The sequence below is a fragment of the Haliotis rubra genome, unplaced genomic scaffold, assembly GCF_003918875.1.
Source record: "Haliotis rubra isolate DU_JTF1 unplaced genomic scaffold, ASM391887v1 Scf2167, whole genome shotgun sequence".
Lineage (NCBI taxonomy): Eukaryota > Metazoa > Mollusca > Gastropoda > Lepetellida > Haliotidae > Haliotis > Haliotis rubra.
This window is the reverse complement of record NW_025766189.1, coordinates 1-59,766: the sequence shown is the minus strand read 5'-3', so window position 1 is coordinate 59,766 and position 59,766 is coordinate 1. Positions and strand designations below refer to the sequence as shown.

General features: G+C 41.4%; 2 protein-coding genes across 2 annotated transcripts; one reads left to right on the top strand and one right to left on the bottom strand.

Moving 5' to 3' along the window:
- Positions 1-15,490: 15,490 nt before the first annotated feature.
- On the top strand, positions 15,491-17,404 carry LOC124277011. Its single transcript, XM_046712664.1, is given in 2 exon segments — positions 15,491-15,851; positions 16,406-17,404. Coding segments are annotated over 2 exon segments (621 nt in total). The 5' UTR covers positions 15,491-15,518; the 3' UTR covers positions 16,694-17,404.
- Positions 17,405-22,842: 5,438 nt separating this feature from the next.
- Positions 22,843-50,463, bottom strand: LOC124277012. The gene is made up of 20 exons (XM_046712665.1): positions 50,331-50,463; positions 40,014-40,223; positions 39,626-39,823; positions 38,858-39,061; positions 37,922-38,125; positions 36,341-36,521; positions 33,887-34,019; positions 31,401-31,511; positions 30,594-30,774; positions 30,237-30,471; positions 29,548-29,716; positions 28,809-28,914; positions 27,619-27,825; positions 27,174-27,290; positions 26,318-26,577; positions 25,867-26,001; positions 25,223-25,323; positions 24,303-24,405; positions 23,742-23,828; positions 22,843-23,410 (listed from the first exon to the last, which is right to left on the bottom strand). Exons 1-20 carry the CDS (start codon positions 50,461-50,463, stop codon positions 23,228-23,230), a joined length of 3,258 nt encoding a protein of 1,085 aa, XP_046568621.1. The 3' UTR covers positions 22,843-23,227.
- Between the last annotated feature and the right edge of the window lie 9,303 nt (positions 50,464-59,766).

Below are 59,766 nucleotides of genomic sequence, written 5' to 3'. Positions count from 1 at the left end.
ATCTTGAATTACGTCTGTCGTAATTATCTTGCTTTGTACAGCAATAAACTGCGTAGAATGACTCTAGAATCAGGCTGACATCTTTGACGCCCTTCACGTTTACCCCTCATCTTGATTAAGCAGCCATCAGGGACCGTTATATCGACGTAATGGTTTCTATGAAATTACCGGAAGAAATTATCACTTGTCAGTGATGTAATGTGCTCCAGATATAATTACTGCATGAAATTTGTTACCAGCGAACTATGAAGCATTACTTCAATTAATCGATGTAATGCTAACCATACTTTTATTCCACTTGGCTCTATTTATTCCACTGGATGAGAGCTAATCCCTGATGTCCTCACAGATTGAGAGTGTAAATTTGGTGTAGCACTGCTCTAATTAGAGTTTCAGCTTCATCTTCTCGTATCAACTTAATGTGGGAAGAACGCCCGAAATGGGGCGGCTCTTATACATTCATCCAAGACAACGATTGCGATAGTCCTAAGAAATCTCTACTAAAAGACATGCCGGTTGTACAATTCCAACTGTGTTTTAAGCACTATGAAACTAGTGCACGATAACACATGACGCTAGGTGTTCTGTGAGCATGTGGTAAGCCTTGTACAAAGACTTTCGAATGTTGTAACCTTGGTAAATATTTCTACCAAGACATTTTGAAAAATCATGCTCGATTGCACCCCATTACATCGGTTACATTGTTGTGTTACATTTTTAGTGTGTGTGTGTGGGGAGAGACAAGACTAGTGATTAAAGCGTACGTTGGTTACGCCGAAGTCCCGGGATTGATTCCTCACATGGGTATAATTCTGGATGCCCCTCGCTGTGATACGTATGGCGGGCTAAAAGCGGCGCAAAACTAAACTCACTCACTCACTCTAGTTTAGGTTGGTGCAGCAGTGGAACGGTATTGTTTGACAATCATGGAGTGATATCAGATACAATATCCTCATTAGACCAGATTGCCTTATTTTCAGTTTACCCCTCCGATCAGCTATTCCGACCAATACGCACATGTTGTCAGGGATGCCTGCACGACCTATCCCCATTTGTTACATAGATAGTAGCAATGACGAATTCCAGCATTTCACATAAGGACGGATTGCCAGAGCCTCTGAGGACGAGATAACTACATCTATGCTCGCCACGTTTATTAACAAATGTCTCTAAGAACAAGGGATGACGTTCTTCCTTAGGATTGTTATGTAGGAGAGTGGTGTAGGAAGTTGAAGGGCAAAAAGTTGAAGTTGAACCTAGCTACTCACTATTGCTTGTTTTACAATGTCTATCTCTAAAAAATACCCATATTTGTACATAAGAGCCGTGCTTCTGGTTTTCAGCACCGTGACCGTGCTTGTAGTTTTCAGTACCGTGACCGTGCTTGTAGTTGTCAGCACCGTGACCGTACTTGTAGTTTTCAGTACCATGACCGTGCTTGTAGTTTTCAGCACCGTGACCGTGCTTGTAGTTGTCAGCACCGTGACCGTGCTTGTTGTTTTCAGCACCGTGACCGTGCTTGTAGTTTTCAGCACCGTGACCGTGCTTGTAGTTTTCAGCACCGTGACCGTGCTTGTTGTTTTCGGCACCGTGACCGTGCTTGTAGTTTTCAGCACCGTGACCGTGCTTGTTGTTTTCAGCACCGTGACCGTGCTTGTAGTTTTCAACACCGTGACCGTGCTTGTAGTTTTCAGCACCATGACCGTGCTTGTAGTTTTCAGCACCGTGACCGTGCTTGTAGTTTTCAGCACCGTGACCGTGCTTGTTGTTTTCAGCACCGTGACCGTGCTTGTAGTTTTCAGCACCGTGACCGTGCTTGTAGTTTTCAGCACCGTGACCGTGCTTGTAATTTTCAACACCGTGACCGTGCTTGTAGTTTTCAGCACCGTGACCGTGCTTGTAGTTTTCAGCACCGTGACCGTGCTTGTAGTTTTCAACACCGTGACCGTGCTTGTAGTTTTCAGCACCATGACTGTGCTTGTAGTTTTCAGCACCGTGACCGTGCTTGTAGTTTTCAGCACCGTGACCGTGCTTGTAATTTTCAACACCGTGACCGTGCTTGTAGTTTTCAGCACCGTGACCGTGCTTGTAGTTTTCAGCACCGTGACCGTGCTTGTAATTTTCAACACCGTGACCGTGCTTGTAGTTTTCAGCACCGTGACCGTGCTTGTAGTTTTCAGCACCGTGACCGTGCTTGTAGTTTTCAACGCCGTGACCATGCTTGTAGTTTTCAGCACCATGACCGTGCTTGTAGTTTTCAGCACCGTGACCGTGCTTGTAGTTTTCGGATTTGCTGTAGGAATTACTTATTTGCCTCAGGTTCAGAATACAGTCTAGGTCACTCTGTTGTATATACATGCAATAACACGAATGTCTTTATTGAGAAGGGTTTCTCATCGTGGCTGATTCTATCTCACAACGTGATGTATTACATCAAGTGGGAAATGGAAAGCCATATGTATATTAAATAATCCTTATTTATCACATAGATATGGGCGAGACTAATGTAACATAATCTAGGCAGGAGTGTCTGGCCGTGGGGTGATCACTGAAACAAGTGTCTCCCTGCATCTTCTTGTCACCTAATTCATCTGTCACACCTGTCTCCGGAGACCCGTCCAGGACTCGTACATCACCTTATCTGACCAAACCAGTGTTATCAAGCCCCGGAGGGTCATCAATATATATCCAGAAGTATCATATCACACCAAGGTTAAACAGCTCAGATCAACGATAATCCAAAAATAATTTTTCAATGAGATATTACACATTTTGCAGGCATTTGATTATATATTCCTTCAAACAAGTATGGGAACACCCAATATTTCCAGAATATCTTCCTAATTTTAAAAACAACTCGGAAACTTTGTATAATTGGAAATAGCAAGATATTTAATGATTTCATTTGCAATAACAGTTACAACCAAATCATCAAACAATACCCGAACACGATTCGCAAGTGAAGAGGGTCCTTTTTAAAAGCCACAGGTCATAACACTCTGTTGTGCGGTTAGCAGGGGGAGGGTGGTTTTCAAGAACACGTCGGTCCAAAATGTCCCAGACATGTTCAATTGGGGCAAGACCAGGGGAATAAGCCGGCCATTGCATCCTCTGAACACCTCTTTGGTTGAGAAAGTCAGTAACAACACGTGCGTGATGAGGCCTGGCATTACCATCTTAAAGCACATTACTAGGTCAGGTCCAATGGCGTTAAGAGCCGGAATGACAAGGGGTCCAACAATCTCGTCCCTGTATCGAATACCATTCAAATTGCCTTGAATGTGATAAAGGGGAGTCCTGTGGTGCAAACTGTAGCCACCTCAAACCATCACCGACCCTCCTGTCATGCTTCCAGACATTGGCATCTCGGAAGCGTTCACCGCGCCTTCTGAACACACGAACGCGGCCATCCTGGAACATTAAACTGAAGCGGGTTTCGTCAGTGAACAACACTCGACCCCATTCTTGGCGATTCCAACGCAAATGGGCACGACCCCATGCACGCCGGGCTTGTTTGTGACGTTGAAGAAGAATTGGTCTAACAGCAGGACGTCTACTATGGATACCAACAACACGAAGACGGTTCCGAATGGTTTGTGTGCTGACGTTCACATGTGTTGCCTGTCGAAGAGGTGGCACTGGAACATTGGAGGTGGTGAACCTCTCACGCAGAGCCGTCAAAACGACATAGCGATAATCAGCCCTTCACGTGGATCTTAGTCTACCTGGGCGTAGTCTATCTTGGACTCTTCCAGTTGCCTGAACTCGTTCCCATAGACGATGAATTACAGATGGTGACATCTGCAGGCGTCTTCCAATTTCTCTGAAGCTAACTCCATCTAGACGCCACCCAATAGCTCTTCCACGATCTTCAGTACTCAGAGGTCGACGCACCATACTGAATCAAGAGACACTCCGTTGACAGTTTACCTGCATTTGAGCACATTCTCATTTGTTTTTGGACACATTGACCGACGCCAAAACGCAACCAGTATCCGATCATAAAAGGTTTTACCTGCATGTGTGGATGCTTTACATCTGCATTGTTAAAAAGACACCACTAGACAATGTATCAGTGTTTTATTTATTAGAACATGTTATATATAATCTGAGGTCTACCAAATATGGGGCATTCCCATACTTGTTTGAAGGAGTATATTTTGAGAATGGCATATTTGTACGTTCTAGATGCGAATGTCATAAGATACGGATTACCAATGGAGTGGATATTTTGTCACATACACACTTGAAACCTATCTGGCTTCGCCAACGGAAAGATCTTTTTCAAACTGACAGCATAGAATGTTAGTAGATATAACGTGTTATATTGTACCACTAGATCTTCATTGTACCACTTCTCCATTTTTGTACTACAACTCTTTCATTGTACCACTAGATCTTCATTGTACCACTTCTCCATTTTTGCACTACAACTCTTTCATTGTACCACTAGATCTTCATTGTACCACTTCTCCATTTTTGTACTACAACTCTTTCATTGTACCACTAGATCTTCATTGTACCACTTCTCCATTTTTGTACTACAACTCTTTCATTATGCCACTAGATCTTCATTGTACCACTTCTCCATTTTTGTACTACAACTCTTTCATTGTACCACTAGATCTTCATTGTACCACTTCTCCATTTTTGCACTACAACTCTTTCATTGTACCACTAGATCTTCATTGTACCACTTCTCCATTTTTGTACTACAACTCTTTCATTGTACCACTAGATCTTCATTGTACCACTTCTCCATTTTTGTACTACAACTCTTTCATTATGCCACTAGATCTTCATTGTACCACTTCTCCATTTTTGTACTACAACTCTTTCATTGTACCACTAGATCTTCATTGTACCACTTCTCCATTTTTGCACTACAACTCTTTCATTGTACCACTAGATCTTCATTGTACCACTTCTCCATTTTTGTACTACAACTCTTTCATTGTACAGGTCTTTGTGCGCAGGTCGATGTACGAACCAGGGTGCCCTTGCACAAAGCGATCGTAGTGCCGTACGTCGGTCCTACCTGACGTTGACGCCACATCACAGAACAAGTTGACATTGACCAAGCAGGTTCGGCCTTGGTAGGCTGGAAACTGGGAACTGTGAGTCATGGTCGCCAGTGATTGTACAGGCGAGCGTGTTAATGTCCAGCGTCCAACTGTGATCAGGCAAGTCAGTACCAGCACCCACCAGTCAATGATCAAGACCTGGAGAGCTGTCTCATCAAGGCGTGTTTGACGTCATCGGTACGGCGACGTGTTTGGGCCTGCACTGACGCACAAGGTGGACATGCTCAACATTAAACCAGGAATTCATGACTTTGCAGTGACTTACGTATCACGTATCACACACGTATCAGTGGGGTCATTGTTACTCGTTAAGATTCTGCTATTATGGAGTGAACAATGTTCACGTGCTGCTCAATCACCACGCCCAAACCCCAAATTTTCTATTTGCTTTAATCGTCCCTCGGTGTACTTTCGTTTGAACGGCAGTGTCAGATTTTAATGAGTTGCGAAGTACAACAAAGTTAATACTTCACTGTAAGAGACACGCACGTATTGCAAGCTCCCATGTATGACAGACGGGTGGTGGGTCTGGCGTTATTCATCAACACATCGTTACTACGACTGACTCTCAGTAAATTCATAAATGATCGACAGAGGATCACATGATGAAGTTAATGTGTAAAGGGTTGTGTCTGGATGCGCTCAAAATAGCATGTAATATAATGATCCCACTATTTACGTCTACACAGTTATACTCATGTATATCACATAGTTGTCTAATATATATACCGTTTTCGTTGTTTGTGCGCAGGCGATTAGGTGTCTGTACTAGAATCTATACTTCACAGTGAAAATCTAATCCCAAATATAGCATATGTTATATTGGACCACTTCTAAAAGACATTGTGTACTCATAGCTTTCGAATCCCCGATGGGACTCAAACTACTAGAACCTGTTCTTTACTGAGGAAGTGTAATCATCATTATACCACGTGACGTGTTCTCTTATTCGGGATAATCGCTTATAGAGGGTTTGATCACTGTTGAAAACAGTAAATGTGATTAAACTGCTGGGTAAAGTGGATGTATGATGTACTTGTAAGAGGACAGGTGGCAAAGTCGCGTGCACATGCACTTAGCTTTCCAAAAGCAGCTGATGAGAAAATACGAAATGAAAAACCTCCGACATTTCACAATAATGAGAGCACCGTCTGTGGAGAGATACTTCAAGAGAAGATGAAAACGTACATTGCACACTCATATTACAGTTTAGTACGAAAATGGAACAGTAAGTTGAAGTTGATCTAATTATCTTCGATATCTTGGTAAAATATCGTTTTTCAAGTATATTAAATTATGTATTCAGCTGCCCGCAGTCTGGGATTATTACTGATGTCTTGAAAAATGAAACGGGGGATATTATTAAAGGAAGTATTACGATGACCAATATTTTATGTATTAAAATATATATTTTTGAGAGGCAGACTCATTATTCCTTCAATATTGCCATATACTCAGGAGAAGTAATTTAAAGTTAGCTTAAACGTTATTTAGTTTCAACAAAATTAGTAAACACTGTCACATCACTGGATTGTTTGTTCTGGAGTAAGAGGCGACTAAGGGGATCAGGTGGTCAGGCTCACATGTAGTCGTATCCCAGTTGCGTAGATCGATGTTTATGCTGTTGATCACTGGATTGTCTGGTCCAGACTCCATTATTTACAGACCGCTGCCATACAGCTGGAATATTGCTGAGTGTGTCGTAAAACTAAACTCACTCACTCTGTTCTGGAATATATTAATTGGGGACCGTCGTCGTGAGTTTGTTTGACGCCGATTTTTCGGCTATGCCACGGTGGTTTGTGGATAGTTAGGTCTGTGGATGTGGCTAGTTAGGTTTGGATCACAATCCAGTGATTGACATCATGAGCACCGATCTACACAGCTGGGATACGATGACCGATATGAATCAAAGGGGAGACTGTACGCTTTCGATTCCGTTAGTTGGAAGCATGGATTCCCTGAGACCATGCCAGTTCTAGTCCAGGAGTGGCGCCAGGCAACATAATCCATACTGTGTTGGTAGTGTGTTTTGTGTGGATAGTGGGTGCTACCAGTACAGCAGAATATTCTTACCCTTTTCACGAACACCTGGGTCATTTTCAGTGATCAATTCCTTAAATTTACATAGAAAGTTTGGAAGTTACTAGATTTTGAATATAATGTATATATACCCACATGTGGACTTTCTCACAAGGTGGACAAAATCCATGTCCTGTCAATTTATCGTCTTCCTTTAAGTAGCATATAATTATTTCCAATCTTATGAATACAACTTTCGGTCAATAATTTGCGATTGCTAATAATTGAACAAATAATCAAGGCTTTCGTTGTCAGGATACACATGTCTTTACTTTATACTGTGGAGCTAAGATCCTTCAGGTGTCAACTTGATCTTATAACAGTACATCTCTACATAGTCTACGACACCACAGTCCTATATTAGCAGGTAGTTATCGTTGGAGGCAGGATGCGTGTCTTCAAACAAGCAATGGAATTAGAAATGTCGAGACCATGTGTATGTACTGAAAATGAGATTTTACACGTCTAAAACATTTTGCTAGGAAATTCTATGTTGTCTCGGAGGAAATCATTGGAAATAAGCTGTCTATTTAGTGACACCTGGTTGTCTCCTCCAGTCTAGAGCACGCCGACCTAGTCAACCTAGAGACATGGCCTCGATTTCTGATTTGTGGTTACTTTATTCATGGTTTAGCCAGGCTGCATAAAACACGAGCCACAAGTACATAAACAACAACGGCGGACTCCGTGCCAGTCAAGACCTGACTCATCCCGTCAGTCTTAACGTAAAGTAGTCCACTTCGTCCGTGCCAGTCAAGACCTGACTCATCCCGTCAGTCTTAACGTAAAGTAGTCCACTTCGTCCGTGCCAGTCAAGACCTGACTCATCCCGTCAGTCTTAACGTAGGTAGTTCACTTCGTCCGTGCCAGTCAAGACCTGACTCATCCCGTCAGTCTTAACGTAAAGTAGTCCACTTCGTCCGTGCCAGTCAAGACCTGACTCATCCCGTCAGTCTTAACGTAAAAGTAGTTCACTTCGTCCGTGCCAGTCAAGACCTGACTCATCCGTCAGTCTTAACGTAAGTAGTTCACTTCGTCCGTGCCAGTCAAGACCTGACTCATCCCGTCAGTCTTAACGTAAGTAGTTCACTTCGTCCGTGCCAGTCAAGACCTGACTCATCCCGTCAGTCTTAACGTAAAGTAGTCCACTTCGTCCGTGCCAGTCAAGACCTGACTCATCCCGTCAGTCTTAACGTAAGTAGTTCACTTCGTCCGTGCCAGTCAAGACCTGACTCATCCCGTCAGTCTTAACGTAAAGTAGTCCACTTCGTCCGTGCCAGTCAAGACCTGACTCATCCCGTCAGTCTTAACGTAAGTAGTTCACTTCGTCCGTGCCAGTCAAGACCTGACTCCATCCTGTCAGTCTTAACGTAAAGTAGTCCACTTCTGTCCGTGCTAGTCAAGACCTGACTCATCCCGTCAGTCTTAACGTAAGTGTTCACTTCTGTCCGTGCCAGTCAAGACCTGACTCATCCCGTCAGTCTTAACGTAAAGTAGTCCACTTCGTCCGTGCCAGTCAAGACCTGACTCATCCCGTCAGTCTTAACGTAGGTAGTTCACTTCGTCCGTGCCAGTCAAGACCTGACTCATCCCGTCAGTCTTAACGTAAAGAAGTTCACTTCGTCCGTGCCAGTCAAGACCTGACTCATCCCGTCAGTCTTAACGTAAGTAGTTCACTTCGTCCGTGCCAGTCAAGACCTGACTCATCCCGTCAGTAAGTAGTTCACTTCGTCCGTGCCAGTCAAGACCTGACTCATCCCGTCAGTCTTAACGTAAGTAGTTCACTTCGTCCGTGCCAGTCAAGACCTGACTCATCCCGTCAGTCTTAACGTAAGTAGTTCACTTCGTCCGTGCCAGTCAAGACCTGACTCATCCCGTCAGTCTTAACGTAAGTAGTTCACTTCGTCCGTGCCAGTCAAGACCTGACTCATCCCGTCAGTCTTAACGTAAGTAGTTCACTTCGTTAATCTATTAAAGCGAAATATTTAAATGTTTGTTGAATAACGTCACACTCGGCAAATTAAGATTGTTTGTGAATATTCAAGTCTGGACCGGAAAAAGAAGTGATTGATATTATGACTAAAGTCCCACCGCCGGGTCACAATGACCTGTCACCGAGACTGACCTGACAGTCCCCTTCCGAGGCCGACGTCACAGTGACTGCAATCTCCGAGACTGACGTCCCCAAGGCCGGGTCACAATGACCTGCAATCTCCGAGACTGACGTCCCCAAGGCCGGGTCACAATGACCTGCAATCTCCGAGACTGACGTCCCCAAGGCCGGGTCACAATGACCTGCAATCTCCGAGACTGACGTCCCCAAGGCCGGGTCACAATGACCTGCAATCTCCGAGACTGACGTCCCCAAGGCCGGGTCACAGTGACCTGCAATCTCCGATAGTGACCATCCGACCCATTGTCTGCCTGATCATCAGGTCCTGGTCACTGGGAATCTGATCTGACACGGGATCCCCGCGAGACGACAGATACAAGGTTTCTGTATGTTACTTCTGTTACCTGTATTTAATTCAATTGCAAATATACGTTGAAATGAACAAGCTAAATTATCTGTAATTAGTCACCTGCATGAAAAATGTAACGTCAAGGACAGTGTTTCTCGCGCTTTTCAACTTTCATTCTGAAACTTCTGAGCGAGTTTAGGTAAGGTATTGAATTATGTGAAGAATGTAGAAGTCTCTACAGAGATACAACTGACAGCTGTATCTCTGCGCCAGAACAGAATACAATTTTGTGTTATTTTTGTTTCTCGTATTATGAGGTACATGTAAAGAAAACGGTTTAGCCTACAGCTGACTCCGGACACGTAAAATTGACAAGGTAGAAATTAATTTGTTCTATTCAAATCCAGCTTTCACGTATAGTTTCTTTTGCACTCCCGTTTTGGTTCTTTAACCATCAAGAGTGAGTGAGTATGTTTTTTCGCTGCTTGTAGCGATATTCCAGCAATATCATGGCGGGGAACACCAGAAATGGGCTTCACACATTGTACCCATGTGGGGAATCGAACCCGGGCTTTCAGCGTGACGAGCGAACGCTTTAACCATTTGGCTACCCCATCGTCTCTAACAATCAACAAAAAATTAGTGCAAATGCAGGCGCTGAAGGTAGGTACACTTATAGCTTCTTTCATAGGTGAATATATTGCCCTACTTGACGCTGGTGCTTTTCTTTGAGTGACGTCATCTAGTTCCCGTTACCATCCAAAGAATGGAAAGAGAAATGAGCTTCCTCAATCGGTTGACAGGACTTGTCCAATGAATGAAATTGACAAGTCAGTCTTCGATTAAATCAACCGATCAACGCCATACACTCGATTCCATTTTACCATTTTAACGAAGGAAAAGTACCGGTGGCAGTAGAATTTCGAGAAACAGCAGTTGAATAATTGATTTTCGGAAGGTATTTACAGCTACCGTCAAACTGAAATCTGTGTGGCGGGACAGGATGCAGATATAACACCAAATCCTTTGATGTGCCGTCAGGGAGGGTTTCTATATACATATATCTCCGATATGTTTTAGACTATCTTCAGGGACCAGTCAGGGTCAAAGGGGACATGGGCGGTCAGGTTCGTTGATTGGTTGGTGCTTGACAACGTATCACAACAGTCTAGGTAGATGCTCATGATGTCAATCACTGGATTGTCTTGTCCAGGTTCGATTACATACCTACTGCCGTCATAGGGCTGGAATATTGCTGAGTACACACAAACTCTACTTCTGTTGCTGTGGATACTGATGCCCCGTTAAAGACACGACACAACATCTGAAAAGTGTACAGTTGCTAAAACACAATGAAAATGTCATTTCGAATGTAATTGGCCACTTGAGTCTAATACCCTGCCGGCGGTGAGTGTCATCCCCCATATACGCTTGGGTTCCCTTTACAAATTATGTTCACTACCTGGGGGTTGACGGTGGCGTCACGTCAAAACGGCAATAATTCATTATGACAACCTTCGGTCTTTCTCAGTTGTATCAGGATAAATTGTAGCACATCTCACATGACATCATAAAATAGAAAAAAGAAGAAGCAAAAATCAATTTAGAATTAAATTGCATTTCCGACGACATTCGCCATTTTCAATCGGAACTGTCCTAAAGATATTTTCTCGTTAATTGTACATTGGTGTATCTTTCTCCTGGGGATATAAAGAATGAGTGTTTGGTTTAAAGCTGCTGTCAGTATTGGAGGACGTTAGATGACATTTTTTTCGTATGGTGATGGAAAAGAATGATGCGACGACGACAAATAACGCTGATTTCCGAGCATTTTGTGTGACAAGCCATCGAGTATTGTCGACATTTCGCATGTTTTCTTAAAGTCTTCCGTACGCCTGTCAATGTGGTTACGTCTAAGTTCTAACATTTAAGACTTGAATCAATTCGGATTTTCCTCTTTAGTTGAAACTAAACAGTCGACCGGAGTATCATACGAACTATTAGTGAATGCAACAAACATTAAAGAATTGTGCTGTAATTAATAATCGTATTCTAAATGTAAATAAGTTTAGAAATCAATACAAAAGTATCACTGGGGCAGTACAAAATAGAGTGGCAATGGAAATTGAGAGGCAGTATAATAAATAATGGTAATATTCACATCTGAGTAATAGTAATCCTTGTTACGACTAGGCCAGGGAGGGTATACTGATATATAGAAGATATATAAAATAAAATATATTCATTAATTCTATCATTGAGTTTTGTCATTCTTTAGCTCCACATGGTTGCTAAACCCCCTCTGATCACAATATATGGAATATCCCATACCCACTTCACCTAATCCTGAGTAATCAACCAAGCATGACAGACCCACATCACCTACTTAATTTCCCGTACCTAATGGGTAAAAATTAGGTGAAGTGGGAGGACACCATACTGATCGTCTTCTGTTAACATGGGATATAACGTAAGATGAGAGGCACTAGCTAGCTCCGCTTACATACACAAAAACACATTGCTAGAAAGTTTTACGCTGAGGCATCTCGAGTTTCTATAATATTCTATGCACCAGCTGAGGAGGGTTCCAGTACATCCCATCACTCTGTCTAAATATAGTACACCACTGCTCCTCACTGAATCTATAGGTACGATATATAACTGTTGAAACAGTGTTTCACAGTGTATTACACTGCCTCCTAGCAATACCTTCCATGTAATTAGGTAGATATGTTTCAGCCTAATGTTCCTTGAATTAACGCATGTGTTACAAGTAGAATAGTTTCTGGAGTGGTAGGGAGCGGGTGTACTGTACTGATGTCGTACAGACGGAGAGAACATGAGAGACGTACCTGGGTTCATGACGAACATGCGAAACAGTTGGTGTATGATACAACTTGAAATACGGTCAAGTGGAGACCCGAGCTGACGTAGTGATAGAATCAATATAATGTTTCTATAGAGAAAGAAACGGAGCGAATTTAAACTTCAGAAAAAGCAAAAGTGTTGCATGAATTGAATAAATACAGTTGAATAAATGGTAATTTAGACACAAATTGCATAGGGGGTCGGAGCTTCACTTGTAAAAATAACAGACGGTTTACTGTTTCACTCGAAAAACAACCTGTCCATTTATTAGAACTAAAGATTTATATTTTTGGAGGAAGAAGTGACCTTGAAGCCCTCAGTGCAATCATCCTTCCCGAACCCAGCAGGCCAAAGAGGCGCCAGGCCATCTGAGTGTAACCAGGTTATATAACTGATTGACTGCCTTTGGGGGGTCATTTCGGGTTTTGGTTATTCATCACCTTTGCACCATGGCCCTCCGCTATCCAGTGACACATAAATGGTTTGTCATGAAAGAATGCAGTAGTTCCAGGGATAGCACATCCAACGCCGATTTCATCATTAACCTTTACACATCCAGCCCGTCAGAGGAGACATGGAGACTAAAACTGCAGCGTCAAGGGAATACCAAATTTCAGATTGAAATCATCAAATTACAAACAAAATGAAGTAAACGCCGAATAACGTTTTCAGTATATTGTTCACATGTATTATATTATCACATTCACAGCTATAAACTCAGATATGGAATTCATAAAATTCTGAGAAATGACACCGAAAAACGACGGAAATGGTCAAAAACTACCGGCGGTGTAATCTATACAAGCGGATAAATATATACAACCGGAACACTCATTTGGAATACTAAAGAAATGTGTCAGTATCACGAGGTTCGCTGGAGCCCAGAGTTAACAAGAAAACTAATGAAAAAGAACGCATAACACGAAAAAGTGTTTCACTGATTTATCAAGCTAAGTCTTATTTTGGATCTTTGCCTTGCCTGACAACTATACAAGGCTGACACTGTGACCCCTTTAATCCCAGATTACACGCCGTCTTGTGTGTCTCAAGGAGATATATGCAGAACTCATCCATTAACTCGATGTAAGCTTCTCACGAAAGTTAGAAGTGTGCTTGTATGATTGATGAATATATGTGACACCAGACCTCGATTATTCAGACAAATACTTACACCATAAATGTACGTTTTTCATATTTTGTAGGGCACATTCTGATTCTTGTGCGTCCAAAACTGGGCTTCACACATTGTACCCATGTGGTCTTCGGCGTGACGAGCGAACGCTTCAACCACTAGGCTACCCCCCTGTATTAGAGTGAGTGTGGTAACGCATTTGGCAGACCTCTACAACTTCAAGCGTACGAGTGCAGGATTGGTGCGGACATTGTAGGTAGGATTCGAATAAAAGACCATTAGATCCTGGGACAACAACGGGACGATAGGCGGAGCTGCGGTCTTTAAAACCACTGGGCCACCCATGGAAACTGTAGTGTACTAGAAGGTTGTCAGGGTGCCGTTGTACAGAGCGATCTTAGCGCTAGGTGACCGTAACTCCCATACCTTAACATAGACTTAAGGTAGTCTTAGCGCTAAGGTTGTTTTGTACAACGGCACCCAGGTCATTAAATTTAGCCTCAAATCGCCATACCTATCTGTAGCAAGTTATTTAACACAGTTACTGTGCCCCTGTATTGTTCCCAAGAAATGCCAGACATTGATCTGGAGCAAAATCAAGGCTAGTGTTAGCATGCAATACCCATTGTGAGCACACGTGTCATAACATTTAAGAGAGCTAAATGTAATTTAAAAACCGAACGCATTCTTAAATCAACGATAAAGAACTGCAACATTGAAAACAGAGTAGCTTTATCTTCTCTCTAGCACGACTGATAAGCGTTTTAAAACCGAACTGTTTGGCGCGCAAGAACAAATGGCGTGAAGGGGCCTTTTTCCTGGAAATCGCATGGAATCGTCCGTTCAGTGACAGGTTGTGTAACGAACAAAAAAAAGACATTTTTAACAACACAAATGCTTTATTTCAGGAACCAGTATGCTTGTATTTGTAACAAGTAGCATACATAAATAAAAAAAAATACAGTTTATACTGTGAGCCAGTACAATAATTATTATTTGATTTTTCTCAAGCGAATTATTGATCTCCCCTACTGTATGACAATCGACTCGCCCAAATGCAAGCCGTGAACTCGCTAAGTTTAGTCGCCGCTAACTTTATTCACGGAATAAATGTTGATACCACCCTACTATTCCCAATTCGGAAAAGACCTGACATGCCACGTTTTATGTGGGATACATAGACAGTGGAAGTGGAAGGACTTGGCATTACGACCGCTACGGAAGCGGCCAGGTTAGGACGTGTCGTCGACGTCAACACACGTAGATCTGGACCCGGTTTGAATATACTGCCGCTTTTTGCGCTGCTGACGGATTTTCCAGCTTCGTAGTTTCTTCACTTTTGGATTAGGGTCAAGAAATTCTTTCTTCAAACCATTCGCTTTTACTCAAAAACACCAAAAGATGCTGCCGAGATAGAAATTGCTGATGTCCGACATGTTTGTTTCCAAACAATAGGGTCAACGAGTTCGTTGTATTCATACGCGGTGAATCGGTCACTTTAATTATCGGTCCTTAAACTGCCATTCTTGCGACGATTATGATACCGATTCTGATTACTGGCTGAGAGCTCATCAAAACCGTACTTAAATGACAGTTTAAGGACCGCTAATTAAATTAATTCGCTAACGCGTTCGGTTTTTAAATTATATTTAGCGGTCTTAAATCAACGATAAAAGGCCGCAAAATTGAAAACAGAGTAGCTTTATCTTCTAATTTAAGTACGGTTTTGAGGAGCTCTCAGCCAATCAGAATCGAGTATCACACACTGTCGTGCTAGAATTTTGGTTACGAAACGATTCAAATCATGACAATCGAAGGCAAGAGGGTCCGCAAAGGGAGCCGGGGACCAGCTTAGTCCGCTAGGCAGATCATGACGTCACGTGTGCTAAGATGTCATACCATTGTGATGCCTTACTCTGTGACGTCATAGGATTACCTCTGACAACCAGCTCAGGGCAGAAAGGGGAGTTTTGCATCTCTGGCATAATGATAAAAAACAAAAAGCCACCTAAATCGAATAAAAAAGGGAAAAGTAAATCCAAAAAGTCCAAGAAAGGGAAACGGAAACAGAAACAAGGGATAAAAAGCACAGACGCCTTCAAGTTTGTCAGTTCCGCCAAGAGATCGCCCTTCCAACGAGAAAGGTGGCCGGAGGACTCCCCCACCCCTAGGCGCCAGGTGCAGCTGATTAAGGAAGCGAAGAAACTCGACAAAATTGTACAGGTACATAAATACAACCTGGTTTGACCAAGTATAAATCATTAGTTTTGTCTTGATCATGCTTATTTGCAGTTTAACGACTCCCCGCCAACGAGGGAGGGATTTTACGCCGCATTGTAAAGCATTGTATTTATGTCGCAAGGAGGTTGGCGGAACTATTTTATGGTGTTTATTTGCCTGTGGTTATTACACTGGTATACTGGGATCTAGAAAGTGGGAGTAGTGTACCAAGTCGGTTGTAACACAGCAATCTTGAATTAAACGTCTGTTCGAGGTCAACCAGTGTTTGATAGCATCAACGTAAATGAATGACAACGAATGTTCATTAGTTTCAGGCTGACTTTACCAGTATTAACTAAACTTATCTTAGGATCCCGAAATATCTGAGACTCAATACAAAATGTCTGCCAGGGTAGAGATCCACGACAGTCTGGGTATTGCTGTAACACAGAACTATGATAGGTTAAAACTTGTTTTATTGCTTGACAAAGTTGGCGTTGTGCTTTTTCGTAATCGCCATTGGTTAACTATTGTGGTATGTTGTTGTGTTTTCACAGGATTTGAAGAGAAGGATTGAAGCGCTCCCCATGAAGAACCGCCAAGTTCCTACGTCAGTTGACCCCACGGTTTTGGGGGTGGAGCTTTAGCTGAGATTAGCAGCCAAGTCACCAGTCATCGTTGAGAAAACAGGCTGTGGCCGAAAGGTTCAGATAGAGAGAAAGCGAGCTGATCAGCGATTCGTCCCACTGTACAATATCAACGACCAATCAGATTGTCGTATATCTTGTATCATGAAACTGAATAGAAAAGGTGGTACCTACAGACGGGTATTAAAACCGATCTGAATATCACTGTAGATCCATACCATAATTCCGTTATAGTTTAAAGAGCTAGTGTCAGCAACAGTTGCACCAGTACGTCCTGAACTAGAAATGTAGTGCTGGTCCCCTTTACTATAGTGTTTGTTAGTTTCTCTGCCCGTTTGTAAATACAATATTATATCTTATTAAGCATGTTAGTGTTTTGTTTATAGATGAATCATGATGACGGGGTGGAAGTAATGTTTGAGCATATACTATCTTAGTTTTACCATTTCAGATTTATACAAAAGGTGTTTTATACAATTCAGTGAGTGAAACCAACTTCATGTTTCACACCAGGGCTTGGACAACATGTCTTCACTGCGAACCCACTTTTTTCACTTTGTTTTTCGTTCCTTCTTGCAGAAAGTTATTATTATTTCGTTTTGTCATCTATTCCATTAACGTCTTACTAACACACCAGTGAGCACATGTGAAATGTTGCAGAGTTGACAGAAGGGGGTATGACATCTGTCGACTTTGCACACCATTCGTGCACCACACTTCGTCTATGATCTGTCTGACGACCAAATCGATGCAAGTACTTGTAAGGGTCAAAATGGAGACAGTGGATTTAGCGTCCGAACTACATATACCATAATTGCTATTGGAACGTGTGGTCTTATCTCTATGCTTTTTGACACATCTAAGATTTTATGTGCCTTTCCATTGGCATGTGACATATGTTTGTCATGAAATAATTAAACGTTCGTGTTACTGTTACTTTTTATTTGTTTATCAACAACTTGAATAAATTATCAGTTTTAATACAATGTTTGTTTGAATTTTGAATTTTCAAAAGCAATATTCTTTTCAGCGTGACTTCTATCAACATAATTAGTTGTTGGGGAGGCTAACATACATAGTTGTTGTCACTTTATGGATAGCCCCAATGCGCTTTTGCGAGTGGTTATAACAGAATAACATCCTCACATCTTGGCTGACAAGATCCACCGCAGATTCATCTCTTCCCCGAGCAGTGTGTGCACATGGTGCATGGCTTCTCCTGCACTGTTTGGACTTTGTAGAAATACGGCACGACTTACCTTATTACCCCTTAGCTGTCATTGAACCTTCAACTGAATCACTCTCTGCTAGGGCTGGATATTGCCCTGATTTTCATATTGCGATATATTGCAGTAATTTAAGAGATATTGCAATATATACATAGTGATATATTGACTGGAAGGTTTCTGCCTAAGTGCGTACATGATAAATTCATTATAGCTCTCTGTGTGCGACATCATCTTCTTAGTTGCTGTTACACCATAGTTTCAGGCTCCCCGTCCCCATTGTGTATGGCTGTATGTCAATGGTTTACAGATAAATAAAATGATATAGAGCTTTTATGTGGAATATATTGCACCAACGTTTTGCGAACATAATGATGTAGGTAATAGTATAACATGATTTTCACAGTCAGTGTTGCTTCCTTAAACAGAATGCACTTCAGTGCAGTAGGTAATTTTTGTTTTGTTGAGATTACCATCGCATGTGACCTTCAATAGCTAAGATCCTTGACTGGAATGTCATTATACAGTCCTACATTTTTTCTAAGACTCAGGCCTGTAGGATAAATTGATATCATCTGCCCCATTATGAAACAAACAGAAATAACAACATACTGTGAACTGGTCACTCAGAGCCAGAGGCTCTACTAATAGGTCCAAATAAAAATTGGTCCATTTGAGGCCACTTAATTCCTCCAAATGAAACCATTCAAACCCACAAAACGTAAAGTATTTGGTAGACTATTTGGCAATTCTGGAGCCACTTATAATGACACTTCCACTTGTAAATTGTTACATGAAAAAAACAGAAGTAAAAGTATATTTGGCACTTTTAGAGCACATTTGTTTGCTATGGGAATCAAGGGCAGATAATTCAAATGGAGCTAACTTTGGATGACCCAATATATTGCAGAATCTGAACCATGTCGCGATAATAGTATCGTATCGGGAGATACCATACCGGTATATACCGGTTGAGCGGCAATATTGCACAGCCCTACGCTCTGCCCAATACTCTGATAGAATTGTTCTCATATATACCTGCCCACTGTCACACCCTTGGCTTGAGACTTACGCTTGTATTACTCATATCGCTCTCTCACAACAAAACGGAGTTCTTTAGCAAGTACATTTTGACCTCTTAAAATCACACAAATAGGTTTGAATACATTGTGGTCATTCTTTTCTTAGAAGCAAATTTGCAATTATACGTCGGGTTTGCCCCCTGAAGCCCAATCCTGGTTCCACCCTTGACCCACCTGGGGTCTGCGCCCCTAGAACCCCTAGCCTTTTTCTCTCTTGACGTCTGCTCATACTCAGAGACGTCCTAAGCCATGTCACCATAACAGAACAGCTGATTGTTCCATCAGGCTGTCCATGTGCCAAACAACAAGTCACACATGGTGATTTGACATACCTTAATTCATCTCTGCCACATAAAAGGATTTATATCTATTTTGTTATTATCATGATCAACACTGTGTTAATGACTATGCTAATTCTCATTATCATTGCCAAGAATCAGGTTTCTCAATCAAAGACAATATCCACCTCTTCTGGAAAGAAGAATAAAGTACTGGTAACCCAAACCACATCAATCACGTAAAATGAATTTATTTCAATACAAGTGGCTTACACATTAGCCTTTATGTGTAAACTGGAATGTAATTCAGGCCACAAAGTGTTTCTTGGACTCACAGACCTGCATATCCCAAAGTACTGATTGGTCAAGAGATTGTATAACAAGTACCACAAGTACAACACAGATTGTATAACAGTACATACATGTATGGTTGATAAAGTAAATGCTTATCAGTATACTTGGCAGTAGGAAGCAAAACAAAAGTTCCAAAAATTAATTGGCAGTCATGTACTGATAAAATTGCAGAATGTTGTATGGAATGTGTCAATAGGACAATAATTAAAATGTATGATTATCGATTTGCCATCAATAGAATTCATATAGAAAAGATACTTAATCAGTGAACAATACCTCAGCTGCCACCTGGGTCCTTATCTCACACAGAAACCTGTGATCAGGGTGAGATCTGACAAACTGATAGAAAGTTAAACATGGCTAGATCTAACAGATTCTGACTAGATAAAGTGAGACATTGAGTGATATGAAAATGAGAAATGAATATATCTGATAGATTCGGGCTATAAAATGAGAAAAGGTTAGATCTAAGAGATTCTCACAAGCAACCTATTTCTGACTGAGATCTGGTTGATTCTGGCTCTGAGAGTTGTGTATGGTACCTGTGTACATACTATGTATTAGGGTAGAAACTAGTCAGTTCCTGAATCACTTTCAAGCAGCAGTATTGTGAATATATGATAGAATGGAATGTCGTGAAGTATTTACAAATATACATCATGCATGAAATACATACAGTAACAGTGCACACTCTGTGAGACATTCGGGGCGGGGGATAGCCAAGTGTCAAAGTGTTCACTCGTCATGCTGAAGACCCGGGTTCGATTCCCCACATGGGTACAATTTATGAAACCCAGTTTCTGGTATCCCCAGCTGTGATTTTGCTGGAATACTTCTAAAAGCAGCATAAAACCATACTCACTCACTGTGAGACATGAAAATTCAGTATTCATGAGTGTACACCAACGTTTGTTGTACCTTTCATTTGTTCAATATATATTATTATTAAAGATATATTTACAGAGTGGTAACATAATTATGACTTTCATCCATTTGAGAATATTGACCACACAAAAAGATTGTGTTCTCGCAGTAATTTATCCATGCGTTGAAACAGTGCACTTGACAATTTATATTTGTATTTAATTAGGCTGAATATATTACCCTGAAGATATTTTTGGTGCCAAATTCTATTGACTTCCAGAGACAATGTCATCCATGTTGCTTCTATTTCTATTTGCCATGATAGTTGAAGGGGCGTAACTCTTGCAGGCTTAAAAACTATGTTTTAAAGTGACTTGTTATTTCAAATAATCGCTTAGGACATATTTTAGGTCACATCTATTTCCACTTCATGGATATAAAATAGCATATTCTCAAAAACATTTGATAACAAGAACTTTTCATGATAATAATAGCTGAATTTGTGTGTTGGTCACAAACTGTCAAGGTCATCCATACTACCTGTGCAAACAGGGTAAGATCGATTCATAATACCTGGTAATGTTTTGAGTACTGTTTCATATGTACTGGCTATTAACCAATCACAAGTCTTTTAGTTTATCTAAAGGGTAATAAATACACAGATATGAAACAGTGATTGGACCTGTCATCAGTGACACACACCTGTACCATTCCATAACATTAGTAACAACTACAGTAACAGAATTGGGGAATTATGTTCCAGTTTATAACATTTCCTGCAAGATAAACCATGTCTTGGTATGTATATCACTTGTAATGTACAAGAGGTGAGGTGAGGTGAGGTGGAATGTGGCCTAAAGTTGTGTTCAAGGTTATTGCACATATAGCAATGAAAGCAGTTGCATATGAGGAATACCATGCAACAGATTAACATGAATGCCCCACCCAGTACACTGTACTGATTCCCAGCTGGTCAGTCCTTGTTATATCCCCTTAAATACCAAGCTCCAGGCAGGGCAACATCAAGCATCCTATATTAATATCACTAGGTATGACACAGCTGGGGTTCCAAGCAGTGACTACCGTGCAGTCATGCAAATAGTAACATCACTTTGGACATCCTGGATGAAGGTTTCAATTATGCAGTTTAAATAACCATGGTTTGAAACAAAACAAAATCACATTAAGACTTTGACTTCTTGACTTAAGTATGTGTGTTACTGATGGAGGTCGATGTTGATTGCTATTGTAGATGTGTGGACCGGTGAATGGGGTCCATGTTGATTGCTATTGCTAATGTAGATGTGTGGACCAGTGAATGGGGTTGATGCTGATTACTATTGCTAGTGTAGATGTGTGGACCGGTGAATGGGGTTGATGTTGATTGCTATTGCTAATGTAGATGTGTGGACCAGTGAATGGGGTTGATGCTGATTACTATTGCTAGTGTAGATGTGTGGACCGGTGAATGGGGTTGATGTTGATTGCTATTGCTAATGTAGATGTGTGGACCAGTGAATGGGGTTGATGCTGATTACTATTGCTAGTGTAGATGTGTGGACCGGTGAATGGGGTTGATGTTGATTGCTATTGCTAGTGTAGATGTGTGGACCAGTGAATGGGGTTGATGCTGATTACTATTGCTAGTGTAGATGTGTGGACCGGTGAATGGGGTTGATGTTGATTGCTATTGCTAATGTAGATGTGTGGACCGGTGAATGGGGTTGATGTTGATTGCTATTGCTACTGTAGATGTGTGGACCGGTGAATGGGGTTGATGTTGATCTTGGTGCAATGATATGTAGAATACGGACCAGTGATAAGGGCTGATGTTGTTCTAGGGGCAATGATATGTAGAATACGGACCAGTGATAAGGGCTGATGTTGTTCTAGGGGCAATGATATGTAGAATACGGACCAGTGATAAGGGCTGATGTTGTTCTAGGGGCAATGATATGTAGAATACGGACCAGTGATAAGGGCTGATGTTGTTCTAGGGGCAATGATATGTAGAATACGGACCAGTGATAAGGGCTGATGTTGTTCTAGGGGCATGATATGTAGAATATGGACCAGTGATAAGGGCTGATGTTGTTCTAGGGCAATGATATGTAGAATAATGGACCAAAGATAGGGCTGATGTTGATCTAGGGCAATGATATGTAGAATACGGACCAGTGATAGGGCTGATGTTGATCTAGGGGCAATGATATGCAGAATAATGGACCAGTGATAAGGGCTGATGTTGTTCTAGGGCAATGATATGTAGAATACGGACCAGTGATAAGGGCTGATGTTGTTCTAGGGGAAATGATATGTAGAATAATGGACCAGTGATAAGGGCTGATGTTGTTCTAGGGCAATGATATGTAGAATATGGACCAGTGATAAGGGCTGATGTTGTTCTAGGGCAATGATATGTAGAATAATGGACCAGTGATAAGGGCTGATGTTGATCTAGGGGCAATGATATGTAGAATAAGGACCAGTGATAAGGGCTGATGTTGATCTAGGGGCAATGATATGTATAATAATGACCAGTGATAAGGGCTGATGTTGATCTAGGGGCAATGATATGTAGAATACGGACCAGTGATAAGGGCTGATGTTGCTCAAGGGGCAATGATATGTAGAATATGGACCAGTGATAAGGGCTGATGTTGTTCTAGGGGCAATGATATGTAGAATACGGACCAGTGATAAGGGCTGATGTTGATCTAGGGGCAATGATATGTAGAATATGGACCAGTGATAAGGGCTGATGTTGTTCTAGGGGCAATGATATGTAGAATATGGACCAGTGATTAGGGCTGATGTTGATCTAGGGGCAATGGTAATGTTGAAAATGAACCAACGATGGGGATTTCAATGTTGCTCCTGGAGCAATGATACTGTAGGACCGAAACTAATGATGATCAAAGGGCCATGCTACTGTAGAATATGGACCAGAGATGGCGGCCGATGCTGTTCCACCCGTCTCAGACCCAGCTCATCCCTTGGGGCAGTGTTTGCCTCGGCCGACCTCTGTAAGACCAGCGCTGTCTGCCACTCGGTTACAAGAGCCAGGATGTCTCCGTCATCACTGTCCAGGTCAGATTTGTCTGACAAACCCTGGCACAGAAATAACAGAATGTTTCAACATCACACACAGGATACTTAAAAGTTAAACAAAATGAATTCTTATTTTTTATACACTGAATTCAGTATTAGGAGTGCAGTCACATCATAATGACTTCTGAACCAGTTAAGCCCACCAAGATTGACAGGTAGTGATAACTCCTATGCACAATTAGCTGCAAATAGCGAGACTACACATCATAACCAACTAATTCTACCTTTACTGGACTCTAACAAAGGTACTTATTAAAAATATTACACAAAAAAATAATTGCTGAGGGGACATTGCAAGATTTGACCAGAGTCAGTTGTCATGCCAACTCACTCTGACTCCGCCCTTCTCTGCCTCCAGGAAAGCCTCCTGTACTGCCTTGAGCAGATTGCTGGTGTTCCTCAGTACGATCTTATCACTCTGACAGAGAACGGAAAACAGTCAGAATGTTTTAGTGAGTAGATTCCTCAGTACGATCTTATCACTCTGACAGAGAATGGAGAATACTTGAAATGTTTCAGTGAGTAGATCACTTTGTGTTAAATCATAGTGAGCGAGTCAGTATTTCCTGTCATGACATGTTATAATTCATCCCCAGACTTATAGTGACAAGCAAGTGCTCAAACCACTCAACTCCACAACATATCCATAAAGACTACATTTCCATTACCTTTGTCTCTTTCAGAAATGGTCTCCGGCATATCCAATTTTTTGTTATCATACTTAGATTACTTTGACAGACAGATTTACAGTAACATATACTGCTCCAAAAGGTTAAAGAACATGCAAGGAATAACTATGGTCTTAACTTCTTTTACGCAGTATATTATCAGAATGATTTCACAGTGACAGCGACACCAGTCATGAGACCCTATGTCCGTGAATGTCTCTCACCTCGGCTGTGGTGGGTGAGTTGTGTAGGACGCTGCAGATGATGTTCAGCTGTGTGGTGAAGGAGCTGATCTTGTCCACACACACTCTCAGGTCTCGAGCGTCACTGTAATCACAGGGTATGTGTTGTTTTGTTAGCAGGTGAACATCTTACACCTCATCGTAAGTTGGTGTTTGTGTGACAGATGTTTTAACAAAAACTGCTACACTAAAATCTCTATGAACAATATCAACAGATTACAAACATATAAGTCATATTAGCTTATTCAAATAATGATGACTCTAAAACAAATTACTTAACATTCTAGCACGACATTGTGTGATACTCGATTCTGATTGGCTGAGAGCTCATCAAAACTGTATTTGAATGGCAGTTTAAGGACCGCTAATTAAAGTGACCGATTGACCATGTATGAATACAATGTACTCGTTGACCCTTTTGTTTGTAAATGCTAACACATTCCGTTTTTAAATTACATTTAGCAGTCTTAAATCAACAATAACGGACCGCAAAATTGAAAACAGAGTAGCATTATCTCCTAATTTATGGGATTAGTGAGTAAATTTGGTTGAATGCTTTTTTCTGTATTTCAGTTATATTACAGTGTGTCAGCTCAGGTGTGATCAGCTGGTGATAGAGGTCTTTGACATGTCTCAATTTGGTGACAACCACAAAGATGGGAGTGGCAGAGATAATCCAAGCGAACAGGAGCAGTTTTCTGGGAGATCAAAACAACTGCATTCTTCACAAGTAAATAAAGCACCTTGCATAAATGGACAGTCAAATATTGAAATTATATCAACAGTAACTCTTCCACACTGCTGTCGGCCACTGACTTGATATGCCCCATCACTCCACATGATGCCTCTACCATTGGCTACATGTCTCTCCAATCATATCACACCACGCTCTGCTAATATACCTCTCTTCGACACAACTGTCGGCCAGTGCCTGGATGAAGCGCTGCATCTTCCGTCCATTCTCCACCACACTAGAGGCGGCATGCACCAGCCCAGCGGTGTCCTGAAACCAAAGTGATTGTATCACCAAAGCAATATATGATGGCAAGAAACTTCAGTAAACAGGTGCTTGATATTATTTTACGATATTTTTGTATGAAACATAATTTAACATTATTTCTGTCTCCAGATATATAGAATGAAACAACATACATTTTATTATAAATTGTATAATTCAAATTGAAATCAACACAGAAATTCATTCACAAATGATGCATTCCTTTAGAAACTGACTGGCCTGGGAAATGATTTTTCTCTAACATTGTTACCTCCCCTGTATCGAGGACAAAATGGCAGCAAATGAGCAAGCTGAGTTGTATTTACTTCAACATGTAAAAAATAGGATCCTCATGTGCAATCACTGGCAAACATTTGCTCCTAGTACATGGTAAGATACATCGTAGGATTACCTATACCATGGTAATTCAGTACAACCATTTTGCCCCCACCCAGTTGTCCACGACGTAACTGCATGTGCTGCTCCAGTGTAGAGCTTATGTTCATAGTCACCGTGCATTACTTGACTCGGTCTCAGCTCCTCAAGTACCTCCAACTCTCCTTTCCCCAAACAAAAATCTGCAATGTTCTTCGTGTGTTTGACAATCTCCATGGCAACCAGAATAACCTGGTTTTCTCCTGTGTTCCACTGGTTGGTGACTTCCTCAAGATACACAGCTGATGACTGTAACAGACAAGAGGGGGACCTTGATGGAAGCAGAAAGTTCACAACGCGCTTCAACACATATTATTATTTTCACAAACAGGAAGAAAAATAACAACTTATTGAAGACTCACAAGTATAAAATATTTTTCAGAACAGCATATCAAATGAATGGTTTTCTATTTGCATTTTTAGAACATTAGTTTTTTTATAAATATCCCAGAAACAAATGTACTGGACAAACATTCTGGACTCTTCACTCCATACAAATACTGAAATTTGCCCATGCTTCAGGCCATGAGAAAAAACAACTGGTACGAAATGTCAACAGACTTACCATTATAGATCGAAGAGGCTTATGGTTAGGGGTGCCAACCAATGGCGCGTCATGCAAAGACCTTCCATGCAATGGTGTCCCGATGACAGAATTATGTCCCCTGTTTCCTTGTGTCCTCAGAGGTGTCTGTGGTCCTCCTGGAGCATCTAGTTGGTCCTCAATGTCCTCTCTGAGCTTCTGTTTCGGCTTACTCACTTCTTTTGAAATATTCTTGGGTAAACCATTTCTGCTGGGCTCCATTGTGAGCAGTTTCACAATTTCTGCAAGTTTCAATACAATCAGTTGTTGATCAGAGCATACAGTATCACCTGGCTGTTATATGGAAGTGTTACTGACAACCTACTGAGTGGATATTGTTTTCATCAAAGAGATTGTACTGTTGGTATGCTGCAAGGTTAGCAATTTTTATCAACAGGTGGCCACAACCTGGGTACAACAATGTACCCTAGCTCAGAACAGGTGAGCATGTGTGACACCATAATTAGTGTTGTCAAGTTAAATATTAGTACATTCTGTTAATCATCCAAAATCATTCTTCCAAATATCTGCAGTTTGTAAACTGTAACAGCCAGTGTAAGTAGTATAATTAACCACCTACAGAGACAGAGATATCTGTGATGTCATTTGATTGTGATGTCATATTATTGTGATGTCATTTGATGATGTCACATGATTGAGATGATTTCACAATGGTCTACAAAGAATGGTGATAATGTACTGCTTGATTTCCCCAAAGCGATATCTCCTGTTGAAGCCAGTTTCACGACAATATCAGGGTCGGGGGATGAATGGCAGGAGATGCAGTGACGTGATGTGTTGTTTCACTTCACAAACCAGATCTACCAGATGTACAAACCGGTGTTGAGTGTGGGTCTGAGATCTGGCATCTGCTGGAGAGTGAACGTCAGTTTCTTCATGAGAGCTGCCCACTGAACCATGATAGTCTCCTGCTCTGTGTCATCTGTACTGCTGTCTGCAACACAATGTGTCATCTGTACTGCTGTCTGCAACACAATGTGTCATCTGTACTGCTGTCTGCAACACAATGTGTCATCTGTACTGCTGTCTGCAACACAATGTGTCATCTGTACTGCTGTCTGCAACACAATGTGTCATCACCGCAGAGCCACACCGGAACATGTAGAAATAACAAGCTGACTTCTAGGTTAACAGACTGCCACTAGTGGACCCACAGTGTTCATTCTAATACAACCAGCTTAACACATTGTGGGGGTGGGAGCAGGGATGTGGAGTAACAAAGGGTTGGGTTCTTGCACCAAGATGACTTTAGTGGTACATACCTTCCACATAGGACTTCAGCTTGTCCAGCACCTGGGGCGTAAGAGCAGCAATATCGTCCAGGCACCGCCTGACCACACCCCTTTTGGCCAGGTCAGGGGACAGCTGAATGGCGTTGAGGGCCTTCTGTTGCACCATGCTGATGTTGGCAGCCATCTTGCTCACCTCACACAGGTAGTTGGATCTATGTTCTGCTGTGGATGTTGGATCTAGTGACAGATGTGGAACCCATTAGTGAGGAGTTTCACAATATTACAAATATATAACAAAATCTGTAAGCAGCCTGGACAAGAGAAATCGATGATTTCAGGGTACACTGACCATCTGATACACTTAGTGGTCTGTAATAGGTCACCGGGACCTGTCCTTACCTAGATTCCCAATTGGTCTCCAAACTTGACATTTTGACAAATTTAGGAAACAGTTGATCTGTTAATCAGTGAATCTGCACTAGATACTTCTGTGGCTGATACAATGAACAATGATTCACAGTGTCAGGTACACAGACACGCACTAAACCAAGTCACCAATGTTGATCATTTTGTCACCTTTTATGACAACAGAAGTTCTTATTGCCTTATACAACCCCCAAATTTTAGATTCAGAGGCTTTACAACATGGAGTCAGTGTATGTGCTTGCATACAAAGAATAGCACACACAGGGTATTATAAGGGTTTTTGTTGGGTCCACTGGATCTTGATGAGTGTAGACATGAAACCGGACAATAAAGTTTCTCATTTCAGCAGCTTTGTCCATCTAATAACACCAAATATAGAGGGGGTATAAAGTCTGGTTCATAAACATCTTGATTTCATAGAGGCTTTCAAGAAGACCTGTGAGAGACAGAAATGATATAACAATCTCACCTGTGAGAGATGGTGATTAATGCACAATCTCACCTGTGAGAGTGGGCTTAGGTTTACGCCGCTTTTAGCAATGTTCCAGCAATATCACAGCGGGGGACACGAGAATCTGGCTTCACACATTGCACCCATGTGGGGAATAGAACCCAGGTCTTCGGCGTGACGAGCGAAAGCTTTAATTATTTAACAGTCTCACCTGTGAGAGACAGTAATTATTAAACAGTCTCACCTGTGAGACACAGTAAGTATTAAAAAGTCTCACCTGTGAGAGACAGAAATGATATAACAATTTCACCTGTGAGAGACAGTAATTATTAAACAATCTCACCTGTGAGAGAAAGTCTGTGTATGTCAAGTGCTTGTGTATGAAACGTTTCAAGAGGGTGACGTAAGTCTGCGGTCATGTCGTTCACTAGCTGTTGAGCTTCTAATACCTACAAAAGTAGCACATTCACTTCCTAAGTTTCTCTCCCCTATGATAGATTGTAACATATCATACCTCTGTGCTCAGTGAGTACATCAAGTTTAATAGCAAGTTACTAGAAATTATGATCACAAAGAAATCAATTAAACAATTGGAATAAACTCAACAGCTGAAAAGAAATAAGAATGATTAGTGAGTCCTACTGAACCTACTGCATGCTTGGATAATATTTGTCAATATCAGGGCCTAGATTTTCGAAGCTCTCTTAGTGCTAAGAAAGTCGTAAGTTAATGTTAATGTATGGCACTTACTACTATCTTAGCTCTAAGAGAGCTTCGAAAATCTAGGCCCAGAACTTATCCTGCCAGGAAAAGCTGTACACTTGGAATCACACATGTTCTTTGGCAAAGCGTTGTGCCCATGCAGAGAGACGGCCAAATGCTTTAACCACTGGGCTACCCCACAGCCCTCATGTCAGACCGAGAACGGGCGAGTGTATGTCAACAGGACATAGAATTATGTCGTGATGATTAGAGATTTCAGATTCATCACCATTTGACTTCAGTGGCAGCGCCTTCACATAGGTAATGCCCAAATAAAGTACCGTCACTTGTCCCCTTCCATTACATGTAACCAGTGTTACCTTGGCAACCCAGAGGGCCATTACCAGTCTGTGGTGTTGACTGCTGTAAATGGCTGACTCCTGAATGTCCCTGAACTCCCTCGCACTGCTACCTGGTGTCTGGAGTTTCTCCACGGAAGAATCCAGAAATTGGCTGATTTCAAATGACTGAGATTTCAAATTTTCATTGCTGAAATGAAAATTCATTAGTACAAAACGTACGTCACAATACCTTGCCACAAATAAAAAAGTCAGTTTCGTCAGGAAAGGCGTATCTCTGTTCTCTCATACACTCAAATAATGACGAAACATACAACTTAATGGAAAACAGCTCTAAAATCTTCACATGTTATTTGGCATGTAATTTTAATAAGTGTTGGAAGTTTACATGACACTTTGTAATTTCTGGTTAACACACAAAAATACGGCTATGTAGAAAAATCATTACACTTGCAAACAGTACTTCCAGAGTTTTACTATTTTAAAGCGAAAACATTACTGCTGAGAATTATGATGTCAACAAAGACCATTTGAAGGGTTGATAAGGCTTTTTGTAAGTGATAGTGTTGATTCCGGTGAATGCAGTATACAGTCATCGTTTTGATTTATCTTGCATGCTGGTGCTTTAATTATTTTAGTGTTCAGAACTTTTACTTTAACATATAATCAAAATTTGTTTTCAACACGAACTAAATCTCCACACATCATACCCAATAGAAACACTGTCCAGGAGTTCTTTCACACTTTCTCCCACAGCTCTCATGTTGTCCGTGTCAGTGTTGTCTAGAGTTACCTCCCCTAGTCCAACAATCTTGATACAGCCTTGCGCCATCACCTGGGACGTGAGCATCTGAAGGCTTGACAACACACATGTGACCAGTACTGCCCACTCTCGGCACAGCTGACCGAGCTGGCTCCGATATAGACGGACATCAGTTGCATCCCCTGTGAGAGAAGTGGTAATATCACAAAGCATCCACACGAACCCAGATGTATGCAAGGATGCACGTATGACAATGAAGACAGCAAACAGAACAAAAACTGTTTTCAAGATGTTATTTCCTCACCTGTCTGCAGAGTGAGGTCAGCCGTGGTTTTCATGGTGATGGTCAAATTTTCAAGGTCATCTCTTTGGTCTCTGAGGAAGGTCAAGGTAGCTTCAGTTTCAGGAGTAATGCTGGATGTAAATGAGTTGACAGAAGACAGGAGACTTCCCAGGGCCTCCTGGTGGCTCTCTAGGGTGGCAATCTGAAAGAAGTGAGAGAGTGAGGGAGTGGTGTGAATGCTGAATTGATAACCATTTCAGGTTTTGTTTAAGGCTGCACTCAGCAATATTCCAGCTATATGGCGGCGGTATGTTATTGAGTCTGGACCAGACAATCCAGTGATCAACAACATGAGCATCGACCTACACAATTGGCATACGATGACATGTGCCACCCAAAGCAGGGAGCCTGACCACCTGATCCCATGTCACCTCTTACGACAAGCATGGGCTGCTGAAGACCATTTCTAATTTGAATCTTCACGGGTCATGATTTCAGTAATATCCTGGCCTGTCACGCATTCATTCATGAACATCAGCTGTGTTTAAGTTATAGCACAGCATGTCAAATTGATGTGGAGGGGAGACTCATGCAGGTCTTACAATGTGTTGAAATGTAGGAGCACTAATACAGCTTGAAACATACTCAGAACATATCTGGGACTCGAACCATGATCATTCGTTTCTAGTATATGAAAATTCATAATTCCAACACTTTATACAACTGGCCCATTTCTTTAGAATGACATGAGTCTAGTACTCAGTATTGTATGCCCTGTGACTTGCTCAAAGTTCAGATATCACAACAAATTAAACTTCCACTACACACCTCTGCCTTGAGCTTGTCCACACTGCCTCTCTGGATCGCGACCAGGATGCCGTCTGCTACAGACTTCCATGTGTCTACTGCTACATCCAGGTGGACTCGGACTTTGTCCAGCTGCAAACAGGAGGAGGAGGAGTGAGTGAGAGGTGAGATGGAGGAGAGGTGAGAGATGGTGAGAGGAGAGTGAGAGATGGAGGAGGAGAGGTGAGAGATGAAGTGAGTGAGAGATGGAGGAGAGGTGAGATGATGGTGAGTGAGAGGAGAGAGATGGAGGAGGAGAGGTGGAGAGATGGAGGAGGAGAGGTGAGAGATGGAGGAGGAGAGGTGAGAGATGGAGGAGAGATGGAGGAGAGGTGAGAGATGGTGGTGGAGGAGAGGTGAGAGATGGAGGAGAGATGGAGGAGAGGTGGAGAGATGGTGTGAGGAGAGTGAGAGATGGAGGAGAGATGGAGGAGAGGTGAGATGGTGGAGGAGGAGAGTGAGAGATGGAGTGAGAGATGGAGGAGAGGAGAGAGATGGAGGAGGAGGAGGTGAGAGATGGAGGAGAGATGGAGGAGAGGTGAGAGATGGTGTGAGGAGAGATGTGAGAGATGAAGGAGGAGGAGGAGAGATGGAGGAGGAGAGGTGAGAGATGGAGGAGTGAGAGTGAGAGATGGTGTGAGGAGGAGTGTGAGAGATGGAGGAGAGGTGAGAGATGGAGGAGAGTGTGAGAGATGGTGTGAGAGGAGATGGAGGAGGAGAGGTGAAAGAGTTTGTGAATGTGTGAGAGATGGATTGAGGAGTGAAAGAGGAGGAGAGAGGAGAGAGATGGAGTTAGAGGAGAGATGGAGGAGGAGGTGAGAGATGGAGGAGGAGTGTGAGATGGAGGAGAGGAGAGAGATGGTGTGAGAGGTGAGAGATGGTGGAGAGAGGAGGAGAGATGGAGGAGTGAGAGGTGAGAGATGGAGGAGGAGAGTGAGAGATGGAGGAGAGCCGAGAGATGGTGGAGGTGGTGAGATGGTGAGAGAGTGAGAGATGGAGGAGAGTGAGAGATGGAGGAGTGAGAGAGAGATGGAGGAGGAGTGAGAGATGGAGGAGAGAGAGATGGAGTGAGTGAGAGGAGAGAGATGGAGGAGAGCTGAAAGAGGAGTGAGAGTGTGAGAGATGGAGGAGAGAGGAGAGATGGAGGAGGAGAGTGGAGAGATGGAGGAGAGAGAGGAGAGATGGAGGAGAGCGTGAGAGATGGTGTGAGAGTGTGAGAGATGGTGTGAGAGAGTGTGAGAGATGGAGTGAGAGTGTGAGACATGGTGTGAGTGAGAGTGTGAGACATGGTGTGAGAGTGTGAGAGATGGACTGAGTGAGAGTGTGAAAGAGTTTGTGAATGTGTGAGAGATGGATTGAGTGAATGAAAGAGTGAGTGAGAGTGTGAGAGATGGAGTGAGTGAGTGTGAGTGATGGAGTGAGTGTGAGAGATGGAGTGAGTGAGAATGTGAGTGAAAGAGTTTGTGAATGTGTGAGAGATGGATTTAGTGAGTGAGTGAGTGAGTGCGAGTGAGTGAGTTCTTATCCCACTGTAACAATCTTTAAACTAGAAATGAGATTCAGGAAATTAACATGAAGAAAAAAATACTAATTATGTATGATACACATTGACGTCATGGCCCAGGTAAGCTCAAACAAGTGTAGAAATTAATCAGACATCCCTGATGGATCAAAAAGATTACTTTTGTTTGGCATAGAGATCCATAGAGCACTTTCTACCCCAGGGGACATAATCCTCTTTTCTCTATTTGTCTAATTGCCTTTTTATTAATTACGATCTGGCAGATAATCCCCCAGACGGAGATTACCTACATCACTTGAGGACACTGAACTATTTAGGTCGTCATTACACTTAATATAAGTAATTTGCCGCTGGTATCAAAATTGATGTCAGTGACTGGCAAACGTCATGCATTCAAACCTACGTAAACCCTCTTCAGCAACCATGGGGAGAATCACAGGTAGCGTACTGGTTCACTTGTTTGTACAATACTGTCTTGATATAAGTCTAGTTGTACGTAAATTTACAAGTGTAATAATACACAAACTGGCATATTTAAGGTCGTTGACTTTGTGTGTATTTTGGTTAAAACAAAACAAGTTACACATGTAATCAGTCATAAATAGGCAAATGCTAAAGAAAATACAGAAATACAGTGTCAATACACTAGAATAAGAAGGAATCAATTGCTGTCTACTTTAATTTATGTGCTTCTACTTTCCTACTTTACACAGCTTTATATATACCAGTCCTACTGTCACTGTGTGTAACAGAATCTTGAATATAGCTCACCTTACCAGGCTAGGCATCAGTTCTGAGTACACAGCCATGGAGTCTAGTATTTAGTTCTTCTTATCAGGCTAGGCATCAGTTCTGAGTATAGGGGTATACAGCCAAGTATATAGCTAACGTGATCAGCTCTTTGATCAGTTGTGTGTAAGGAAATAGAGTCTAGTATATAGCTCACCTTATCGGCCCATGCATCAGCTGTGTGCTGCAGATTGGCCACCTCGCTGATGTCCCCGGCCACAACATACTTGGCCTTGTTGATAGTCTCCGGTGCGAGCTGATCTAGCTCTCCACACAGCCGCTCGATCTCCCTGAGGACAACATATCATGATGCTTCATCATACATCAACAACACTTCCACAATGAATGGAATGTGGCAACACCCTTGGACACAAGTCAACAACACATCAACAACACAGTGGACAGAGACTGGAGATGACACAACACCCTTGGACACAAGTCAACAACACATCAACAACACAGTGGACAGAGACTCTAGATGACACAACACCCTTGGACACAAGTCAACAACACATCAACAACACAGTGGACAGAGACTGGAGATGACACAACACCCTTGGAAGCACGTCAACAACACATCAACAACACAGTGGACAGATGCTGGAGATGACACAACACCCTTGGACACAAGTCAACAACACATCAACAACACAGTGGACAGAGACTGGAGATGACACAACACCCTTGGACACAAGTCAACAACACATCAACAACACAGTGGACAGAGACTCTAGATGACACAACACCCTTGGACACAAGTCAACAACACATCAACAACACAGTGGACAGAGACTCCAGATGACACAACACCCTTGGACACAAGTCAACAACACATCAACAACACAGTGGACAGAGACTGGAGATGACACAACACCCTTGGACACAAGGCAACAACACATCAACAACACAGTGGACAGAGACTCTAGATGACACAACACCCTTGGATACAAGTCAACAACACATCAACAACACAGTGGACAGAGACTGGAGATGACACAACACCCTTGGACACAAATCAACAACATATCAACAACACAGTGGACAGAGACTGGAGATGACACAACAGCCTTGGACACAAGTCAACAACATATCAACAACACAGTGGACAGAGACTGGAGATGACACAACACCCTTGGACTCAAATCAACAACACATCAACAACACAGTGGATAGAGGCAGGAGATGACATAACACCCTTGGACACAAGTCAACAACACATCAACAACACAGTGGACAGAGACTGAAGATGACACAACACCCTTGGACACAAGTCAACAACACATCAACAACACAGTGGACAGAGACTGGAGATGACACAACACCCTTGGACACAAGTCAACAACACATCAACAACACAGTGGATAGAGGCTGGAGATGACACAACACCCTTGGACACAAGTCAACAACACATCAACAACACAGTGGATAGAGGCTGGAGATGACACAACACCCTTGGACACAAGTCAACAACACATCAACAACACAGTGGACAGAAACTGGAGATGACACAACACCCTTGGACACAAGTCAACAACACATCAACAACACAGTGGACAGAGACTGGAGATGACACAACACCCTTGGACACAAGTCAACAACACATCAACAGCACAGTGGACAGAGACTGGAGATGACACAACACCCTTGGACACAAGTCAACAACACATCAACAACACAGTGGACAGAGACTCTAGATGACACAACACCCTTGGACACAAGTCAACAACACATCAACAACACAGTGGACAGATGCTGGAGATGACACAACACCCTTGGACACAAGTCAACAACACATCAACAACACAGTGGACAGAGACTGGAGATGACACAACACCCTTGGACACAAGTCAACAACACATCAACAACACAGTGGACAGAGACTCTAGATGACACAACACCCTTGGACACAAGTCAACAACACATCAACAACACAGTGGACAGATGCTGGAGATGACACAACACCCTTGGACACAAGTCAACAACATATCAACAACACAAGTCAACAACACATCAACAACACAGTGGACAGAGACAGGAGATGACACAACACCCTTGGACACAAATTAACGACACACAAAGGCTTGATACATTAAGTATGAAGTACACAGTAATATTCATATCCTGGAAAGCCATTTAGTTTCTTTCAACTAGCAACTACATCCATGTTTTCAACACTTTGAACACACTGTATTATACTTGTCTGGTTTACAACTGCTGGAAGAAAAAGGAGCCATTTCATATTTCTTGTTTCTTCTACAGAAAGGTAGCTGTATATCATGGGTGAAGTATCAGGTAATTTGTAGCCTCAGTCTTGTTATTTAAGTCATGTTTGGAAAAGTTTGCATTATAAAATTTTCCTTTTCAATTTAAGCAGATTCACTGATCAAATATTGAAAAAGTATATGACCTAAGGTTACAGTATGTGAACTGTTTGCTCAGGAGGCTGATTTGTTATTCTCTGTAAAAGAAAGGGTAAAAGTTCAAATCTTATTTCTGTTCTGACCTTAAGAAAGACTTCATGAAAATAATCTGTAAACCAACTAATGAACAACATTGATAACTATTTATGTTTAAAAATGACAATTCTGTAACCATGGTAATTAATGCTCACTCCTTGTGTTCAAGCTCTGTGCAATGATTGGTCAAGCTCTGTGCAGCATCTAAGATGTGATTGGTCCAACCAAGGAGGTCAGATGTCAGCACATTGACCCGCTGCTTATCTCCAGCCACGGCAGCTGACACAAACTGCTTCGCCACCAGACGAATGTCAGACATCTTCACTCCAAGGCTACCTGCAACAAGCACCTAGCTTAAATGACAATATCAGAAACAAAAGTCACAAAGACCCCTATCTACCCAAACAAGCAGACCATTGATATCAAAATAGCATGTAGTGATCCTCTGTATCGAATAACCCATGAAGATCTGGGTTAGAATTGGACTTCAGCAATCCATACTTGTTGTAAGAGCCTTGGGTGGTCAGGTTAAGTTGACACATGTCATCGGTTCCCAATTGCATAGATCAATGCTCATGCTGTTGATCACTGGATTGTCTGGTCCAGACTTGATTTTTGGCAGACTGCTACCATATTGCCTAGTGCAGGGGTAAACAACAAACAAACAAAACTGTATCAAATACAAACAAATAGTGGACTACTTCAAGTCTAATTTTGAAGTATCGTTGCTATCATCCAATCAACATCAGCAGTGGGCTATACCTGTTATGTCCCAAAACAAACAAACATCCATATGTGAGGTGAGGTGAAATTGGGTTTTACGTCGTGCTTGAGAATATTTCGCTCATATGACGACGTGCATGCGTGTGTATGTGTATGTGCGGCTGCTTGTACTAGCCCAGACTGAAGCTGGTTCTATAGTGCTAGCCGACTGAGATACCATGCCGCAGTGAAGCATGACTGACTGACTGACAGAGTTTGGTATTTTTAAGCAATATTCCAGCAACATCACGGCGGGGGACACCAGAAATGGGCTTCACACATTGTGCACATGTGGGGATTCGAACCCGGGTCTTCGGCGTGACGAGCCAACGCTTTAACCATTAGGCTGCCCCACCGCCCCAGTGAAGCATGACTACCCCAATCAGACACATTATACTGACTCCGAGCCGACCAATCCTTGTTGTACCCATTAATGCCGAGTGCCAGGCAGGGACCAACAAGTACCATATTTTAACGTCTTTTGGTATGGCGCGGTCGGGGATCGAACCCGCGACCTTCCGCTCTCCGGGTGGACGCTCTAACCACTACACCACGGAGGCGGTCACATCCATATGTATTAACAATTGCATTAAAGTATGTTACATGTTCACCAATAAATTGTTATGGTACATACTTGTAACCATTCTTGTACAAACATTATGCATCGGCTATTGTCAGTGTCAGACAGACATTATGCAGATCTTACATATTTACCACTTTAGTGAAACCTACAAAAGGTATGGTGTTTACAGATCAAGGATCAGCATAAATATTGGATTTGAACCCATGACTAGCACATGACTTACAGCTTAGAGACACAATGGGGCATATTGAAATATAGCGCCCCCCCTAGACAACTGACCCACCAGGGATCCTACTCAATATGAAAGATGTACTTATTACTCCATCCATGTACCATTCAAATCCAGTCGCTTTAGTAAACAACATTCCATTTATAAAAGTATGGTTGTTACCTGAAGCAGGCGTCTCCTCCGTGGACAGGACTTGTTTCTGTTGTCTGTCTTTGCCTGGTGAGACACGTTTTGCTGTTTTTGATGCTTGTTTCTCATTGGATGACCTGGAAGCCTGGACCTTGCCGGACTTTGAGGAGGGATGGTAACTTGACAGTTGATGTGAATGACTGCGCCTTTTGCTGGGTGGTTTGTTTATTTTTGAGCCTGATAAAAAATTTTAAAAAAATATATAAAAAAAAAAGAAAGAAAGAAAAAAGAAAATTAATTTTAATGGACATCTTTTGACATATCCATAATTATGTTTTGTTTGTTGCTTGAGGTTTAACTGTATCATGAAGAGCATTCTCAGAGTTAGCCTCAGCACAATAGCTGTCTCATAAGTCAGTATGGTTTTCTTGTGTCACAATGGAGATCAATCATGGCCCAACTCCATAATAAGTTGACACTCAGCCCAGTGAGCTATTCAACCCTTTTCTGAAAAGCCCTGAACTGGGTTATGTCTCTTAGTGTTCGCTAAGTCAAATATCTAACTTAATGTCGTAAGTAATGAAGACAATGATGTGACTTAGTGTTTACACTTCATTCTGACATTACTCATCGTACAATAAACAAGTAAATATGCCCACTTCAGGATCGTTGGATTGTGCTGAAGTTGTATTGTTCAAGCGCTATGTGAACCAAATCTACAAGAGCAGAAATTCTGCAAAGATGATCTCTCAAACAACATTCATGGAGGACTTAGCAAATTACCCTTGAACATTTGGGCTAGAACTGGTCTTCAGCAACATATCCTTGTCATCAGATGTTTAGGCTCGCTGACTTTGTTCAATTCAAGATCAATGACAACTCAATAACCGTGATCACTCAATAAGTATGACAACTCCATCACCATGACAACATGATGACCCTTTTCATCACCCATGGAACTGCTCCTACCAGAGAGCCTCAGCCTCTTTTTCCGGTACACATCCATCCTGGCAGGGCTGGAGATGTCTGGGTGGTTGTCCGCCGACAGCCCCTCCTTCACCTGCTGCACGAACCCCTTCAGTAGATGCAGGTGCTTCAGGAAGGTCTCCTGGAGACTCAGGTTGTGGAAGTCCCGCAGTAGGTACCTCTGGGCCTCTTTGGTGATGGATTCAGCTAAACCAAAACATTGACACGAGGTATGAGGAGAGCCACTTCTGTGACCCTCAGAGTTTTATCATATGTCTATATGTACCTCATGTACATCTCATAAAAAACAAACAATTTGGATCCAAGGATGACTCATGTTCAAATACACTACTAAAAATGTTAAGGACCAGCTAATGGTGTAAAATCTGTCATGGAGTTAAACATCAGTGGCATTGCATGGTAACATAAAGGAATCATGTGGTCCTTGACATGTTTTGAGTGGTATATGTAAGAAACAGTTCTTATAAGTCCAGTATGTACAACGTCTAGTTCACATTAATGTGAACACACCTGAGATTTTCTTTCACCAGTGTGTATCGACGACATCAGCTATGACTGGCTGAGTTAAACATCTAGCTGAGCTTCTTGCCATCATTTTACAGCCGTTGATCTTTTCACTTAGCAATCACAAAATATTTTGGGGCATGTGATATGTCTGTTGAGAATTGGTATTGAAGAACATTGAGTCAGTAAATCCATAAACCAAGAAATATATTCCAGCTATTGCCAAGTTGCCCACAATATACCCACCTTGTTGGAGCTTTCTGACAAAGACGAGCAGACCGTTCCTGTAGATGGCATCGGTGTTGTGGTCCACCACCGATTGGGCTATCTGCATAACGCGCCTGGTGCGATGGAACACGCGGGAGATGGCCTCGGTGCTGCCATCTTGGTCCGCCTCCAGGAGGAACCCACGCACTGCCGATATGTCCTCACTTATCTTTAACTCTGATTGACAGAACAGACATCAGTGTGTCAGGTTGTGATACTACGTGATTTCTTTGATTTAACTAGATAATTGACAGTGTAGAAAAGGTAGAGTTGAGTTGACATTCAACATTTATTCACCCAAGATTTGAATCAGCTGCTGGTACATTAAAGATCTACCCAAAAATGTCACAAGGCTGCATGCAAATACCTGATACTTCTATGAACAGCTCTGGGTCCACCATTTCATCCAGAACTTCTACAAGAGCAGATAACTCTTCCTTCCAGCCCTTTACCAATAACTTTAAGTTTCTCAGGGCAGCCATGTTTGTTGGTTGCCTGGCAACTGCCTTGATTGATGGAACAATGTCAGGGTCAACTCTTTCAAGATAGTACACAGAGGCACGGATAACCCTCACACCTGCAACAGAGAAAAGTTATCTGATTGGCGAAAGCAGGAATGACTTCAGTAACGTTGCTACACTAGAGCCTCATGTCTCGATCAACTCACTTGCAGCTGTATTCAACACGTTAAACAACGAACATGGTTTGCATTTTGGCTGATAGCCCTTCTGACTTAGAATAGGGCCTAATTGTTCTGGCATTCCTGAGAGTTGACCATGTTCAGAAGAAAGCAATGTATGACCTGGGTGATTGTGTGTTATATCCAAACTACCAGGGACATTGCTCATGCAGGTACAAGTTTGTTCGATCAACACAAACACTTACATCCCATTTACAATATCTGAGAGCAGCACAGATCATTCACTCCACTTCAAATTAAAGCACAAGTGAAGAATTATGTATAAGCTATCTATGTGCGACAGCAATGTGTCTCAAGGCCACTGAACAAAAGTTGATACTCAAATATATTTTCTACAAATTTGAAACACCTAACAGTAAAATCTGACAAACAAAACCAAATATGAGGTCATCATAGAGGGACATTTACAGAAGCAAATACTGATGTTGACAGGACTTGAGAGCATGACCAATGCAGTTTAACATACATCATACATACATACAAATACTTGTATAGTGCCAATATCTGTAAACTGCTCAAAGGTGCTTTGGCTCTAAGATGGTCTAGATATCACATAGAGTTCAAGTGCTTCAGCAAAGAGACACGTCTTTAGATTTGATTTAAATACAGCTAAATCTGGTTGTGTTCTGAGGTGAGATGGAAGATTGTTCCAGAGATGAGGGCCAAATAACAACAATTCTAAGATGCCTAGCGGTTAGAACAATCGAAAAAAACATACATTATCGGACAATAAAGGTATAGTTTTTTGATGACGTAACAATTGAATGACGTTATCCCGTCACTGCGCCATTCTAGTGTGCCCCCTCGTAATCGAACCATTTTACATTACGTCACAATGTAAGCGACGTCACGATGCATGTCAGTTGTCATCGCCTCGTATAGCCTCCTACAGTAAACTACTGCGTTGCATCCCGTTTCTTGGTTTGCAGTTGCTTCACTCACCTAACATCACTGGTGGAAACAATACGGTTATGTTTTCTGACGTTTTCAATGTCTCAATTCGACTCACAAGTTTTCAGCGACACGGTAACGTTCGCAATGTTTACATTCACACAATGCAATCGTGGAATGTCGCTTGAAAACTCAGCTTCGTCTGGATGTACTGATCTAAACATACGTTGGTAGTAGAAATGCGACGCTCACATGGTTTACGTTAATCACAGATGTAATTAAAATAATTTAGAGAAGATATTTAATCGAAACGTAAACCGTCATCAAACTGTTTATCATTTGTTTTTCTGGTAACGTTATAAAGTCTTAACGAGGGGAGCAGACACATCAATAGAACAGCGTACAGTTAGCCCTGTGTGCGAGGATTCTTAATTTAGGTCACCGACACCGCCGCTTGTTTTCTGCCTTAAATTAATCGTAATTATCCTTAGAAAGTATTAAATTTGGCATCTTAGAAAGAAATACAGTTCGGCTACCACCATGTATATAGTGTAATAAAACACACTTTCTTCGCCCTGAACTATTATAGTTAAAGCAACGAGAAGGCGTCCTCGTGCTTTAACTATAATAGTTCAGGGCAAAAGTGTGTTTTATTACACTATACATGGTGGTAGAGCGAACTGTATTTCTTAAATAACATAGCAAAAACAGGAACATACATGTTGAGCTCAGAAACTACAAATGCACCCAATTTCAATAGTTTCAATTACAGTGACTTTGTAATTGTCATAGACAGCTACTAAGTGAAAGAATGTCATGAAAATGACAAAGGAAACAAGTAAACAACTTTAGGCAAAGGTGGACTGAGAAGTGAAGAGTCTCCCCATTGAGCTCTGTATGTCTACAGCCTACACAACCTTCAGCACTACTCTAAAAGTCCTGTCTCTTCCATAACGATGAACTTTCCTGGGCTGCGATTGGAACATGATATTGAGCATGGAAAAGCATAATACAGACTACATTTTCATTATTATTATTATTGCTATAAAATGTGCCCTAGTTTGGGGAATCTGTATCCCTGGACTGCACCACTAAAAGAATGTAGATACAGCGGCCCAGATACAGACACAGCTGACCCTGGTCCTGATATTACATGATTCCAGATAAATCCACCCACGTAAGGACATGGATCGTTCGACCAGTGGGTCACAACTGTACCGACGGACTGCTGATCTGTGTAGATGACCTATAAATCTGACCAACATAAATACGTGCACATGAGTTCATATTTACTGTCTCCATAAATAAGAGCAAGTTGACAAACTCATGATCTGGTAGCTCTATAGGTCGTATATATCTTTCATATTTATTCCAGGTACACTGTGACATGCCCACCATATGTTGGGGGAAAGCCAGTAGTGACAAGGCTCTAAACCATTTACCACAAGAATGAACCTCAGGATGAATTTGGGATTCAAACAAACCGTAATTTATCCTAGGATGTGACTCTACATACAGGTGAATACTGTAAGATTCATCCACTAGACCAACAGTTTCAATCAAGGATCCCATCAAACACTTCAATATAACACTTATACTGGCTCCATCAAACACTTCAATATAACACTTATACTGGCTCCATCAAACACTTCAATATAACACTTATACAGACCCCATCAAACACTTCAATATAACACTTATACTGGCACCATCAAACACTTCAATATAACACTTAAACTGGCACCATCAAACACTTCAATATAACACTTATACTGGCACCATCAAACACTTCAATATAACACTTATACTGGACCCATCAAACACTTCAATATAACACTTATACTGGACCCATCAAACACTTCAATATAACACTTAAACTGGCTCCATCAAACACTTCAATATAACACTTATACTGGACCCATCAAACACTTCAATATAACACTTATACTGGACCCATCAAACACTTCAATATAACACTTAAACTGGCTCCATCAAACACTTCAATATAACACTTATGCTGGCTCTATCCAACACTTCAACATAAAACTTATATTGGCCCCATCAAACACTTCGATGTAACACTAATACTGGCATCATCAAACACTTCAATATAACACTTATACTGGCCCCATCAAACACTTCAATATGACACTTATACTGGCCCCATCAAACACTTCAATATAACACAGATACTGACTCTATCAAACATTTCAATATAACACATATACTGGCACCATCAAACACTTCAATATAACACTTATACTGGACCCATCAAACACTTCAATATAACACTTATACTGGCACCATCAAACACTTCAATATAACACTTACACTGACCCCATCAAACACTTCAATATAACACTTATACTTGCTCTATGAAACACTTCAATATAACACTTACACTGGTCCCATCAAATACTTTATTATAACACTTATACTGACCCCATCAAACACTTCAATATAACACTTATACTGGCTCTATGAAGCACTTCAACATAACACTTATACTGACCCCATCAAACACTTCAATATAACACTTATACTGGCTCTATCAAACACTTCAATATAACACTTAAACTGGCCCCATCAAACACTTCAACATAACACTTATACTGGCCCCATCAAACACTTCAATATAACACTTATACTTGCACCATCAAACACTTCAATATAACACTTATACTGGACCCATCAAACACTTCAATATAACACTTATACTGGACCCATCAAACACTTCAATATAACACTTATACTGGACCCATCAAACACTTCAATATAACACTTATACTGGCTCTATCAAACACTTCAATATAACACTTATACTGGACCCATCAAACACTTCAACATAACACTTATACTGGCTCTATCAAACACTTCAATATAACACTTATACTGACCCCATCAAACACTTCAATATAACACTTATACTGGCTCTATCAAACACTTCAATATAACACTTATACTGGCACCATCAAACACTTCAATATAACACTTATACTGGCACCATCAAACACTTCAATATAACACTTATACTTGCACCATCAAACACTTCAATATAACACTTATACTGGACTCATCAAACACTTCAATATAACACTTATACTGGACCCATCAAACACTTCAATATAACACTTACACTGACCCCATCAAACACTTCAATATAACACTTATACTGGCTCTATCAAACATTTCAATATAACACTTATACTGGACCCATCAAACACTTCAATATAACACTTATACTGGCTCTATCAAACACTTCAATATAACACTTATACTGGCTCTATCAAACACTTCAATATAACACTTATACTGGCTCTATCAAACACTTCAATATAACACTTATACTGGCCCCATCAAACACTTCAATATAACACTTATACTGGCTCTATCAAACACTTCAACATACCACAGATACTGGCTCCATCAAACACTTCAATATAACACTTAAACTGGCCCCATCAAACACTTCAATATAACACTTATACTGGCTCTATCAAACACTTCAATATAACACTTATACTGGCCCCATCAAACACTTCAATATAACACTTATACTGGCACCATCAAACACTTCAATATAACACTTATACTTGCACCATCAAACACTTCAATATAACACTTATACTGGACTCATCAAACACTTCAATATAACACTTATACTGGACCCTTCAAACACTTCAATATAACACTTATACTGGTCCCATCAAACACTTCAATATAACACTTATACTGGCTCCATCAAACACTTCAATATAACACTTATACTGGACCCATCAATCACTTCAATATAACACTTATACTGGCTCTATCAAACACTTCAATATAACACTTATACTGGCTCTATCAAACACTTCAATATAACACTTATACTGGCTCTATCAAACACTTCAATATAACACTTATACTGGCTCTATCAAACACTTCAATATAACACTTATACTGGCCCCATCAAACACTTCAATATAACACAGATACTGACTCTATCAAACATTTCAATATAACACATATACTGGCACCATCAAACACTTCAATATAACACTTATACTGAACCCATCAAACACTTCAATATAACACTTATACTGGCACCATCAAACACTTCAATATAACACTTACACTGACCCCATCAAACACTTCAATATAACACTTATACTTGCTCTATGAAACACTTCAATATAACACTTACACTGGTCCCATCAAATACTTTATTATAACACTTATACTGACCCCATCAAACACTTCAATATAACACTTATACTGGCTCTATGAAGCACTTCAACATAACACTTATACTGACCCCATCAAACACTTCAATATAACACTTATACTGGCTCTATCAAACACTTCAATATAACACTTAAACTGGCCCCATCAAACACTTCAACATAACACTTATACTGGCCCCATCAAACACTTCAATATAACACTTATACTTGCACCATCAAACACTTCAATATAACACTTATACTGGACCCATCAAACACTTCAATATAACACTTATACTGGACCCATCAAACACTTCAATATAACACTTATACTGGACCCATCAAACACTTCAATATAACACTTATACTGGCTCTATCAAACACTTCAATATAACACTTATACTGGACCCATCAAACACTTCAACATAACACTTATACTGGCTCTATCAAACACTTCAATATAACACTTATACTGACCCCATCAAACACTTCAATATAACACTTATACTGGCTCTATCAAACACTTCAATATAACACTTATACTGGCCCCATCAAACACTTCAATATAACACTTATACTGGCACCATCAAACACTTCAATATAACACTTATACTTGCACCATCAAACACTTCAATATAACACTTATACTGGACTCATCAAACACTTCAATATAACACTTATACTGGACCCATCAAACACTTCAATATAACACTTACACTGACCCCATCAAACACTTCAATATAACACTTATACTGGCTCTATCAAACACTTCAATATAACACTTATACTGGACCCATCAAACACTTCAATATAACACTTATACTGGCTCTATCAAACACTTCAATATAACACTTATACTGGCTCAATATCAAACACTTCAATATAACACTTATACTGGCTCTATCAAACACTTCAATATAACACTTATACTGGCCCCATCAAACACTTCAATATAACACTTATACTGGCTCTCTTATCAAACACTTCAACATACCACAGATACTGGCTCTATCAAACACTTCAATATAACACTTAAACTGGCCCCATCAAACACTTCAATATAACACTTATACTGGCTCTATCAAACACTTCAATATAACACTTATACTGGCACCATCAAACACTTCAATATAACACTTATACTGGCACCATCAAACACTTCAATATAACACTTATACTTGCACCATCAAACACTTCAATATAACACTTATACTGGACTCATCAAACACTTCAATATAACACTTATACTGGACCCATCAAACACTTCAATATAACACTTATACTGGACCCATCAAACACTTCAATATAACACTTATACTGGCTCCATCAAACACTTCAATATAACACTTATACTGGACCCATCAATCACTTCAATATAACACTTATACTGGCTCTATCAAACACTTCAATATAACACTTATACTGGCTCTATCAAACACTTCAATATAACACTTATACTGGCTCTATCAAACACTTCAATATAACACTTATACTGGCTCTATCAAACACTTCAATATAACACTTATACTGGCCCCATCAAACACTTCAATATAACACTTATACTGGCTCTATCAAACACTTCAATATAACACTTATACTGGCTCCATCAAACACTTCAATATAACATTTATATTGGCCCCATCAAACACTCGTATATAACACAGATACTGTTCTCTTTAAATACTCTCATATCACTGCCCTACAAATATAATCAAGAGATGATGACTCTCTTCTGTAGTCTACATGTGTTATCTGGCTGTATACGATGTCTTCTGTAGTCTACATGTGTTATCTGGCTGTATACTATGACCAACTTGTGACAGTGATGAGGTCGTGAATGAAGCCACTTGGTGACCTGGCCCTACAGGTCAACATGAGCAACATGTCAGCTTCAGTTGACTAAATTACTGGCATTTCCTGCTATCCATATTATGTTATATACATCATATTCCATGTTTTTCTGAAATGACACTTACAATCTATTCAAAAAATCCAAAATATTTTTTGCAAAACCACTGATTTATTAGAGAACTAAAGGTAAAATGTAGGCTCATGTTCAACATCAATAAGGGGCGGTGGGGTAGCCTAATGGCTACTGCGTTGGCTTTCGATCACGCCGAAGACCCGGGTTCGAATCCCCACATGGGCACAATGTGTGAAGCCCATTTCTGGTGTCCCCCGCCGTGATGTTGCTGGAATATTGCTAAAAGCGGCGTAAAACCAAACTCAGTCAGTCAGTCAACATCAATCAACAGTAAATAAAAATATGGCAAAATTTCATTTTTTCTGATGTGCACTTAATGTTGAATGTTACTTTGAGCCCACTGTGAGTGAGTGAGTTTCGTTTTACTCCGCTTTTAGCATTATTCCAGCAATATAACGGCAAGGGACACCAGCAATGGGCTTCACACATTGTACCCATGTGGGAAATTGAACCCGGGCCTTCGGTGTGACGAGCGAAAACTGAGATAGGTGTGGTGTATTTACACTTGCTGTTGCATCTTGCCCTGATACAGCTACAGGTGAGATAGGTGTGGTGTATTTACACTTGCTGTTGCATCTTGTCCTGATACAGCTACAGGTGAGATAGGTGTGGATTATCTACACTTGCTGTTGCATCTTGCCCTGATACAGCTACAGGTGAGATAGATGTGGATTATCTACACTTGCTGTTGCATCTTGCCCTGACAGCTACAGGTGAGATAGGTGTGGTGTATTTTGACACTTGCTGTTGCACCTTGCCCTGACAGCTACAGGTGAGATAGGTGTGGTGTATTTACACTTGCTGTTGCATCTTGCCCTGATACAGCTACAGGTGAGATAGGTGTGGTGTATCTATACTTGCTGTTGCATCTTGCCCTGATACAGCTACAGGTGAGATAGGTGTGGATTATCTACACTTGATGTTGTATCTTGCCCTGATACAGCTACAGGTGAGATAGGTGTGGTGTATTTACACTTGCTGTTGCATCTTGCCCTGATACAGCTACAGGTGAGATAGGTGTGGATTACCTACACTTGCTGTTGCACCTTGCCCTGATACAGCTACAGGTGAGATAGGTGTGGATTACCTACACTTGCTGTTGCACCTTGCCCTGACAGCTACAGGTGAGATAGGTGTGGTGTATCTACACTTGCTGTTGAATCTTGCCCTGATACAGCTACAGGTGAGATAGGTGTTGATTACCTACACTTGCTGTTGCACCTTGCCCTGACAGCTACAGGTGAGATAGGTGTGGTGTATTTACACTTGCTGTTGCATCTTGCCCTGATACAGCTACAGGTGAGATAGGTGTGGATTACCTACACTTGCTGTTGCACCTTGCCCTGATACAGCTACAGGTGAGATAGGTGTGGATTACCTACACTTGCTGTTGCACCTTGCCCTAACAGCTACAGGTGAGATAGGTGTGGTGTATCTACACTTGCTGTTGAATCTTGCCCTGATACAGCTACAGGTGAGATAGGTGTTGATTACCTACACTTGCTGTTGCACCTTGCCCTGACAGCTACAGGTGAGATAGGTGTGGTGTATTTACACTTGCTGTTGCATCTTGTCCTGATACAGCTACAGGTGAGATAGGTGTGGTGTATTTACACTTGCTGTTGCATCTTGCCCTGATACAGCTACAGGTGAGATAGGTGTGGTGTATTTACACTTGCTGTTGCATCTTGTCCTGATACAGCTACAGGTGAGATAGGTGTGGTGTATTTACACTTGCTGTTGCATCTTGCCCTGATACAGCTACAGGTGAGATAGGTGTGGTGTATTTACACTTGCTGTTGCATCTTGTCCTGATACAGCTACAGGTGAGATAGGTGTGGTGTATTTACACTTGCTGTTGCATCTTGCCCTGATACAGCTACAGGTGAGATAGGTGTGGTGTATTTACACTTGCTGTTGCATCTTGTCCTGATACAGCTACAGGTGAGATAGGTGTTGATTACCTACACTTGCTGTTGCACCTTGCCCTGACAGCTACAGGTGAGATAGGTGTGGTGTATTTACACTTGCTGTTGCATCTTGCCCTGATACAGCTACAGGTGAGATAGGTGTGGATTACCTACACTTGCTGTTGCACCTTGCCCTGATACAGCTACAGGTGAGATAGGTGTGGATTACCTACACTTGCTGTTGCACCTTGCCCTGACAGCTACAGGTGAGATAGGTGTGGTGTATCTACACTTGCTGTTGAATCTTGCCCTGATACAGCTACAGGTGAGATAGGTGTTGATTACCTACACTTGCTGTTGCACCTTGCCCTGACAGCTACAGGTGAGATAGGTGTGGTGTATTTACACTTGCTGTTGCATCTTGTCCTGATACAGCTACAGGTGAGATAGGTGTGGTGTATTTACACTTGCTGTTGCATCTTGTCCTGATACAGCTACAGGTGAGATAGGTGTGGTGTATTTACACTTGCTGTTGCATCTTGTCCTGATACAGCTACAGGTGAGATAGGTGTGGTGTATTTACACTTGCTGTTGCATCTTGCCCTGATACAGCTACAGGTGAGATAGGTGTGGTGTATTTACACTTGCTGTTGCATCTTGTCCTGATACAGCTACAGGTGAGATAGGTGTGGTGTATTTACACTTGCTGTTGCATCTTGCCCTGATACAGCTACAGGTGAGATAGGTGTGGTGTATTTACACTTGCTGTTGCATCTTGTCCTGATACAGCTACAGGTGAGATAGGTGTGGATTATCTACACTTGCTGTTGCATCTTGCACTGATACAGCTACAGGTGAGATAGGTGTGGATTATCTACACTTGCTGTTGCATCATGCCCTGATACAGCTACAGGTGAGATAAGTATGGATTATCTACACTTGCTGTTGCACCTTGCCCTGAGAGTTACATGTGAGATAGACATGGCCTACATACGTTTACTGTCAGAGGAGCTGGCTCCAGCGAGGCTGGCTACTTGGTAGATGCTGTCTGCCTGGTTGCTGAAGTCTGCAACCAGGCTGTTCACACTTGGATTCACATTGTTCTGAAATGACAAAATGTTATTCATCTGATGTATATTTGTTTCTGAAATTTACATTCTTAGAATTCTTGCTCTTGAAATGGTAATTTCTCCTGCCTAGAATGCCGGATGTTATGGTTAAGTTCTTAGAAGATAAAACCAGTATCCAAGAATATACATTCATTATCATCATCCATGTCTAAACAATGAATACACTCCTGCAGTTACCAACCTTACCATACTAAAATACTTCCCCAAAGACAGCTAGAGGAACTAGAGTGGAGGAAGAGTGGAAGGAGAAAGAGAAGAAAAAGAAGTGAAGAAGTAGTAGAGGAAGAAAAGATGGAAGAGCAGATGGAGAAAGCAAAAGGTGAAAGACAGGTACAGAAGGAAGAGAAGAGGAAGTATAGGAAGGGGTGGGGAAAGAGTGGAGGAAGAGGCAGAGGAAGAAGAGAGGAGCAAGAGGTGGAGGAAGATGAGTCGAGTGAAAAGAGGTAGAGGAAGATGTTTTAGAAGAGTGGAGGAAGAAGAGTGGAGGAAAGAGAAATATGGAGGAAGAAGAGAATGAAGAAGAGGTGGTGGGAGAAAAGTGGAGGAAAAACAGGAAGAAGACAATGAGGGAAGGAGTTGGAAGAAGAGGGGAGAGTGTAGTGGAGAATGGAGAAAAGAGGAAATAGAGGAGGAAGAAGTGCCCAATAGGCCAATATATAAGTGATCCTTATAAATGTCTTCTATATCTGCTTGTTTATATAAACATATGGTACAGGAGACAGCAGCCTAGAATTGCCTTGTAACAATTACTGACAGTTTAGTTTCATTGTTCTATGTTCACCACATATTGATCTCTGAAAATGCATTTAACTCATGCATGATTTTAATAACTGCTCGATCCACACCATACGAATTTTCAAATGCTCAGGACGTTTATTGTGGAGAATATGTTACATTCATGGGAAATTCATCAATTATCGACAACCCATCAAAATGACCAATGAATGGGTTGGATCAAATACATAGTGAAAACAGATGATTGAGTTAAACCTGATTGCCAATACCATGAGCATGATGTGCAGTTAATTGTCTATAACTGGTGTGTGGACCAATTATGTGCCACCTGGTATCCATTGGAAACAGATGTGTATGTGTGTACCTATACAGGTTTAATAAAATTAACCTCAACCTTAAACTAAAGTAACCTCAACATGGTGAACAGTGCTATAATACTTGCTAAAGTTCATGTACATTTCTTTTGTGGCAGTATTCTGTTTCCATGACAAATGACATCTTTGTTTTCCCTGAAAGCAATGCATGCACAAATTACCTGGAGTGAGGTATTACACCTGAAAGTTGAGCCAGGTATAACCCTCTTATTTAGTTATCCTCTTATAACCATGGAGGCTGGAGGCTGATTGGACACGCTAACCATCATACACGACAACTACAGGCCAAACATGACAAGGGAAGGGACAGATTCGTTACAGGTGTATGTTGTACAGGTGCCACACTGACAGAACCAGCCCGGGTCTCTGGGACAGATTTGTTACAGTTGTATGGTGTACAGGCTCACACTGACAGAACCAGCCCGGGTCTCTGGGACAGATTCGTTACAGGTGTATGGTGTACAGGCTCACACTGACAGAACCAGCCCGGGTCTCTGGGACAGATTCGTTACAGGTGTATGGTGTACAGGCTCACACTGACAGAACCAGCCCGGGTCTCTGGGACAGATTCGTTACAGGTGTATGGTGTACAGGTGCCACACTGACAGAACCAGCCCGGGTCTCTGGGACAGATTCGTTACAGGTGTATGGTGTACAGGTGCCACACTGACAGAACCAGCCCGGGTCTCTGGGACAGATTCGCCATACAGGTGTATGGTGTACCAGATGCCACACTGACAGAACCAGCCCGGGTCTCTGGGACAGATTCGTTGCAGGTGTATGGTGTACAGGTGCCACACTGACAGAACCAGCCCGGGTCTCTGGGACAGATTCGTTACAGGTGTATGTTGTACAGGTGCCACACTGACAGAACCAGCCCGGGTCTCTGGGACAGATTCGTTACAGGTGTATGGTGTACAGGCTCACACTGACAGAACCAGTCCGGGTCTCTGGGACAGATTCGTTACAGGTGTATGGTGTACAGGTGCCACGGACACAGAACCAGCCCTGGTCTCTGGGACATAATTCAGTGATTCTGTTTTATTACATGTGACATGTCTGTCATGAAGATGTCCCCGTTGACGTTGTGGATGTTGCTCACCTTGCAGTATTAGAAATAATGCTGCCCCTCATGACAGAGACAAGTAACACCTCAACAGGACTGGTTACCATGGTTACCTTTTTAGGAAAATCTACCTTCTTTCATTGATACATCATTTAAACAAATTGTGGACAGGTACAAATACGGAGTTTCTGATGCGTATGATCTGATATCTGGAAAGGAAAAATTAAATGAATCTGTGTTGTGACAGCAATGGATATGGTGCGGACAAAAGGATTTCTTGGTGTGATCATTGTACCACAGAATGACTAAACAGCCAATGGAGAAAACAATACTTCTGAGTGAAGCTGGATAAATCATGAACCAACGTTTCTAGAAACATTTTCCTCTAGTGGATTCAATCAGTACCAAGAACAGAGGGATCCCAGAAGTCATAAATCATCATTGCTAATATCAGTCAATCCTGTTTCGAAGGTAATTCAAGAATAAGAACACTGCAAGCTAACTAAAGTGACTAATTCTGATGGTCATAGTGTTGAGGGATATACAAACTATGTTTTAGAAAGATAAAAGTGTCAGAAGCTCTTGTGAAAGGGTGACATGAAACACAGACAAATTGAAGCAACTGATATATTTGTTGGAAGGAAGGTAGCACAAGCAATCTGTTACGGACACTTCACATGGGTATTGATTACAGACATGGCATCACACAATGTCTGCTGACATCCAAGAAGCTTACTGCAGCAGAGAGGATATAATAATCATCTTAACCATAATTAACGAGGTGAGTGGAAGCTGATATTATCAAATGTTACTCTTATGGCTCTATCCTCCAGCCTGTTGCTACAGCCTCCAGCATACTTGGGGCGGTGGGGTAGCCTAGTGGTTAAAGCAATCGCTCGTCACGCCGAAGACCCGGGTTCGAATCCCCACATGGGTACATTGTGTGAAGCTCATTTCTGGTGTCCCACTCCGTGATATTGCTGGAATATTGCTAAAAGCGGCGTAAAACCAAACTCACTCACTCACTCACTCCAGCATACTTGGTTGTCAACCAAATTCACAAAGGTGGAAAACATAAATGATATGATGGTTATTTAATTAAATCTTGTGTGATATGATGCACTGATTAGTAGAAAATATTGAGGATGTTTCTAATTACCAATTTCTAATCACTGAAACTGTAAGTCATCAATTAATTCAGCTGACTTACTTGAAAACACTATCGTAATCAACATGATCAAGCATGTTGAATGTTTCTTAGTATTCCAGAGCAATGAAACTGAACAGAAATTCGCTCTAGCTGATTTTTTCTAAACATTCTTAAAGTGGTGTATGTTGGATTGAAATGTATTACATGTGCAAGATATTCATCAGATTATAACGGTAACCTATATTCATCCCAAGAATATAGACAATGAAATACCTGACATAGCTGCTCATATCTAAGGTAAACCACTGTTATGTAATGTTGACATACATATAAACAGCTGAAAGTCCTGATAGTGAGTATACTTGGGTGAAACAGAGAGGTTTTGGCACTGCTGTGAGTACACATGATGTATATAGTTTTCCCAGAAATTATTGAGAAAATCTTTGTTTCCTAATATTGATAATAGAATTTTAAATAGGTGTTATATTATGTAATAACGTACTCAATGTGGGAGGCAACTCTTGTAGGCTTAATAATGAACCTTACACTATCAAGAGTTATCTCCCCTGGTGTAGCAGACGGGTTCCTTTGATGACATAGCAGATTTGACAGCAGAAGAGAAAAGAAGGCTAATTCTAGATGATTTTGAAAGGGGGTGTGACTAATACAAACAGAGTTAGCTGGTAGACATGACATTCCTCTGTCTACAGTATACAGAACTTTGAAGAAAATTCAGTCAGGAGTTGAGATTGAGCACAAGACAGGGGCAGGGAGGCCAAGGAAGTTCAGTACAGGTCGCTAGCGGTCAGATTATGAGTAAGGGAAATTTAAATGAAACCCTTAAACAATAATTACAAAGACTTAACTGGGTGAAAAGGCATGGAATTCCCTCACCATTGATGAACATTAAACAAAAAGAAAGATGTTTAAACTGGTGTCGGGATCACGAAAATCAAGATTGGGATAATGTTTTATTTTCTGATGGAAGTTCTGTCTTTTTCCGAATTATGCGAAAATTTGGACAAATGATACCGTGAAACTTCTCTACCAACGTCCAAAACATAGCCTGAAATTTCACATGTTGGGTGGGATATCATCACGTGGAATCACCCTGTTGTGTATTTTCATTGGAAATTTCACAAAGCAATGATATGTTGACATCTTAAATGATCACCTCCTTCCAATGGCCCAAACACTGTATGAAGATAATTGGATTTTCCAGCATGATAACGACCCAAAATACACTGCAGACTACACAAAACAGTCGTTGTCGGACGAAAAGTTTTAGACTGGCCCAGCTACAGCCGAGGTCTTAACCCTATTGACACTAATGAAGGACAGAATATACCAAAAAAGGACTTGAGGATATGAAGTGGGCGAATATTGGTATACACTGTCACACAATTTCCTATAAACTTTGATTCGTAGTGTACCAAGGCACATTCAGTCGTGACTGCAGGGCAAGGAGGTCTCACAAAGTACTGAAAAGACACTTAGACTGTAAGAGAATCATATCTCAACATATTCATTTAAGAAAAACGTCTATAGTTTACATACATGCATTAGATATTTGCTGAAACAACTTTCTCAATAATTTCTGGGAAAACTGTAACAGTTATATCCCGGCAGAGAGATTTCTGGGAAAACTGTAACAGTTATATCCTGGCAGAGAGATTTCTGGGAAAACTGTAACAGTTACATCCTGGCAGAGAGATTTCTGGGAAAACTGTAACAGTTACCATATCCCCGCAGAGAGATTTTCTGGAAAACTGTAACAGTTATATCCCGGCAGAGAGATTTCTGGGAAAACTGTAACAGTTATATCCTGGCAGAGAGATTTCTGGGAAAACTGTAACAGTTATATCCCGGCAGAGAGATTTCTGGGAAAACTGTAACAGTTATATCCCGCCAGAGAGATTTCTGGGAAAACTGTAACAGTTATATCCCGGCAGAGAGTAACTGAGTTTGTTTAAATAAACTTCTCAAAAGAAACACCAGATTTTTTCCCACATTTTAATCTTTCATCTGGTAATATTCTAGAAATATAAAAGGAAACAGTGATCTTACACTTCTTTTCAGTATTATGTACAATATTACATCACTGAATGAGTGTGGCTTTGTGGCTTTTGGTACAACATGGAAAAACTTGAACCACAAAGCTACCACCACATCATCACATAACCACACAAACTAACACAACAGTGAGTGAGTGAGTGAGTGAGAATGGTTTACACCGCTTGTAGCAGTATTCCAGCAATAACATGCATGGGGACACCAGAAATGGGCTTCACATTGTACGCATGTGGGGAATCGACCTGGTCTTCGGGCGAGGACGAAGCATTGCTTTTAACCACTAGGCTACCCCACGCCTACTCTATATTCTATGACAGTTACATGAATCATAGTTAGAACTGAAAATCATTCAGTCCTCCAAGGAAATATAATCGCGAAATTACCTTTTTATTATATTCTGACATTGTATTTTCTATTCCAGAAATGAGACCAATGTAAGACATGTCTGCCAACACATCCAATGACTCGACTTTGCTCTCCACCGATCCCCGCACGCTTCTAGACATTGTGGAACCTCCACACATCCACAGCCAGAATAGGCACCATCACATACCTATCCCTCATGGCCGTGTTGGGAACTGTGGGTAATATCCTGGTCATTCTCAGCTGGTGAAGACAAGCAAGCTCAGGCGACTGACATATCTGCTCATCGCCAATCTCAGCGTGGTAGGACTCCTTGTCTGTCTTGTCATTATACCTTTCCATATATTCAACATGGTCAACGTGAGGAAAAGTCAACTCAAATATAGCTCTGTGTGAGTTTGAAGGATATATGAACTTTATGCTGACTCTTGCAATGCTCAGGAATTCAAATGCCATTGCTCTGAACCGTTTCTTGTGGTAAATCGACAACAGGCTTCTTCATCCCAGCCAGAACAGACTCATAATGTTGTCATAATTATCGCCTTACTGTGGACAATTCCAGTTGTGATCTCATTCAGCAGTTTGCCATACACGTCGGATACCATGAATACATTCTTGATTGCTTCTTCCTGGCAACTGAAGATGCTTACTGTGTACGCTGTCATAGCAATTAGTGCTCTGCAATCCTAACAACTGTCTTTTATTTTAATATCTTATTCGCTGATTTTACTAAAAGAAATGCAGAGAAGTCGACTGAAGGTTATGGGCCACCATGGCCATAAGTGGCCAGGAGTGAAGATCACATGTCAAGCTGCAGCGATATTCCATCTGAAATAAGCAACTTCCCACAGCCCTCTACCAGCACCGGTGTGTGTTGTACGACAACTACCACAATCACAGACATGACCCAAAGTATAGCAGAAAAAATCTCCAGTAAAAAGAAACATTACAAACGATCAGATTCAAGGAAGGGTTCGCAACAGAGAGTGAATGAACTTCAAATCTCTACGACCCAGGCCAGCAAAACAGTCTGTGCTAATCTCACCGGACAAGCTCAGGTTGTCATAACTGTCACGCCCAAGCCACAGAAAAGTCGCTGGCCGCAGCCAAGTTTCAACAGGAAGTGAGACTCACGCTACACCTGTTCCTGGTGTTCACGCTGTTCTGTGTGTTGTATCTGCCGATGTGCATGGTTCATATTCTACATGTGGCCATCTATGTGTCTCCCGATGTCTGGCTGACCTTCTTCACGCTAGCCCTCTCATTCTCCACAATCACATGGATGTTGTACGGGGTGCTCAACAGAGATTTCAGGCAGGCCTACGTCAAACTGATATTGTGTAAGAAGTGAGATACGACAAAAAATGAATGAACAGACATAAGTAAAATTAAATTTTGGAAAGAGTGAAATACTTTGACAAGCAAACACTAAACTTAATTTTGTTAGAAGTGAGATACTTAAGACAAACATTATGTCAATGTTATATTTTACAAGAAATGATACATATCAAGATGTATTTCATTAAACATGGCAGATTTCATGTTGGACTTTGCATCACATGACAAACTTCAAGGGTTTCTTATTATGTGACATACTTCTAGGTGTATTTGTCATTACAAGAGACACTTCAGCTGGCTGAGAAACCAGATATCTAATGATAAAATATGTTTTCAGTGAACAAAGGGTGAGTGAGTAGATTGAGTTTAATGCCGCTTTCAACAATACTCCAGTTACATCATGAAGACTCAGCTTGAAGTAGGAGGAAAACAGAAAGTATTGCAGGTTTCACATATTCCCCATTTTTGTGAAACCCACAAGCGTAGGTTTGGTGATGGCAAATTTATAATCTGGGTGAACAGGGATTTGAACAAATAATAGCTGGTTCTTGGTGTACCCAAGGGACACAACTCATCACAGGGAACAGCAGCACCTCAGACAACTGGGGCATCAGTGTACTCAGTGAACACAGAATATGACAAACATATTGTACAGGTTCCTTCGGGAATGGAATGGGAATAGATGACAAATGTGTTTTGGGAGAAATGAAAGCACAGTTGTGATATAAGTAGGTGGGACAAAGTCCAATTCCTACTCCTGTTACCACTTGTCATCAATGCTTTCACCAGTCCTCTGTCTCAGAGAGCAGTGTCATCAATGCTTTGACTAGTCCTCTGTCTACTGAAGAGCACATATGTGAAAATAGTAAACAATTTAATGAACATGAGCACCGTCCACTAGGAAACCCAAAAGCAAGAACCTGTAATACATGACGCACAAATAGAACTCTTGTGTATTGGTTGGACACCTGCTGTACATGTGACCCAAATGACAAACACCCATTGGGTGAGAGATTCCAGTGGTGGTGTGTGGTCTTGTGAATACAACCCAGGTCACACGTCAGCTGAAGTTAAGCAATGGTGGTCACGGAGAGTCCTTGGATGGGTGACCATGTTTGGCAGCTTGACTCCTGACAGTTTCTAGGACTTCAGTCCTGCCCACAAGGAAGCACATATGATATATGTGGTCTCACCTTTGGCAAAGGGAGTTTTGTCAAAATTGCCTCTGTTCACCCAGCAGAAAATGGGTACCCAGTGGAATAAGTCATATGACTATAATCTTCTAGTGACTCCAAGGCAGCTTGGGTTAACTGGAGTAATAATGACTTAGCGCTTTGAACATGCAAAAGTGTGTAGATACAAGTGCTTTATAAATGTCCATTATCATTTAGCTGAGCACCAGTTTAAAGTCTTCGTAAACATTAACAGGAAGGCCCAGCTATACAGGTCTGTGTCATATGAATATGAATATAAGTAATTACAGTCATTTACTTCAAATCACAGACATTTCACACACAGACCTTTGTTACAAACAGTGCACTTATATTGATTGTACAGAGACATGACCAGTATGAGGGAGATATTATTGAAAACTTATTGAATATGCTTTACATCTATAATTGACAAGGAAGCTAATCTCATATTACATCTACAAGGAATGAAATTGATTTGCTTGCTTGCTCAATGACTGAAGAATACAAATATGCATACTTTGTGCACAAGTTTTTCCATATGCATGAATCTGACCCCATGTACAATAACAATAAACAACCACTGCCTCTGACAAGACTTGTCAATCGGTGTATCAGATTCTGTTATTTAAAAACAGAGGAAGAGGGGCTAGTTATTCTGTGAGTATTGGGTCCCGATGTAATCTGATCCATATCATCAACGGATTCGGCCCGGGAACTGGTAGAATATTTGCCATTTGTGGAACTGGCGGCTGAAAGCATAAATCAACATACTGCATATGAGGAAGGATATTTCACTGCTCACAGTACCTCGCCACAGCAAACAGGTAGGGGAGGCACAATGATTTCAAAAATCGCGGAAACCAAACCGAGGTTCCTCGATGGCGGAATCTTCCAGCAATCGCTATCCGCTGAAAGCGCACCCGCAAAATATGCTGAGACGAGGCAGCCAAAACCCGGTCCAGACTTCACCGGAACCACAAATGGAGGCCAGAATAACTGATCAACGTG

Excerpts from the sequence above, each read along its gene's own strand:
- LOC124277012 (XM_046712665.1), bottom strand. The coding sequence starts at position 50,463 with ATGAATAACATTTTGTCATTTCAGAACAATGTGAATCCAAGTGTGAAC. Across the intron at positions 38,126-38,857 it reads AAAGAGGCTGAGGCTCTCTG|GCTCAAAAATAAACAAACCA; the intron begins GTAGGAGCAGTT and ends ATTTTTTATCAG. Across the intron at positions 28,915-29,547 it reads TGGCCCTCTGGGTTGCCAAG|GTATTAGAAGCTCAACAGCT; the intron begins GTAACACTGGTT and ends CTACTTTTGTAG.